Source organism: Dendrobates tinctorius, unplaced genomic scaffold (assembly GCF_039654945.1).
Source record: "Dendrobates tinctorius isolate UK_male_01 unplaced genomic scaffold, ASM3965494v1 ptg000043l, whole genome shotgun sequence".
NCBI lineage: Eukaryota > Metazoa > Chordata > Amphibia > Anura > Dendrobatidae > Dendrobates > Dendrobates tinctorius.
The window spans coordinates 19,214,740-19,286,828 of record NW_027361711.1 but is presented as its reverse complement, the minus strand read 5'-3'; the positions used below and the strand labels follow the sequence as shown (position 1 = coordinate 19,286,828).

The 72,089-nt window shown below is 44.2% G+C and overlaps 1 protein-coding gene across 2 annotated transcripts; it reads left to right on the top strand.

The window, feature by feature from the left end:
• Positions 1–35,025: 35,025 nt before the first annotated feature.
• NKX2-5 (NK2 homeobox 5) lies at positions 35,026–70,972 on the top strand. Of its 2 annotated transcripts, XM_073575295.1 has the most exons (3): positions 35,026–35,210; positions 66,653–66,904; positions 69,719–70,972. In XM_073575295.1, the coding sequence occupies exons 1-3, from the start codon at positions 35,189–35,191 to the stop codon at positions 70,321–70,323; spliced, it is 879 nt and encodes a 292-aa protein (XP_073431396.1). In that variant the 5' UTR covers positions 35,026–35,188; the 3' UTR covers positions 70,324–70,972. The 2 variants fall into 2 exon arrangements, with proteins under 2 accessions (XP_073431396.1, XP_073431395.1); XM_073575294.1 differs by lacking the exon at positions 35,026–35,210 and having other exon boundaries at positions 66,607–66,904.
• The last annotated feature ends 1,117 nt before the right edge of the window (positions 70,973–72,089 follow it).

Here is a 72,089-nt window from a genome sequence, read left to right as displayed (position 1 = left end):
GTTGAGCAAACTTTAAACGTGCTTTTGTTCGGCAATTACATTTTTGCGTGGTGAGCGTGCATATAGGACAAGGAGGTTGAGTTACTTTTTGTTTTCTTTGAAACAATTGTACCTGCTGATTCCATGTCTTTCTATACCTCTACACAGGTTGTCCTTGGCTATTTGACAACTCTTCTGAATATTAATTTTTACTTCTCTGCCTGAAATCTTGAAGGAAACACCTGGTAAATACGTTCAGTAGATAGGAAATTCTTTTGTCAAATCTTTTAGTTTTGAAAAAAATTTTGTTACCATTGGAAGGTTTGTCCAATAAATTTTGATTTATACTCTAACAGTTTATGATTTGAACATTATACTGACTGATTTGCATAGACTACTTAAGGAAATCAGAGAAAAATAGCATATGCATAAAAGTTTGTACATAGGTATATACTCTATATCTGTGTGTCTGTGTTTTTGAGTCTCTTGCTCCTCATGCTGAGATTGGTTGCCCTACACACTGTGTGACCCATGTTTTTAGATGCTCTTCTATGCAATAAAAAAATATTTTTTACATATTTTATATTGATTATTTGGTCGTTTTTTAGCACAATTATTCTGCTCCTTTTTCCAAATTTGCCAGATCCAGTGAATTCCCAAAAAATCTAACACAAATCGATGTACTCATCTCCAGTATTTCTCACTATCAACCTATTTCAAATGTTTCATATGTTTATAGTCCAGAAATTGTGTTCATGGAAAGTTGTTTTGTCCAGTTCCACTCTCTATAGATATGCCATTGCCACCACCTCTCAACCAATTTTTCTCTCATGTGGAATCACATGCTTGGATTGTGTACTTAATCTTCTTCCGACTCCATCATATTAGTGCAACCTCTGGTGGTTTTGTGTTTGACGCATTGGAATGCCTATCCTGCCAGTAGTAACAAGTTCCTGGATCACAGTCTTCTCCAGCTGTTTCTTATTTCAGGCCAATTCCCAACAAATTTTCTTCCAGTCAAGCTTGGCTTTTCCTTTCTTCCCTGGCTCTATTCTCAGGTTTTAATTCCATATTTATATTGCACTCATTGTTACAGCATCTATCATATTTCTCCTGCATTTGTGCCTCTTTACTGTTTCAGCGCTTTGTATCTACTTTTCTGTTTTCCATGTGTAATTATCATTTTGATTTGCAAAATTTCAAGAGTTTGTGACAATAATTGATTGGTGTAAAAAAAAGTTCTTTAGCATTGGTAGACATTGATCCTCCATACACAGAGATGCTCATTTTGATTAGCTATAGTTTAGGACACAATACAGTCTTGTAAGGCAGGCATAGAGACTGTGCGACTCTTTATTAATAAGCTTCACAATTATCAGCATCAGAGGTTTTTATGGGCTAAACAAATGCCAAAAGAGTGCAAACTTGGCTTTTGACATCGAGGTTTACATCAAGACATCTTTTTGCAGTCCAGAGTAATGTAATATGTGAGGGGCAAGTGGAGATAGTCTCATCCTGTGTCTATGTGCTTGATGCTATTTCTGTCTGTCTGACAAATTGTTTTCCTGTGGGTCCTTGAAGAAACACCTCAGATGGAGTCCAGACTTTTCTGAAACATGTTGTTTTTTTGACCCCTAAAGCCATCGTGCTACTCAGTCTTTGACGTTACATGCCAACCACAGGAACCCATGTACATGGTTGCCAGGGACGCTACCCACTGAGACAACCTGGCTTCTCTCCATTGTACGCCCGGAGTCTTCTAGTATGGCACACTGAAGGGAATTGCAGCACCATCAACACCTGTGGATCTGTTTACTTGCCTAACATTAGTACAAAGACAACTAAATAACCTGCAACTGATGGATGTTTCCCCTTTCATTCTTCTTAAATAATTATAAAACATGCTATTATTGACCCATAAATGTACAGGTGCATCTCACAAAATTAGAATATCATCAAAAAGTTAATTTATTTCAGTTCTTCAATACAAAAAATGAAACTCATATATTAGATAGAGTCACTACAAACAGAGTGATCTATTTCAAGTGTTTATTTCTGTTAATGTTGATGATTACAGCTTACAGCCAAAGAAAACCCAAAAGTCATTATCTCAGTAAATTAGAATACTTTATAACACCAGCTTGAAAAAATGATTTTAAAATCCAAAATGTTGGCCTAGTGAAATGTATGTTCAGTAAATGCACTCAATACTTGGTCAGGGCTCCTTTGGCATCAATTACTGCATCAATGCGGTGCGGCAAAGAGGCGATCAGCCTGTGGCACTGCTGAGTTGTTATGGAAGCCCAGGTTGCTTTGACAGCAGCCTTCAACTTGTCTGCAATGTTGGGTCTGGTGACTCTCATCTTTCTCTTGAGAATACCCCAAAGAGAATATAGGGTTAAGGTTAGGCGAGTTACAATACACTCAATGATAAAAAATAAAATAAACTACTCTCCTTGCCCCACTATCCCTCTGCTCTAGTCTCTCCAGCATGTGTTCTGAAGCTCTACACAGAGCTCAGATGCAGAGTGAATGGTGCTGGCTCCTTGCTCCATCATTGTTTTCAACTATATCTGTATCCAGGATTCAGATACCAATGGAAGTGAGTCACCAGGTGGGGGGAGCCTGATTCTGACTGCAACACTGGGCTCCCAGGCTCACAGGCCCAATATCATGGTCTGCCGCTCTTAACAATATACCACGTCCTAAAATGTAACACCATTCATCCAAATTGCAACAAAAATCAAAAACATGCATACTGTATAGAAACTTCATGCTCCACTTTACTTTAAGTAAAAGTTAGTCGTTGATGGTCACCAATAGCAGGAACGTGTCTGGGGGGCAAGCAGGGCATTTTTCCGGGGTGCAGTCTGTAGGTAGTTTGAATTGGGCCGCCTGATGCAGAAGTCCAAGATGTCTCCCACGCGGCAGCATTTTGCCGCCCCTGGAGTGCTATTCATCCATTCTCTAAGCCAGCTATCAAGCTGACAGCCAACTTAGAGAAGGTATAACATGCACGCTCCCAGCATTCAATTGCACTCACGTATTCCAGGCACAAGTACAATTGAAGCCCTGACTGCCGTGTCTTCCAGGTCAGTGCAACGTCAGCAGTGTCATCAGATGATCTAATCATACTGCTGACTTCACTCTCCAGCTCCGCAACGTCCAATGGAGCTGAGGAAACTGAAGATTTGGGGAATATTATGAGGGGACAGTAAAAGAAGGGGGAGGACACAGTATGGGTAGTGGGAAATGTGTGAGGAAACAGTATGAGAAGCAGTGTCAATGGGTGAGGAAACAGTATGGAGAGCTTGATGGGAGAAAGTGTTAGGAGATAGTATGAGGAGTGAGGGCATGTGAAGAAACAGTATTAAGAGGAATAGTGTGACGAGACAGTATAGGGGATAAAAGAGTCAGGGACCAAGTATAAAGAGGGACTGTATCAGCAGACAGCGGGAGGACACAGTATGGAGGGACCAGTATGCAGAGGGGGAGTGAGGAGGAAGCACAGTATAGAGACTGAACAGTATATGAGGAACACAGTGAGAGAAGATAATGTGAGGAGAGGCCGAATAAGGAAAGCAGAGGACAATGAGAAGGTCATGTACCATAAAAAGGGATAGTGTGGTGCTGTATTCATGTATAAATTTTTTTTCTGGTGATGTATTTTGCACTGATGGGGTTTGTGATGCTGTATTCCTGTACTGCTGTACTGCTGGTGATTCTATTGATGTATTTCTGTACTGATAGTGGTTGTGATGCTACATTTCTGTACTGATGGTGGTTTTGGTGATGCATTAATGGACTGATGGTGGTTCTGGTGATGTTTTCATGGACTGATGGTGGTTCTAGTGATGTATTTCTGCACTAAGGGTGGTTGTGGTGCTTTATTTCTGCTTTGCTAGTAGTTTTGGTGATGTATTCCTCTACTGATAATAAATTGAAGCCAGGAGGGCACCACTAAGTCACAATAGGGGATACACCTGTGATCAGTAAAAAAACAACACTGTAGAATAAGTAGAAAAAGCTACTGATCACAAACACCAGGATCACCACAAATATACAATTTTTATTGCAGAAAAAACAACACCATAGATAAAAACATTAAAAAGTCATGGAATGACATACAGTAAAGAACACAGGGCCCATAATAGGGCCAAACAAAGCACACCCTAAATCATGAGAGCTAATACAAAGGCATAAGACATAGTACACACTATATACATGCACAAGTGCTGATAACAAAGTCAAGTGGTCCAAGGCTGTTTCTTAAAGGGATATACAGATAGCAAAGCAAATGAGAACCATAAATATACCAGTAGAAAAGCTTAGAAAAGATAAAGATGCATGGACACAATACATATCAGCACCCTGCACATCTGTAACATATAGGAGCCATACCTACAAACACGAGTAAAACACACTCAATAGAGCAGTATAATGCAAAATAGCTAAGGATAAAAGCATAGCAATACATGCGCCAGGAAGGCTACAATGTGCAAAATGCAGCAAATAAGTCCTGCCTAAATCATCAGAGAATAGTAACGCTGTGGGGGAGCTTGTGGAGTGCCCGACGCGTGTATTTGGTGATGTATTCCTGTTCTGATGGTGGTTGTGATGCTGCATTTCGGTACTGCTAGTAGTTTTGGTGATGAATTCCTGTACTGATGCTGGTTGTGATGTGGTATTTATATACTGATAGTGGTTTTAGTGATGTATTCCTGTACTGATTGGGTTTCTGGTGATGTACTACTGCACTTCTGGTGGTTCTGGTGTTGTATCACTGTACCAATGGAGGTTTTGATGCTGCATTCCAGTACTGCTGGTGATTCTGGAGATTTATTCATGTACTGATGGTGATTCTAGTGATGTGTTTAAGTACTGATGGTGGTTGTGATGCTGTATTGCTCTACTACTTGTAATTTTGGCAATGTATTCCTGTATCAATTGGGGTTGTGATGCTACATTTCTGTTCTGCTGGTAGTTCTGGTTATGAATTCATGTACTGATGGTGATTCTAGTCATGTATTTATGTACTCATGGTGGTTGTGATGCTGTATTTCTTTACTGTTTGTGCATCTGGCAATGTATTCCTGTACGAATGGGGGTTGTAATGCTACATTTTTGAACTGCTAGTGGTTCTGGTGATGTATTCATGTACTGATGGAGGTTCAAGTAATGTATTCATGCACTGATGGTGTTTCTAGAGATGTATTTCTGTAATGATTGTTGTGATGCTGTATTTCTGCACTGATAATGGTTTTGGTGATGTAGTTTGTACTGATGGGGGTTATGATGCTCTATTTCTGTAGTACAGGTGGTTCTGGTGATGTAAACCACTCTCCTTCTCTCACCACCTCTCATTCTCTCTCTGCTTCTCCTCATTGCTGGTGATATATCTCCCAATCCTGAACCTGCATTACTGATATCCCCCATTTTTTCTCTCTTTTGTCACTTCCCACCTACTAGAAACTGCTGCAATCTTTGCAAAATGAAACCCATTCCTTTGACCCCCCCACTCCTCCCTTTTTATGGAGCACTTTGAAATGCCCTTTCCATCTCCAATAAGTTCCATGTCATCCACGACCTCTTTACCTCCCACAATCTATCCTTCCTGAGCCTCACCAAACATGGCTAACGCCCTCTGACACAATCTCACCTGCTGCGCTGTTTTATGTTGGCCTTCAATTCATCCACACTCCTCACCCTGGCAATAGACGTGGTGGAGGAGTGGGTCATCTCTTTTCCAACAACTGCACCTTCAACCCAATTCCATCTCTACCCTCCCTCATTTGCCCTTCTTTTGAAGTACATTCTATCCATATCTACTCTCCCACTAACCTACAAGTGGCCGTGAAATTCCAACCCCCGGGCCCAACAATTGCCTTTATTAACCACTTTTCCACCTGGCTCCTACATCCCTAATAACACCCACCAACTGAAAGCCTCCAAACTCCTATCGCTCACTTCATCCTTTGGTCTTACCCAGTGGTTATCACGCACAGTGTGTTAAAGACTAAGTGCAACATGAAGAGATGAGGGGAAGGAAGTCCAAACACTAGGGAATGGGGGAGTGGAGACCTATAGGCAGATTTTATAACACTCTGCCAACCCTACATCCCTAAATTGGTTCCAAATCAATCGCAGAGCAGGAAACCTAAGCCCTGTATATCCCTGGAGCTAGGCCCTGCATAGGGAGGGGGGGATGAGCATTGGTCAGTCCCCACTGATAACTAAAGACAATAAGGGAGACAAACAAGGAGGGAGGAACTTAGCTTGAGCAGACTCATAGAGATCACACAAAACGTCCTCCAAGAGCAACAGAGAGGAAGTTAGCCAACAGCCTTCACAAGGGAAAAAGTGAATATCACCGGCAACTCCCTGAAACAGGCTGGGAGTTTATAAACACCAAGGTCTATGTGTGTCAATTAGAGCCAGAGGGAGGTTGTCACTGGGTCCAACAGTCAGAACAATTCAGAAGGTGTCTGCAATGCCAAATGCAGATATCTTTTTCAGCCAGATGTAGAGCGGCTGTCTGTTGCATCTGGCACAGCCATGACAGTACCCCCCTCCACGAGTGGCCTCCGGACACTCAAGACCAGGTTTCTCAAGATAAGAGGTGTGGAATGAACGAACCATCCCGAGGAGAGCAACGAGGCAAAACATTTTTCCTTCAGAACTCCTGAAGCCCCTCCCTGCTAAAAGTACCAAACTGTGGATGATAACAGTATGCACCAAAGAACAGTGACAGGCCGGTGAATTCTTGACGATGATTATTAATAGCAACTTCTGCCAGTGGTAAGTAGGATGCCCAATCCTCCTGTTTTTCTGAGACAAAACACCTGAGGTAAGTCTCCAAATTCTGATCAATACAGTCTGTCCATTCGACTGGGGATGGAAGGTAGAGGAAAAGGATAGCTGCACCCCCATCCGAAAACAGAACGCCCTCTAGAACTTGGAAACTAACTGGGCCCACAATCTGACACAACATTATAGGAAATCCCGCGAAGCTTTACAATGTCATTTATAAACACCTGAGCAAGAATCTTGCCATTCAGAAGTGCCAGTAATGAGACAAAGTGAACCATCTTACTGAACCTATCTACAACCACCAAAACCAAAGTCTTGTCTGCAGATACTGGTAGGTCAGTAAGAAAATCCATGGACAAGTGTGTCCATGGTCTGCTAGGAATAGGAAGCAGAAGAATAGTATCAGATGGATGGGTATGCGATACTTTAGAACACGTGCAGATACTGCAAGCAGATACCTGTTCAACCACATCCCGATGCAACTCCGGCGACCAAAAACAAGAAAGAAGGTTCGCAGTTGCTTTACCACCAGGATGACCAGCAAGCACAGAGTTGTGATGTTCCTTAATTACTTTGTGGTGCAGATTAGATGGTACAAATAACCTTCCTGAAGGGCAGAAGGCAGGAGCATCCCCCTGGGTCTCAATCACCTCACCCTCCAACTCAGGGTACAATGCCGAAATGACTACCCCCTTCTGCAAAATTGGGGCAGAGTTCTCATAGTCGCCACCACCAGGGAAACTACGGGACAAAGAATCAGCCTTGACATTTTTGATCCCTGGACAGAAAGTGACAACAAAATTTAACCTATTAAAAAACAGGATCCATCTAGCTTGCCTAGGGTTGAGACGTTTAGCTGACTGAAGATATGATAGCTTCTTATGGTCAGTAATAACAGTAATAGGATGGACAGCCCCCTTCAACCAATGTCGCCATTCTTCAAATGACAATTTAATCGCCAAAAGCTCCTTAGTACCCACGTCATAATTTCTCTCAGCCGAAGATAATTTCTTATAAAAAAAGCGCATGGACGCCATTAACCAGAGGACTGACCCTGAAGACAATACAGCCCCAACCCCCACCTCTGATGCATCAACCTCCACAAAAAAGGGTTGGGAAACATCGGGTTGACTAAGTATAGGAGCCATGGCAAAACAGCTCTTTAGGGAGGAAAAAGCCTGCAGGGCGGCATCCGACCATTTGGAAAAATCAGACCCCTTCTCTGTCATGTCAGTAAGGTGTTTCACAATTCTTGATGAATTTCTGGTAAAAAAATAGTAAAGCCCAGAAAACATTGTAGAGCCTTCAACTTCTCATGACCGTCCCAATCAAGGACAGCACAGATCGTCTCCGGATCCATCCAGAGAGAGAGAGAGAGAGAGAGAGAGAGATTTTTTTTTTTTTTTGGTCCGGCACCCAGAAAGAATTTCGGGTTAAATGAGTGTCTGGAGGATCCGCCACAGAAAAAAACGTTACAAACTCCGTTTTCAAATCTTTGAGGATGGTGACGGACAGCAATTTTTGGCGGATCCTCAAAAAAAACGGATGCAACGGACAGCAATCCGTCACGATCCGCCATTAATGCAAGTCAATGGGGAAAAAACGGATCCTCAAAAAAAATTTGAGGATCCGTTTTTTTCAAAACCTGGCGGATTGTGACTGATTGTAAAAAACGGAAGTGTGAAAGAGGCCTTAGACAGCGAACACAAATTTTTCTAGTTTGGTATATAGTTTGTTATCTCTTGATATTTGCAGCAGATGTGTAACATGTCCCCAAAGTGTCTCAATATCAGGTGAGTAAAACAAAAAATCATCTAGATAGACCACCACAAACCTACCCACCAAATGATGGAAAATATCATTAATGAAATGCTGGAATACCGCAGGTGCATTGGTCTGACCCAAAGGCATGATCAGACTCTTGAAATGACCCTCAGGGGTATTGAATGCCATTTTCCATTCATCCCCTTCTCTGATTCTAACCAGGTTGTACACCCCCTTTAAATCCAACTTGGACAAAACCTTAGTTCCCACCACCTGGCTGAACAGATCTGGACTCAGAGGAAGAGGGTATGGATCTCGGATGATAATTTGATTTAATTCCCAGAAATCTAAACAGGAACGTAGACTGCCATCTTTTTTCTTCACGAAGAAGAACCCTGCCAAAAGAGGGTCTGATGTGTCCCTTCTCCAGACTTTCCACAATGAAATCATTCATTGCTTGCCTCTCAAGGCCAGAAAGATTATACAGTCTGGACTTTGTTAGTTCAGCTCCGGGGGTCAGATTAATAGGACAGTCATATCCATGATGAGGCAAAGTCTGAAACCCCCTCTCAGAAAAAATGTCCTCAAACCCAGACAAAAATGCAGGTAAGGTTTCTGTAGATTGTAGAAAAGGAAATATTTAAACAGTTCTCATGGCAGTAATCTCCCCACTCAATGATTTCCCTGGCTTGCCAATCCACCAACGGATTATATTTCACAAACCAGGGAAGACAAATACAATTGGAGTGGGATGACCATCCAGGACATAGCAAGGTATTATCTCTCAATGAACTGACCCCACCCTCAGACTGACATTATGTACTGTACAATCTGAGTGAGAGCTTTCTGTGCAAGTGGAGCTGAGTCGATAGCGAAAATGGGAACGGGCTTAGCTAAAGTACAGCAAATAAGCCCATGAGTTCTAGCAAACTCGACATCAACCATGCTGACTCCTGCTCCACTGTCAACAAATACAGAAATCTCCCCGGTTTTGCTCTCCAGCACAACGCCTGCTGTCGGGACAAACCGAGAACTGCAGGTTTACAAAAAATGCACCCCTTTCTTATACAACTCCTGGCTACCAAAGGTTAAATGAGTTTCCTTTTGCTTAGGCATCAAAGCAATATGTCCTTTTTTTACCACAACAAAACACACACCCTCTTTTTGTGAAACTCCAGGGAAATGTACGATGCAGAGGCACCCCCTAACTGCATGGGTTCCTTCACCCTCCCCAGTACTGGTTCACCACCAGACTGCTCCCCTGGCAAGGAGGCACTACCCCAAAAAGAAGGCTCCAGAGAAGGTGGTCTTACCCACCTATCCCAAAGGCGTCTATCAACACGTATAGCCAGCGACATGGCAGCCTCCAAGTACTCAGGGATTTCATAAACTGCCAAGGTATCTGTCAACCTTTCAGTAAGGCCCTGAAAAAATTGGCTTCTGAGAGCTAGGTCATTCCATTTAGTATCAGTTGCCCATCTGCAGAATTTGGAGCTATACGTCTCCAATGACAGATCCCCCTACTGAATAGGCTGAACTAGATGGACATAAGGTCTTCCTTCAGCCTTCAAAACTATGTTACTATGTTACTGAAGGCGACTCAACCTGGACTCAACCATGCATGGAGATTCAGTCAGGGTCATCATAGATGAGGGATAGAGCACCAAAAAAAACCTCCACAGACTGTAGACAAACCGAATCCTGCAGCAAAGAGAAAGCCAAGGATTGAGGATCTCCTTGTAGAAGTGAGATCCCAATTCCTACTCACTGTGAGGTTAGGTAGACTCCAGAGGTGAACCCTCAGGACCGCGACAACGAACCTCCCTCGGGCGAGCTGGCCTGGTGTACCACCCCTTATACAGGAAGCGTTTGGGGCAGGCCCAGAGGAGACTATTGCCGCGGAAGCTGATAACTGGGGACAGCTGGAGAGGGACACAGACGGGTGACGGACTGGAAGAGGGGAAGGAGAAGCTGGCTACCACAGGGGAGACTGCTGCAGGTCCGGAAGGAGAGGAAGGCTGATGACACTGGTGAAGGCAGGCACAGGGTGGGATGGACGGACACTGGGGAAGACACAGGTGAAGGCAGGCACAGGCTGGGATGGATGGACTCTGGAAAGGAATGCAAGGAGGTCACAAGGAAAGGTACGGCAGCGCAAAAGGTACAGTACAGAACGCTAGGCAGGGGAAATGCAGGAAAGCGTGGACCCGAAATCAATCTTGAAACACAAATGATAATCAGGCACCGAGCAGGGGGTGAGGCCACCTGATATAGGGCGCGCTGCAGGACTTCTGGGTCAGGGTCCTCCAGGATCACAGAGAAAAAGGGATAAAGCGGTTCGTTCTGGAGGAAGTGTGCTGTAGTCTATCGTGCGAGGTGTGCATGCGCACCCGACGTGGGACAGAGGCCGGCCGCAGGACCGGAAGTAGGAGAGCTGGGTGACGCGCGCCTACTGCGAGAGCGTGCCGGAAGAGGTGAGCGCGCCGGAGCGCTGTGGATGGCGCAGGGACGACAGCGGAGGCAGAGGCAACGGTGGCAGGAGCAGCAGCCGCCGCGACAGCGGCAGCGGAGGCAGCAGGGGCAGAGACGCAGAGACAGCAGCAGTAGGCGTGACAGTACCCCTCCTTACGCCCCTCCCGGGGTTCCCAAGATCTTTCCTCGGGACCAAAACCTTTCCAATCAATTAAGAAGAGGGTCTTACCTCTAGATTTTTTCATAGCGAGAACGTCTTTAACTTCAAAGACATCCTGTGCAGAAACAGGCTGAGGTGAGTGACCTGTAGAAGCGTGGAACTGGCTAAGTTCGACAAGTTTCAGGAGGTAAATGTGGAAGGAATTGGGAATTCGTAGCGAGGCAGGGAGCTTTAACTTGTAGGCAACATCATTGATACGAGCTAAGACCTCAAAAGGTCCAATGTACCGGGACCTAGTTTATATGAGGGGACCTTAAGGCAGACAAATTTCGAGGACAGCCATACTTTATCCCCAGGATGATACAATGGGGGATCCAGGCATTTCTTATCGGCATGTCTCTTGATCCTGTCTCGTGCTCATTTAAGTGCGTTTTTGGGCTCCTGCCAGACCCTGGAGAACTCCTCAGTCAGAAGATCGGCCACTGGCACACCCGAGACAGGGGGTACCGGCAGAGGTACACCAGAATGTTGCCTGTAGACAATAAAGAAGGGTGACTTGGAAGAGGATTCGCTGGTGTGGTTGTTGTAGGCGAATTTGGCCCAAGGGAGCAAGCTGGACCAATCGTTCTGGTGGGCGTTGAAGAAATGTCGGAGATAAGTTTCAAGGATTTGATTAGTATGTTCTGCTTGACCGTTAGTTTGGGGATGGTAAGCAGAGGAAAAGTCTAACGTCACTTCCATCAGTTTGCATAGGGCTCTCCAAAACCGCGAGGTGAACCGAACCCCTCTGTTTGAAACAATGTGCTTGGGGAAGCCGTGAATCCAAAAAACATGGGAGATGAAAATTCTCGCCAACTCTGGAGCAGAAAGTAATCCTGGCAGAGAGATGAAATGGGCCATCTTGGAAAATCCATTCATGACCATCAGGATGACTGTGTGACCCGAAGACCGAGGCAGATCAGTAATAAAGTCCATTGCAATATGTTGCCAGGGAGCCGAAGGAACCAGAAGCGGGTGCAAGAGACCAGGTAGGTGCCGATGTACTTTGTTTTTGGCACAAGATGGACAGGAGACGATAAAACTTCGGACATCTTGAGGAAGAGAGGGCCACCAATAGAACCGAGAGACGAGGTAGAGAGTTTTCTTGAGGCCAACATGGCCTGCTAGCTTGGAGGCATGACCCCAGTGTAAAACTGTCTTCCTATAGCTTTCTTAAACGAAAGTCTTACCCGGAGGCAATGAAGTCAGATTAACAGGGGCAACCACGATGACCTTGCTAGGATCCACAATGTGCGATGGTTCCTCCTTGTCATCGGTGACCAGAAAGGACCTGGATAAGGCATCTGCTTTGAGGTTCTTATCGCCGGGACGGAAATGAAGCTCAAAATTGAATGGGCAAAGAACAGCAACCACCTGGCCTGCCGGGGATTAAGCCTTTGTGCTGACTTGATGTATGCCAGGTTTTTGTGGTCTTTGTAGATATTGAATGGATGTACAGCTCCCTCCAGGAGATACTGCCACTCCTCCAGGGCTTGATGGTGAGCAACTCCCTGTCACCGATGGCATAGTTTCTCTCCGAGGTGGAGAACGTTTTAGAGAAGAAGCCGCAGGTGACCAGTCGTCCGAAGGAAGATCTCTGAGAAAGAACCACACCGGCTCCGGTGGCAGAGGCGTCTACCTCAAGGGTGAAGGGCTTGTTAGCTTCTGGATGATGGAGTATGGGAGCTGTAGCAAAGGCTTGTCTCAAGGTTGGGAAGGCGTTCCTAGCCTCAGGAGACCAGAGGTGAGGGTTGGCTCCCTTACGGATCAGAGCAGAGATAGGAACAGTCAAGGTGGAAAAGTGTGGGATAAACTGCAGGTAGTATTTTGCGAAACCAAGGAATCGCTGGATCGCCTTAATTCCCTGGGGACGCAGACCGTTGAGTACGGTGGACACTTTTCCTGGGTTCATACGTAAGCCAGAGTCGGAAATGATGTAACCCAAGAACGGCAGGGAAGACTGTCTGAAGGCGCATTTTTCGAGCTTGGCATAAAGACGATGCTCTCTCAGGCATAGTAAGACTTGGCGAATGTCTTTTCTGTGAGTAGACAGGTCCGGGGAAAACACCAGAATGTCGTCCAAGTACACAACTACACAGGAGTAGAGTAGATCTCGGAATACGTCGTTGACAAACCCCTGGAACACTGCGGGGGCATTGCACAAGCTTAAGGGCATGACCAAGTTACTCATAGTGGCCGTCACAGGTGCTGAAAGCGGTCTTCCACTCAACTCCGGAGCGAATACGGATTAGATTATAGGCCCCACGAAGATCCAATTTTGTGAAGATCCGTGCCCCCCGCAGACGGTTGAACAGCTCCAGAATGAGAGGAAGCGGATATTTGTTTTTAATGGTGATTTCGTTGAGGCCCCGGTAGTCAATGCAGGGACGGAGGGATCCATTCTTTTTCATGATGAAAAAGAAACCTGCTCCTGCGGGCGAAGACGACTTGCGAATAAAGCCTCTGGCCAGATTTTCTTGGACATATTCGGTCATGGCCTGGGTCTCGGAGGGAGACAGCAGCTAGATCTGACCTCGGGGCGGGGTGGAGCCAGGGACAAGGTCGATTGGACAATCATATGGGCGATGTGGAGGTAGGCTCTCTGCCTCCCTCTTGTTGAAGATGTCCGAAAAGGCCCAATAGGCAGAAGGTAAATCTGTAGACACCGAAGTTGATCGCGAGGTGTTCTTAGGCTGGACGGTAAGCAAACACTTGCTTTGGCAAGACTGTCCCCAACGCAGAATGTCACCAGAGTGCCAGTCCAGGGTAGGCTCATATGTCCTTAACCAAGGAAGACCCAAAAGGATGGTATGAGATAACGAAGGCAGCACGTAGAAAACTATCCTCTCCTGATGTAAGGCTCCAATCTGAAGTTCCAACTCTTCGGTGACCAGAGTAACGGACTACCGCAAGGGTTGGCCATTGACCAAAGCAATCTGCCGAGGGGTCTCCAGGGATCTGACAGGGATCCGAAGTCTTCTAACCGCCTCGAGCTGAATAAAGTTTCACAGGTACCTAGGGAGGCCTCTCTTACCTTTCCTAGGCGGAGGCGTTTCCCGGCCACACAGGACAGGAACACAGGAAATGGGATGCACTCCCACAATAGAAGCAGAGACCCTGTGCGGCCCTCTCTCTCTAGCGCTGCTGCACTGGCTTGAGTCGATCAACTTGCATGGGTTCCGGTGCGGGGGCCACAGAAGCTGTCACAGGGCGCGAGCGGGGTGGACTACAGGTAGCCGGGAGGGGGCGAGGAAATCTCCTCTCTCTAGCGGCCTCTCGGGAGCACTCCTGAAAGCGCAAGTCGATGCGGGTAGCCAGGGAGATCAGATCCTCCAAGGAGATTGGAGTATCCCGGCCCGCCAGCTCGTCCTTGTTTCGGCCCGAGAGTCCACGCCAAAAGGCTCCTACCAAGGCCTCATTGTTCCAACCCAACTCTGAAGACAGGGTACCGAACCGAATAGCATATTGACCTACCAAGAGCGTGCCCTGGTGAAGATTAAAAAGCGATTCGGTAGTAGAGGCCAGGTGGCCCGGCTCGTCAAACACCTTACAAAAGGTGTCCAGAAAAATAAAGAGTTGGGAGACTAAGGGGTCATCTCGTTCCCAGAGAGGATTTACCCAGGCTAAAGCCTCCCTCTCTAAATGGGAAACGACAACGGCCACCTTGGCTCGATCAGTGGGGTACTGCTGTGGCAACAGCTCGAAGTGTAGCTGGCATTGATTTAGGAACCCCTTACACAATTTGGGGTCGCCACTATACCGTGGGGGTTTCACGAAACGGGGTAGTGGGTGCAGAGTCGCAGCCTGGACCGGGGCAGAAGCAACGGTCTGAAGGGCCAGGAGGCGATTATTCACTGAGGCCATATAATTTAGAATGTGGGCCTGAGTGTCACGCTGCTGGGCGAGCTCCTGTTGGAGACCTGCCATCTGGGAAGCACTCCCAGGATCAGAGGCCTGCAGGGACGACAGACGGGACTCCATAGATTTGAGGAAAGACATTATCCTCGTTTGATTCTCCCGTAAGAACAAAAAGTTCTTTTTGGGTAGGGGTCGAGGTACCAGCGGGGTCCATGGCCTGATTATACTGTCAGGCTAGGTAGATTCCAGAGGTGAACCCTCAGGACCGCAACGACGAACCTCCCTTGGCCGAGCTGGCCTGGTGTATCACCCCTATACAGGGAGCGTTTGGGGCAGGCCCAGGAGAGACTATCGCCGCGGAAGCTGATACCTGGGGACAGGTGGAGAGGGACACAGACAGGTGACGGACTGGAAGACGGGAAGGAGAAGCCGGCGACCACAGGGGAGACTGCTGCAGGTCCAGAAGGAGAGGAAGGCTGATGACACTGGTGAAGGCAGGCACAGGTTGGGATGGATGGACACTGGGGAAGACACAGGTGAAGGCAGGCAAAGGCTGGGATGGATGGACTCTGGAAAGGAATACAATGAGGTCACAAGGAGAGGTATGGCAGCGCAAAAGGTACAGAACAGAATGCTAGGCAGAGGAAATGCAGGAGAGCATGGACTCAAAATCAATCATGAAACACAAATGATAATCAGGCACCAAGCAGGGGGGCGAGGCTACCTGATATAGGGCGCGCTGCAGGGCTTCCGGGTCATGATCCTCCATGATCACGGAGGAAAAGGGATAGAGCGGTTCGGTCTGGAGGAAGTGTGCCACAGTCTATGGACAGAGGCCGGCCACAGGACCGGAAGTAGGGGAGCTGGGTGACGCGTGCCTTCTGTGGGAGTGCTCCAGGACAGGTGAGCGTGTTGGAGCGCTGTGGATGGCGCAGGCACGACAGCGGAGGCAGAGGCTACGGTGGCAGGAGCAGCGGCTGCAGCGACAGCGGTGGCAGAGGCAGCGGGGGCAGAGACTGCGGCGGTAGGCATGACACTCATTGCTCCTCATTCCCCTAGAAGTGAGGATGAAGTTTAAAATACAGTTTGCAAGCCTCCTTGAACACAAAAACTTGTCTCTACCTCCGGAAAACCTGTCCAGCTGGACCGGCCTACCTGCAGAGACCCCAACACTAGCGACCTGCAGCCACTATTGCTGCTGCTGAACCTCATAGTGGAGGTCAATTACCTCCAGAGACAGACAGCGCAGCTGCTCTGCCAGCCCTGCACCCCGAACCATAACCAAGAGGAAGAGGAAAAAAAACACGTCAGAAATAAAAATAAATACATATGCACGACCAGTGATAATGTCACTCACAGTGTGGAAAAGTCTAAGTGCAACATGAAGGGATGAGAGGAAGGAAGTGTAAGGGAGGGCCAGGGTGGTAGTCATGGCTGAGGACTTCTGCTCCATCACACACTGGCCTCCCCTCACATAAACATAGTGTCCCTTAGTCAGCATACCTGTGTCCTCAGGTCCTGCATCGTCAGCTTCTCTCTTGCGCCACTGAAGGCTGTCTGCAGACGATATTGCAAGAATTGAGACACAGTCCATTTCAACTTGAAACTGAACATCTTTACTGTTTCCATTTCTCAGTACATTCAAGTATTTCAAAGCAATAACCACAGGTTGTACATCATGTTTCTTCATCTTTCCTTGCACTAGTTGCCACGTCCTCCAGTACATTACGGGGTAATAGTGCCTTTGGCGGTACTGCTATGCAAATAAAGTCCGTGGAGCCTCATTTAAGAGTCTCAAACACGGGACTAGCCAGATCTTCCTCCAGGAAAGGACCCAGCCAAGGGGTGGCTCCTTTCGGAAACCACCATTACCACCATATTAAGTGGCCCTTTAAGTCAATATCCAGCTCTTTACGAGTTTACAGATATGACAAGGGAAATACCAAGGCCAGGTATCCATCGACAGACAGCTGTTTCGGGGTGTTGCCCCTCGTCAATGTGGAGTAGGATTCTGGCTAGGTGGGAGCAATGCCTAGTAGACCAACATCACGAAACAATCACTGACCTCAGGGAGACCAGTCAAAGAAAACACTGCGGCTGCCGGCAAAGGCGCTCAATCAGTGAAATCCTAGGTGCAATGCTCCCTGGGAAATACGAATGTGCAAATAAAGTCCGTGGAGGCTCATTTAAGAGTCTCAAACACGGGACTAGCCAGATCTTCCTCCAGGGAAGGACCCAGCCAAGGGGTGGCTCCTTTCGGAAACCACCATTACCACCATATTAAGTGGCCCTTCAAGTCAATATCCAGCTCTTTATGAGTTTACAGATATGACAAGGGAATTGCCAAGTCCAGGTATCCATCCACAGACAGCTGTTTCGGGGTGTTGCCCCTCATCAGTGTGGAGTAGGATTCTGGCTAGGTGGGAGCAATGGCTAGTAGACCAACATCACGAAACAATCACTGACCTCAGGGAGACCAGTCAAAGAAAACACTTCGGCAGCCGGCAAAGGCGCTCAATCAGTGAAATCCTAGATGCAATGCTCCCTGGGAAATACGAATATGCAAATAAAGTCCGTGGAGCCTCATTTAAGAGTCTCAAACACGGGACTAGCCAGATCTTCCTCCAGGGAACATACTGTGGTAGTGCAGCGTCCTCCTTGTCCTCGTCCGTTTCGCCCTGGATCGAAGGGCATCAGCCCATGCAATGGCCTACCACATATTGGACAATCTGCGCTCTGTACTCTTCCTGGACCACTTTCTTTCTTCTCTTCCAAAACTGCTGCAACACTGATTCTAAATACTGTAGTTCTGTTCTAAGGATCCCCGGATGGCTGGGCTTCACTGCTTCTCTAACATTACGGGTCTGCTGTGGCGTCCTGGGCCTATGACCCATGTGGACGGTTCGGGTGCCTGGGCCTTTCTAACTATACCTCAACATCTCTACTTCCTTACCACAAAGCAGCCCCTACTACAGTTTAACTATTCACATGCTGGTTTCTTATTCCTACTATCCTATATACATTCCCCTGAACTCTGTGCCCCCATCTAGTGGCCAAACTTATAACTGCACTTAAACATAGCAGCATTACAACAGTATAACATATACAAGTAAATACATTTAGCAAGACACGGTAATACACATAACAGTGTAGCAGTACCAATTTATAGAAACAGCAATACACATAATCGTGTAGCAGTACCATTATATATTAGCAAATATACATACACTGATAATATACGGCACCAGGATGAATGAGAAAGGAAAGGTATAACTTTAATATATTATACCCCTACAGAAGCACAAACACTAGGGAATGGGGGAGTGGAGACCTCTAGGCAGATCTTATAACACTGTGATGGTCAACATGTGTCTGGACACACCGCCTCCAGCAGGGCGAATTTCTATGGCACACATGACCCTGGATACACCGCCTCCAGTAGGGCGAATTTAAACAATATAACGTGCAGCCGGATACACCGCCTCCAGCAGGCGAATTTCAGACTTACACGTGTAACTGGATACACCACCTCCAGCAGGGCAAATTTAAATAATAAGGGGAAATGTCAGGGAAACTGATACAATGGAGGGCCCTGTGATAGGGAACAGGGACGTGGAGACCTCCTGCACTCCCATGAGCCAGTCTCTACACTCCTAACAGTCCCTATACAGGCTCCGCACCTGTCGCCGAGCTGGAACCTAAGAACCCTAGCTCGCCCTGCACCTAGCCCTTTCTAAGGAATTGGACGGTGCAGAAACTAATCCCACCACTGCACTAAAACACACATAAGGGAAGTCACAAACAGGGATAAAACCACTTAGCTTTGCTCTGTTGCTCTTGCTCCCAGCAACAGAGTCCAACACCAGAATGCAGCTTTCCTCCAGAATCACTTCTACTTCACCAAGCTTTGTCAGAGCTGCAAGGAACTCTCTCTAGCTCCTTCCACACCAGGACTCTGACTAAGCTGCCAGGAACTCTCTCTAGCTCCTTCCTTCACCCAGGATGGTTGGAAATGACCACTATCACAACAGTGAGTGAGAGCACATGACACACCTTTATAGTTAAGTCAGAGGAGTCACACCTGTTAGTGATTCCCGTGAAATAAAGCTAACCACCACCGGGGGCAAACTAGAACAAAAGACACCACTGTGCAATGACCCTAATGGCCACGGGAGGCAAAACCAAACTTAAGCACACAGCTTAAGGAAACAAAAAGGTTACATGTGCTTTTATCTGTCATCATCCAACCTGGATCATGACAAACACTCTGTCTACCCTACCATCCCTAAATTGGTTCCACACCAATCGCAGAGCAAGAAACCTAAGCGTTGTATATCCCTAGAGCTATATCCTGCATAGGGAGGGGGGCAAATGAACACTGGTCAGTCCCCACTGATTACTAAAGACAACAAGGGAGAGAAAGAAGAAGAGAGGAACTTAGCTTCAGCAGACTCAGAGAGATCACACCAAACATCCTTTAAAAGCAACAGAGGGGAAGTTAGCCGACAGCTACAGCTCCAAGCCTTCACAAGGGAAAAAGTGAATATCAACAGAGACACACTGAAGCAGCCTGGGAGTTTATAAACACCAAGGTCCAGGTGTGTCAATTAGAGCCAGAGGGAAGTTATAGCTGGGTCCAACAGTCAGATGGATTAAGAACGTGTCTGCAATGCCAAATGCAGAGACATTCTGCAGCAAGATGTAGAGTGACTGTCTGTTGCATTTGACACATCTGTGATAGTGGTCCTCTACAGCCACCCACACGGATGCACATACATTAGACATTATCTTCACCCACCTCTGCTCCCTACCTCACCTCTCACACTATCTGACCACCATCTACTCACTTTCTCATCCCTGTCCACCTCTCCTGCCCCAAGACTAGCTACTAGCTCTCCCCCTCACAAACCTTGCATATCAGACATTCACACACTCTCTGTCTCTATTCTAATGTTGTATTTCATATCTTCACTCCACAATACAGACAGTGCCACTGATTTCAACAACTCCTCACTCGCATCAGCTATTGACTCGGTTTCCCCTTTTGTGCATGGCAAAGTGCAACAAATTAATAGACAACAATGGCACAACAGCCTCACTAAAAAGATTCGGCAAGTGTCCAGGGTTATGCAGCCGCACTGGAAGAAAACACATTTGCAATAAGATTTTTCCGCATTCAAAAAAGCAACTTTCACATTCAAGTCAGCCCGCACCTCTGCTAAACAGGTCTATTTCACAAACATTTAATGTTCTTTATCCCACAAACTCAGACAGTTATTCAACATTTTTAACACTCCACACTTTCTGCAGTACCAGAAGTCCACTGCCTCAGAGTGACCCTGCCCTGTCCTTCTAACAGCACCCCAAGTTCTTGCCACCTCCTGCTGCCTCCAACTCAAAAATATTTCTATAGTCCACAATTTCCACAACACTGAAGCTACTAAAATGTTACTGCATGCCCTCATCATTTCATATCTAGACTACTGCAATATCATCCTCTGTGGCATCCCTGCTAACACATTCGCACCTCTCCAGTCCATCATTTACTTTGCTGCCCAACTAATCCATCTCACTCCAAGCTACTCCTCTGCTTCTCCCCTCTTCAAATTCCTTTATTGACTGCCAATTCCCAAACATATCCAGTTCAAACTACTAACAATGACCTACAAAGCCATCCGTAATCTATCTCCTCCGTATATCTCCAAATTAATCTACCAATATCTTCCAACCTGCAACCTCTGGTCCTCCCAAGACCTCCTTCCACACTCACACATTCCCCATCCAATCGCCTCCAAGACTTCTTCTGAGTCTTCCCCCTATCCTCCCAAGTTCTGTTCTTAAACACCACCAAATATGCTGCAACACCCAGACGTACTGCCTCCTTCCCCATTATCCTGTAGGCTTTAAGCTCGCAAGAGCAAGGCTCTCACCTTTCTACACTAGTCTGTCACTGTTAGTTTGTATATTGTATTTTATATTTGTACTTTGCATGTAACCCCTTCTCATGTACAACACCATGGAATCAACGATGCTCTAAAAATAATAATAATTATCAATGAAATCAGAATATATGACTATACCATATGTGTATAATACCAAAAAAAGAAGAAAGGAGAGTATTAATAATATTGGGGGAGAGTCAGTAGTACCTGAAATTGGATTGGTGTGTCTCCGTCCTAATAACGACCAGTTTCCAATTCAGAGTCTATTCAATTTTTCATAGAGAGTTTTCAATAGGATATTGTTCCTGCTTCAAATGTGTGGTAAGAGGGAGTGCTACAGCCGGTAGTGTAATCCTCTCACTTCAGCCAATAGTCCAAACGGTTCAAGTGACATCACTGTAAACTCCACTACGGATGTCTCTGTAGTCCACCAGTCTCCAAGTTGTTTCAAAAATGCTGTTTCTTATATAAAAAAAAAACTAGCTATGAACCCGTTCTACGCCCGGGTGGTGGGCATTTTTATTGGTATATGGTCTCCCATCCTGGTATGTGCTGCACCCCTCATCCCTATCCTGGTATGTATGGTACCCTCACCCCCCCAATCCTTGTATGCATGGCACCCCCTTATACATATACTGGTATTCATGGTTTCCTCACCCCCCAATCCTGGAATGCATGGCACCCCCTTATCCCTATCATGGTATGCATGGTACCCCCTCATCCCTATTGTGGTATGCATGGTGCCCTCACCCACCAATCCTGGTATGCATGGTACCCTCACCCCCCAATCCTGGTATGCATAGTGCCCTCACCCTCCCAATCCTGGTATGCATGGTCCCCTCACCCCCCTATCCTGGTATGCATGGTCCCCTCACCCCCCTATCCTGGTATGTATGGTCCCCTCACCCCCCTATCCTGGAATGCATGGTCCCCTCACCCCCCCTATCCTGGTATTCATGGTCCTCTCACCCCCCTATCCTGGTATGCATGGTGCTCTCACCCCCCAATCCTGGTATGCATGGTCCTCTCACCCCCCAATCTTGGTATGCATGGTCCCCTCACCCCCCTATCCTGGTATGCATGGTCCTCTCACCCCACAATCCTGGTATGCATGGTGCCCTCACGCACCTATCCTGGTATGTTGTGAATTCTCTTTCTGGACTCCCTCCGGTGGTTACTGGAGGTAGTGGAGCTGGTCAGATTGACAGAGGTTTGCCACCTGATGATGATGGCGATGATTGGAGATCTGGGTTTTCTGACTGGAGGATTTAAGACAACTGACTTCCTTCAATCCCTGCTGGTGATTTTCTTCCTGTGCCTTCTGAGGTCTGATGTCTCCTGCTCTGTTCCTGCATGGTTCAGCTAAGTGTTAATTTGCTAATCTTTTTGCACTTGATCTGGTTTTGTCTATCTCTGCTTTGTGCGGGTCAGCTTTCTCCTGCTGGGGCTGTGCTGGATCACCGCCCATATGTTACTGCTTGTGTCATTTTGTTCTGTCCCCTGTTGTATTGGACTCATTTTGCTTTGCTTTCAGTACATACAGTTGTGGCCAAAAGTATTGACACCCCTGCAATTCTGTCAGATAATACTCAGTTTCTACCTGAAAATGATTGCAAACACAAATTCTTTGGTATTATTATCTTCATTTAATTTGTCTTAAATGAAAAAGCACAAAAGAGATTGAAGCAAAAAGTAAAACATTGATCATTTCACACAAAACTCCAAAAATGGGCAGACAAAAGTATTAGCACCCTCAGCCTAATACTTGGTTGCACCTCCTTTAGCCAAAATAACTGCGACCAACCACTTCCGGTAACCATCAATGAGTTTCATACAATGCTTTGCTGGAATTTTAGACCATTCTTCTTTGGCAAACTGCTCCAGGTCCCTGATATTTGAAGAGTGCCTTCTCCAAACTGCCATTTTTAGATCTCTCCACAGGTGTTCTATGGGATTCAGGTCTGGACTCATTGCTGCCCACCGTAGAAGTCTCCAGTGCTTTCTCTCAAACTATTTTCTAGTGCTTTTTGAAGTGTGTTTTGGGTCATTGTCCTGCTGGAAGACCCATGACCTCTGAGGAAGACCCAGCTTTCTCACACTGGGCCCTACGACTTCCTACAAATTTGTTGGAAGTCTTCAGACTTCATAATGCCATGCACACGGTCAAGCAGTCCAGTGCCAGAGGCAGCAAAGCAACCCCAAAACATCAGGGAACCTCCGCCATGTTTGACTGTAGGGACCTTGTTCTTTTCTTTGAATGCTTCTTTTTTTCTCCTGTAAACTCCATGTTGATGCCTTTTCCCAAAAAGCTCTACTTTTGTCTCATCTGACCAGAGAACATTCTTCCAAAACGTTTTAGGCTTTTTCAGGTAAGTTTTGGCAAACTCCAGCCTGGCTTTTTTATGTCTCAGGGTAAGAAGTGGGGTCTTCCTGGGTCTCCTACCATACAGTCACTTTTCATTCAGACGCCGACGGATAGTACGGGTTGACACTGTTGTACCCTCGGACTGCAGGGCAGCTTGAACTTGTTTGGATGTTAGTCGAGGTTCTTTATCCAACATCCGCACAATCTTGCGTTGAAATCTCTTGTCAATTTTTCTTTTCCGTCCATATCTAGGGAGGTTAGCCACAGTGCCATGGGCTTTAAACTTCTTGATGACGCTGCGCACGGTAGACACAGGAACATTCTGGTCTTTGGAGATGGACTTGTAGCCTTGAGATTGCTCATGCTTCCTCACAATTTGGTTTCCCAAGTCCTTAGACAGTTCTTTGGTCTTCTTTCTTTTCTCCATGCTCAATGTGGTACACACAAGGACACAGGACAGAGGTTGAGTCAACTTTAATCCATGTCAACTGGCTGCAAGTGTGATTTAGTTATTGCCAACACCTGTTAGGTGCCACAGGTAAGTTACAGGTGCTGTTAATTACACAAATTAGAGAAGGATCACATGATTTTTTGAACAGTGCCAATACTTTTGTCCACCCTCTTTTTTATGTTTGGTGTGGAATTATATCCAATTTGGCTTTAGGAAAATTCTTTTTGTGTTTTTTCATTTAAGACAAATTAAATGAAGATAATAATACCAAAGAATTTGTGTTTGCAATCATTTTCAGGGTGTCAATACTTTTGGCCACAACTGTACCAGAGTGCTAATATAGTGGGGGCGAAGTCGTGTGACTTCAGTGTTTTTTGTGCATCAGACGTGTTGTTTTTTTCAGGGTTTTTTGCGTGATTGCAGACAGTGTCTTTCCTTTCCTGTCCTGTCTAATCAGTTTGGGCCCCATCATTTGCTCAGTCTATTTTTCTACCTGCGTTTGTGTTTTCGTCTTGTCTCACCGACAATATATGTTTGGGGGCTATCTATTCCTTTGGGGTCTGTTCCGGGGCAGTTTAGATTTCACCTTTCTTGCTTTAGGCTGAGTTAGCTCTCCGGCCGTGCCGAGGCATCAAGGGCATCGTAGGTACGCTCCACGGCTACTGCTAGTTGTGTGGATAGGATCAGGGGTCTGCAATCCACTTAGTTACCAACCTCCCTGGTTTTCTGTGGCTTAGCCTGGTCCTGCTATCCTCCTCAGTGACCCATTCATAGCACTGGTATGCATGGTCCCCTCACCACCCTATCCTGGTATGCATGGTCCTCTCACCCCCAATCCTGGTATGCATGGTCCTCTCACCCCCCCAATCATGGTATGCATGGTCCCCTCACCCCCCAATCCTGGTATGCATGGTCCCCTCACCCCCCCCAATCCTGGTATGCATGGTCCTCTCACTCCCCTATCCTAATATGCAAGGTCCCTTCACCCCCTTTCATTGTATGCATGGTCCCCTCACACCCCCCAGTCCTGATGTGAATGGTCCCTCTCACCCCTATTAAACTGCACACATTAAAAAAAAACATTTATACTCACCTTTCTACCCTGTGTCCAGCGCTGTCCTGTTCTGGGCGTGTTGTGGTGCCGGACTCGGCGCCTGCGCAGTCCTCACTTTCCACCGCCATGTTCTTGAAGACACACTGCAGTGTGTCTTCAAGAAAATGGTGGCGGTAAGCGCGGACTGCGCAGGCGCTACAACATGTCCACTCCAGACATCACCTGAAAATGCAAGACCCCGCCGGCAACAGCCTCACTGGGTTCGGTAAGGTGTTGCGGAGATCGCGGTATGAGTTCAGTGGTTACGCATACCGCGATTTCCTGGGGGGATGCGTCACTCTGTGGGGGATGCGTCACTCTGGGTCCAGACTGCGCAGGCACGTCGCGCTTGCGCAGTCTATAAAGGCTTCAGACAGAGTGACGCTCCCCTGGTTATATTATAAATTAGTGAAAGAAAGCAGAAACCATACGCACCCTGGTACAAGGAGGACTGTTTATCTGGATTATACCCTAGTGCATCTTTGGCAGCTCATGCAAGCTTTTTTCTACACTTTGATTTTGAACTGTAGGACTCTGTTTTGATACTAGGCATTGTGAAGCTTGGATGATGTTATTTTTTTTTCTACTTTTTATGATTAGAATTATATTTTGGTGGGGGGGGTGACCTAACTGTAAAGGGGTTAAGTTATTAATGTTCATTGTTGTATTTATGATTTTTTACTTGCTGGTATTGCTACATGTTACATGTACTACCTCATGTATGATATAGTACTGCTACCCCTTCTGGGTATTACCATTGCTTTGTCTCCATATTTTATTGATCTTCTTTGCATATAGTTGTGGTAATGTTCACTGCATTTCATGTACAGTATAGGGAAAGCGTAGTGCTCGTTTGGACACTAGAGGGGAGCACTCTAGTATACAGAACAGTTAGTAGATAGTATAGGGTTAAGTGTAGGAGGTGCTGCCGAGAGTTAAGGTTAGAGCAGAAGGGAAGTAAGTCAGATGGGGCTATAGGCCCAGGACAGCTCGGCAGCCACGCAACGTTAAGCAGCGACAGCCCACATTATCCACGGTCACTGGGCATCATCGCAATGGGCCAGTACAGTATCAGGAAGATGTGGCGACTCATTGCCTGGGCAGACGCCTTTAGGGTGGGAGTCGGATGGAGTGAGGAACAGAAGGAAATTGAAGCTTCGCATGGAACAGTACAGACAAGCCAGATGCTTTTCCAGAAGCACCTAAACTGGGTGGCGGATGATTTCAAGTCTGAGGCAAAACAGGCAGAAGGAATTGTCATCATTGCGAGGTTAGGCCAGGAAGAAGCTAGGAAGCAGTCTAAGACGGTCCAGTCCGGACGTGTGCCATGCAGAAGCGTCAGCAAAGTAGGGAGAGCTGAGGAAGCAAGTGAAGTTGAGTGTGTATCTTATGATGTGTCAACTGTGGATATAATGTGTGAAGTCCTAAGTAAAGAAAACATTCAAGTTCTTCTGGACTGTGTCTCCATTACTGGGGGTCGCCTGGAAGAAGGACCGTCGCCTCCTGGGAAGTGCCCAGGGGGACCTGAACCTGGAGACACAGGTACGCTGAGCAGTGGATTACAGTTTTCTGTGAGGGAAGGTCGGGACACAGATGCTTCAGTGTCTCTGGCTATGACTACAGCCCTGACCTCCCTTTACGTAATGGCGAATGGCGCCGGACATATAGTCTTAGAGCGCCGATATATCTCCTGCTCTGTAAGCGGCTCATTGCAGCTATTAAGCCAAATCTGTTTCATTTGGTACCTCGATAACCGGGGAGGAGGATGCCGAGGGGCCGGTCACAGAAGGGGGTCCTCCCGCCAAGCTGATGGACTGTTTTGCCCAGGAAGCAGAAGCAGCTCTTTCAGGCAAGATAGCGCTGTCCCCTTCTTCTACCTCCTCACTCTTTCCAAGCAGAACGCTGAAGACTGCAGTGCTTGGAGAAGCTTCTGAGGCTGCAGACATCCCTCTAACAGAGTAATCTATGCAAAAGCTCCTCAGTTCTCTTAGAGCTTCATTACAAGAAGACTTCAAAGGTATGCTGACTGTGTAACGCCGCTGTGTTTGTACTCTGTTTACCTGGTGTTCCTCTGACTGTCTCTACTTTAACCCTTCGCTTCTTTCCCCCTAATGAGCTGGAATGCTGTTGTCAGTTACATGTATGGATGCTGCTCAGTTCCTGGCTCTGCTGCATAGCCGTACTTGCGTGAGTGTCTCCGCTGCGCTGCATAGCCACCAGCATGTGCGGTCTCTTGCTGCCACTTTGAAAATACCCACGGGTTGCTAGGTCCTCTGCAGTTGTGCTTGAGTTACTATGTGTGTCCAGGCTTGCAGCCGCTGCCAGATGTCCTTTGCTATGCTGATTTGTTTCTGGCTTTGATTAAGGTGCACGCGGCCACACCTCCCCTGGTTTTATGAGGAATGGGTGTGTGCTTGAATTGCTGGCCCCAGCCTATCGCTGTGGGGTAGCTCCTATATAAAGTTCCCCTGACCTGTGGGGTGTTGCCAGAGCTTTGCATCAAGTATCTGAGTCTTGCTATGTGTGTTTGGTGTTCAGCGCCTGTTCTGCTTGCCTGCAGTTCTAGGTGAGCTGATGCCTGTTTTCCGCCTGCTCTGAGGGCAGAGTACCCAGATCCATTTCTGTTCAGTCTGTTATCAGCTTTGGGCCAGCTGATGTCTGAGTTCCTGGACTTGTCCTGTTTATGTGTTGGTACCAAAGTCCTTGTCCTGATTCCTGCTGTGTTATGTTCCTGAAGTCCTTCTGTGTCTTGAACCCTGTACCCAGTGACTGTGACTCTTTGCTAACTGACTTTCTGTGGTCTAACCTGGGTTCATCTTGGAAGTAGAAGTCTGGTGTGTCTGCTGAGTTTCTACTACTCTTTACTCAGCTTGTTATTTGGTGCAATCCCCGGCTGGCTCCAGTCCAACCCGGTGGTGCTTGCACCAGACCGCTTGAGTTCCTTTTTAGGTCGCTGCCAGATGTCCAGAGCTTGACGACCGTGGCCTCTTGTCTGGAGCCTGATGACCACGGCCTGATGTCCGGTGTCTGACGACCGCTTCCAGATGTTTGGTGCCTGACGTCCTCCGCCAGATGTCCGGATCCTATCCTTCGCTGCCTGCTGCCCGGAGCCTGCTGATCACTGCCAGATGTCTGGAGCCTGATGACTGCGGCCTCATGTCTGGAGCCTGATGTCCGCGACCTGATGTCCAGAGCCCGTCGATCGCTGCTAGATGTCTGGAGTCTGATGCCAGTGTTCTGATGCTCTATCTGAGATACGAGTTCTGATGTCCTGATGTCCTGCCTGAGACCTGATTGTTATGAATGGGTCACCAAGGAGGAAACAAACAACAAGCTAAGTCTCAGAAAACCAGAGAGGTTGGTAACTATGCAGATTGCAGATCCCTGATCTTAACCACACAACTAGCAGCAGTCGTGGAGCGTTCCTACGATGGTCCTAGACGCCTCGTCACAACCAGAGAACTACATAAGCCTAAAGCAGGAAAAGAGGAAAGCTAACTACCTCAGAGCAGACCCCAAAGGAAAGACAGCCCCCCACATGTATTGACGGTGAAACAAGATGAAAACACAAACAAAGGCAGGAAAATAGGCTGAGCAAACGATGGGGCCCGACTAACTAGAAAGGACAGGAAAGGAAAGACACTGTCTGCAATCTGCCAAAAAACCCTAACAAAATAATGTCCAACACTTCTGATAACAAAATTAACCCTGAAGTCACTAGACTTCTCCCACTATATCAGCACTCTGAAATATTCTGAGACAGAGCAAAAAGAGGCCAATCTAATAAGGGACAAAAAAGGCAAATTGGCAAATACAGATAAATAGGAGTAGAAATTCAGCATAGCCCCAGAAGGGGCAAGCTGACCACACAAGAAACTGAATTGACCAACAAGCGCAAGTGTGAACATTAGCAAAAAAACAAACTTAACTTGAGAAGACTGGAAGAGAGCTGAAGTCCAAGACCTGAGAAGCAGACTGAATCACGAGCACCAGGATAGGGTGTCGGCTGTCTTATATCCAGTCTGATACTCCAGAGATCCAATCGTTATCCTCCTCATCAGGTGGCAGATCACTACCACTTAAACCAACCTCACTACCTCCTGTCACCTCCAGAGGGATAACGGAAAGAGAACTCTCAACTGGTGGAGCAGAAAATGAGTTCATAACACCTGATGTCCTGATGTCCAGCTTGTGCCCTGATGTCCTGGTGTCTGGCTTGAGTCCGATGTCCTGATGTCCTACCTAAGTCCTGATGTCCTACCTGAGTCCTGATGTCCTGATATCCTGCCTGAGTCCTGATGTCCTATCTGAATCCTGATGTCCCGTCTGTGTCCTGATGTCTCGCCTGTGTCCTGATGTCCTGCCTGAGTCCAGATGTCTGTCTGTGTTCTAATGTCCCATCCGTGTTCCAATGTCCAGCCTATGTCCAGATGTCCAGTCCTCCTCCATGGCTCCCTGGAGTCTCTAGCTCTGTTCCCCGGTGAAGGTCCCGCCAGTGAGCCCTGGAGCTGACCAGCCATTGCCCAGTGCTGCAGTGCCAACTCTCATGGACCTGTGCTATCTGTGTCTTGCTTATGTTCTGATGTCCTTACGGTTCTCTGGGGTCTTACCCGTGATGGCTCCTGCCATAGTCTGAAGGCTGTCTGAGGTTAGTGTCTGATGTTCTCCTGCTGTACCTGTGTTACGTCTGAGGCCTGAGAGAGAGGCCATCCTAGTATGCCCTTGCCAGATAACCCTGGGCTGCATCAACCAGTGATGACCCTAGCCATCATCTGCAGTCTGCCTGAGGTCGGTGACTGATGTTCTCCTGCTGTGCCTGTGCCCAGGGTTGCCATCAGGGCATTACTGCCCTGACTGGTGTATGGGGCGCAGAGGGGGCCTGCATCGGGCCCTGTCACCTCTTCCCATCGGGCCCCACTGCCGCATCCCCAGCGGCAGGATTCTGCCAGCCCCCACGGCAATAGCTAAAGCTGCCAGCCAATTGGAGGTTTCAGGTTGGAGTGAAGATCGCTCGCCACTGGAGGGCAGCAAGGTAAGAGGAAAGGTGTTTTTTTTAATTAGTATTGAAAGCGGCAAGCCAGGCCTGGAAGGATGGAGATGGGGCAGGATGGAGACGGGCAGGATGGAGATGGAGCAGGATTGGGGGAAGGATTGGAGACACAGGGGCAGGATTGGAGACACAGGGGCAGGAATGGAGATAGGGTAGGATGGAGATGGGCAGGATTGGATACACTGGAGGCAGGATGGAGACATGGCGTGATTGGAGACACAGGGGGCATGAATGGAGACACGGTGGCATGATTGGAGATACAGGGGGCATGATTGGAGACATGGGACAGGATTAGAGACACAGGGTGCAGGATTGAAGACACAGGGGGCAGGATTGGAGACACAGGGGGCAGGATTGGAGACATGGGACAGGATTAGAGACACAGGGGGCAGGATTGAAGACACAGGGGGCAGGATTGGAGACAGAGGGGGCAGGATTGAAGACACAGGGGGCAGGACTGGAGACAAAGGGGGCATGATTTGAGACACGGGGGCATGATTGTAGACACATGGGGCAGGATAAAAGACATGTGGGCAGGATGAAAGACATAGGGGCAGGATTGCAGACACAAGGGGCAGGATTGCAGACACAAGGGGCAGGATTGGAGACACAAGGAACATGATTGGAAACACTGGGGGCATGATTGGAGACACTGAGGGCATGATTGGAGACACAGGGGGCACGATTAGAAACACAGGGGGCAGGAGGAAAGACATGTGGGCAGGATTGAAGACACTGGGGGCATGATTGGAGACACAGGAGGCAGGATGAAAGGCATGGGGGCAGGATGAAAGACATGGGGAAGGATGAAAGACACAGGGGGCAGGATGAAAGACACAGGGGGCAGGAATGGAGACACAGGGGGCATGATTGGAGACACAGGGTACAGGATTAAAGACATGGGGCAGGATTGGAGACACAGGGGCATGATTGGAGACACTGGGGGCATGATTAGAGACACTGGGGGCATGATTACAGACACTGGGGGCAGGATGGAGACAGATGGGGCAGGATCATGGGGCAGGATGGAGACAGATGGTGCAGGTTCATGGGGCAGGGTTGGAGACAGATGGGGCAGGATCATGGGGCAGGGTTGGAGACAGATCGGTCAGGGTTGGAGACAGATGGGGCAGGGTTGGAGACAGATCATGCAGGATCATGAGACAGGATGGATACGATGGAGACAGATGGTGCAAAATGGTGTGATCATATGGGGCAGAATGGATACTCAAGTGGGCGGGATGGGAGAACATATGGCTGAAGCCAAGAATGAGACACACTGGGTCAAAATGGGGGATGCTATTACCATAGGGGCTAATTAAGGGATATTATTACTGCAATGATGTATTTATTTTATTTTTTGAGCATACTGTTTTAAATGGGGGGTGGTCCTGTTACTGTGCAGAGGGATACTATGTCGCCTTTTTATCTTCATGTGGTGTAATGTAGAAGTTGGGAAAAAATAAGTAATGTGTTCTGCAAGTGGAGCTCTAGATAACTGTGTTATTTCCTGCAGAGACGAGCCCTGGCTGGAAGAAGTGATGGCGGTCTGTGCTGGATGAAAGATGAAAAGCGAAGATGAAGGACTTCACCTAGAGACGTCACTAGTGAGTCAGTGTGTTACCTATACACTGACACTATACACTGTATACTATATACAGAGGTCCTGTGTATAATGTCACCAGTGATCACTGTATTACCTATACATTATATACAGAGCTCCTGTGTATAATGTCATTGATCACTGTATTACCTGTACACAGACAAGGCATACTAAGTACAGATCTCCTGTGTATAATGGCACTTATGGTGATAGTATTGTGTTTTTTTATTATCAGTATTGTAGTATTCAGTCACTATGTGGTGGTAATATGTGGTCTGGACATAGTGTTGCGGTATTTGTCCCTTGTATGTGCTATTATTTGGTCACTTTGTGGTGGTAATATGTGGTCTGGTCATGGTGCGGTGGTATTTGTTCCTTGTTTGTGATATTATTCAGTCACTGTGGTGGTAATATGTGGTCTGGTCATGGTGTGGGAGTATTTGTTCCTTGTATGTGATATTATTCGGTCACTGTGGTGGTAATATGTGGTCTGGACATTGTGTGGCGGTATTTGTTCCTTGCATGTCATTTTAAAAATTGAAAAATAAATAAAAATATACCTAAATTGTATTGCATATTTTAATAAATATTTAATAGGTTACAGTAGAGTAGAGCTTGGCCAAAAGTGTCTACCGTGTTATGATGGTGGTGGCTAAAAAAATCTTTTGGCCAAAGCAAAAGCTGCCAGCTATATGTGTGATATAGTGATGGGAGCTGTTAATGTGTGATTGGTGGGAAGTGGAGTTTTTCCAAGAGAGAGCGGTGGGACTGTGGACAGTTTGAGGGGTGGAGCCTGGGCAGAGTCTCAAGGGGGCCCAAAAAATTTTGCCAGTATGGGTCCCCGAAATTCCTAGTGGCAGCCCTGCCTGTGCCTCTCCTGTGGGCCGAGAGAGAGATCTTCCTAGGATGCCCATGCCAGATGTCCCTGGACTGCGTCAACCCATGATGACCTCTTGCCATCACCTGAAACTAGTCTGAGGTCGGTGTCTGATGTTCTCCTGCTGTGCCTGTGCCACTTCTGAGGCCTAAGTGAAAGGTCCTCTTAGGATGCCCGTGCCAGATGACCCTGGACTGCGTCAACCCGTGATGACCTCTTGCTTCGCCTGTCAACCTGAGATGTGTTTCCTTTGTGATGTGCATAATCCCTAACATGGTGTTTTGATGTCTTTTTGCTTTATTTAAGTAAACTTTATGTTTCTTCATACCTAAAGTTGTGCGGTGTATTTTAGTCCTGTATATGGCCATCTTGTCCACAAGCTCAGCTGCCACAGACCCCGGTCGCTACTCTTCCCTAGTCCGGGTAGGCCTGGGTCCCCCTCTGTGGTCCAGTGGGTCCACATTCCACGATCACCTGGGACACATACCTGTCGCCGTTATGGTTCAACGATATGGGAGCGTTGGCTGGGTAAGCCACGCTCCGTCCGTGATCGTAACAGACTGTACTTAAAAAATATATGGATACACTAGGGAAGAGCACAGCGCATATTGAATCTAAAATAGCAGAATATGCCAGCTCTCATAATAATCTATTTGATGCCAACGCTGCTCTGGAAGATGAAATTTCTTTCCTGAAAGCTAAAGTATATGACTTGGAGGACAAGTCCCGCTACAATAATGTGAGATTAAGGGGCATTCCCAAGTCAATTAAAGATGGAGACTTAGGCCGGGATCACACATGCGAGAAACACGGCCGAGACTCGCATGTTAATACCCAGCACTGCCGCCGGCAATCGGGAGCGGAGCGTGCAGCTGCATGTATTGCTATGCGGCCTTACGCTCCGCTCCTGAGTGCCGGCGGCAGTGCCGGGTATTAACATGCGAGACTCGGCCGTGTTTCTCGCATGTGTGATCCCGGCCTTACAAAAATACTTTTGTGATCTGTTAAAGGAGGTAATTCTCTTGGTGGACAGAATCCATAGAGTCCCTAAACCTAAGAATCTCAATCCTTTGACCTCTAGGGATACCCTAGCTTTCATCCACTTTTATAAGACCAAGGAGATCTTTCTACACAACTGGAGGGGAAAACCTGCTCTGTCATCCCTTTTCAAAATCTTGCAATATTTTCAGACTTAGCTGCTGTGACTCTAGCTAAAAGAAAAGAATTTGCAGGTGTAGCCAAGAATCTAAGAGACAATAACATCCCTTATAGATGGGTATTCCTTGTGAAAATGATTATTCATCATTTAGGAGCTGCTCATGTCTGTCTCTCTGTTTCTCAAGTGGAAAAGCTATTACACTTATGGGATCTGCAATCTGCCCCACAGAATCTTCAAGCTGCGGAGAATTCAGCACAGAAGAAACTGAACATGGAGTGGTCTGTGGCTTGACCGGTTTCTTTTGTATGGTTCTGCTCTGCTTGCTGTCTACCCAGGTTAGGCCTGTTTCACACAACCGTTTGTGTCCATCAGTCAAAATCCGCCGTTTTGCAAAAAAAAACGGATCCGCCATTTTTCTTGGCGGATCCGTTTTTTTTTCCCATTGAGTTGCATTACCGGCGGATCTTGACGGATGGCCATCCGTTGGATCCGTTTTTTTGCGGATCCGCCAAAATTTTGACGTCCGCTGACATGCCCGAACGGACCATGCAACGTTTTTTCGGCCGGCAGGATCCGCACTTCTCACTGCGCATGCCCAAAAGACTTCACTCAGCCGGAAATTTAACCCTAAACTCTGTTCTGGCAGCTGAAAAACTCTCTCTCTCTCTCTCTCCTTCCCCAGGCAGCGGTTCCTTTAAAATTCTTCCTTTGACGGATCCGTTAAAATAACGGTCCGGTGACAAACGTTGTGGTCAGTACAGGAACGGATCCGCTATCCGCCATTTAGCGGATTTTGACTGACAAAAAAAACTGATGTGTGAAACAGGCCTTAGCCACAGCAAAGTCTCATGGTTGGCCTAGTACTTTATGTTTAGAGCGGGAGATTTCCACGTTCTTTGCGTACAAACTCTGATACCCCCAGCTCATGTTTAGTGAGCATTGTCTCTCTTCTTGTTACTATTGTTACTTTTTTTTTGTATCTGGTTTATTCCCTTCCCTTTCTTAGTTCTGACTGGTACAGTTCCAAATCTGCTCATTTATCTAGTCTAATGATGAGTATTCAAATACTGTAATTGAATGTTAGAGGTCTGAATTCCCCTTTTAAAAGTTCATTATTGTGGAAAGAATTGATTAAAAGTCATTGTGGTATAGCTTGTATTCAAGAAACCCACCTCCGTAAGGAGGATAACTTTCGCCTGCACAATAAAAAGTTCCCTACCTCCTTCTTTGCTAATGGGGAGGGCACGAGAGGTGGGGTTTGTATTCTCTTAAAAGACTCGTTGTCCTTTGAGCTGATTGACACTATAATTGACTCAGGAGGAAGGTATATAATTCTCACATGCAGGCTTAATGGGGTGGTCTACACAATAGGTTCGATCTATGCTCTAAGTTCAGCCCAAATCACTTACTAGGAAGTTTTTTCAGATGATGACAGCTGCCTCTACAGGTTTTCAAGTTGTGCGGAGAGTTTAATGTTCCTTGCTCTGCTTGGCTTGATTGCTCTTCTCCCAAGGTGGGCAGGAAGGAATTGGGACCTATGTCTGATGAACGCCATCTCCATGATATATGGCATTACCTGCATGTGAATGTAAGGGAAAATACTTTCTTCTCTAATTTTTCCCAGATAAATCTTTTTTAGCTACAAATTTTGCAATTTCATAAGGGTAACAAGAGAAATTACTCCATACAATTTGTTGTACAATTTCTCATGAGTGCACAGTCATCTAAGGGTGCAGTAATTATATCGACACCACAGGTGTGTCACAAACTTTTACACCATTGGGCAGTGAAGAAAAAATAAATTACATTTTTACCATCAAGATTGTGTGATTGTGTGTTAGCTCCAAGTTTTACATTTTCACACTGGGAAATAGGTAAAAGTGGCACCAAATTTTGTCCCACAATTTCTGCTGAATGTAGAAATACCCCATATGTGGCTGTACAGTACTACTTTGCCATACGGAGTGACTCAGGAGGGACAGATAACTATTTGCCTCCTGGAGTGAATATTTTCTTAGACTAGTTTGTGGACTCCATATAAAGAGCCCCTAAGTGCTAGAAAAGCAGAATCCCCCCTCAAGTGACCACATTTTGGAAATTATAACCCTTTGGGAATTTATCTACAGATGTAGTGACGATTTTTACTCCATGGGTAATTTCCAGACACAAGCAGCAGTGGATGTTACTGAGTGAAAATTGCAAACTGCCATTGTAGTGTCCAGTATTCTGTAGTGACTAGTATGTTGCAGTCACCAGTACATTATGCCCAGCCCGTGTTTCTGGAAACATGCAGCGCACATAAGGAAAAAATTCCCAAAAATTAAAAAAAACACATTTGAGAGGTTAACTCACCAAAACCCTGACAAATTCACTAGCAGGATGCAGCAGACCTCCATTGATAAAGGCTGGGGAAGCACAGGTGCAACCCACCGATGAGAACAGCCACTAAACCAATATGGTCTGGCTGCCTAGTGGAAAAAAAAATGCACACAAATAGGGCTTGCATAGGACATAAGTCACACAGATAAGTGTGGTGCAAAGTGTCCGAACAGCCTATTAATGACGCCCATAGTATTAGCAGGCGGGCTGCTCAGCACTGTATATATGCATCACACAGAAAAAACCAAGCCAACATGAAGAGGTCTAGCTGCATCCTGCAAAAATGATAAAAAGTGCAAAAAGATAAAAAGATATGCAGCAGTGGATGTTGCTGAGTGAAAATTGCAAACTGCCATTGTAGTGTCCATTATGCTGTAGTAACTAGTATGTTGCAGTCACCAGTACATTATGCCCAGCCCGTGTTTCTGGAAACATGCACCCTAAGTTAGGCGGGCTCTCATCACTACAACATGTGGATGCTGAATGTTGTTTAGGCACACTGGGGCTCAGAAAGGAGGAGGGCAGATAATTTGCTGAATTTCTTTTGTGGCGCGAGGAGCCATTTAGCTTTTCCAGAGCCTTTGTACTACCAGTAACGTGGAAGCTCCCTATATTTCCATTAACAGATGACAGACCTGAGTGGGGACTGGCTTTTATTGTGGATTGAATTGAAGCTTTTATTGGGAACATTTTAGATCACATTTGGGATCACATTTATCCGGCGCTCTACGCTGACCACTTACTTTGGAGTTTCCATTTAAGTCTCTGAGTGACGTGACAGATCAAACCCCCGAGGGATCCATTCACTATAATGAGGCAGTAGAGTTCCTCTGAACTCTGTCTGGCCTCTGTTCAGCAGTGTCCTTTTCAGAAGTGCAAAAAACTGTGGCCGATAGCACTTTTATGCAATCCTAAAAAGACAGACAATGCCTCCATCTGCTTCATTAAAGGGAATCTTCTGCCGGGGGTTCTTTCTGAATCACGCATTTCAGAGATTTACCTGGAAACCACAATGTAAGTGCTCAACGCAGAGCACAGGATAAATGTGCACCGAGCCTTGCTGCGATCTTTGAGAGGCAGAATGAAAAAATCAACATCATGTGAAGAATTGTTTTTATTTATTTTTTACGTCGTTCCTCGTGCGGTATAAGTGACTATTCTTCGGGCCAGTGCGATTACAGTGAAACCAGATTTATATCAGGTTTTTATGTTTGGCAAACACTAAAAGACACTTTTTATTGCAAAAACTACTTTTATATATTTCGACCGACTGAGTCATATGATGGCTTGTTTTTTGCAGGACGAGCTGACATTTTTATTGGTACCATTTTCAGGTACATAACATTTTTTGATCGCTTTCTATTCTGATTTTTGAGAGACAGAATGAACAAAAACCAGCAATTCAGGAATTGCTTTTTGTTTTTATTTTTTATACTGTTCCGTGTGTGGTAAAATTGGCAAGACAGCTTTTTTCTTCTGATCAGTGCAATTATAGCAATACCTCATTTATATCTTTTTTTATGTTTTGGCGCTTTTACACAATAAAAACTGGAAAAATAATTATTTTTGCATCGCTTTATTCTGAGAACTATAACTTTTTTATTTTTCTGCTGATGGAGCTGTACGGTAGCTTGTTTTTTGTGGGACAAGATGATGTTTTCAGCGGTACCATTTTTATTTACATCCATCTTTTTGATCACATTTTATTGCACTTTTTGTTTGGTAGTATGATGATAAAGCATTGTTTTTTGCCTCTTTTTTTTTACGGTGTTCACCGAAGGGGTTAACTAGGGGGACAGTTTTATAGAGTGGGTCAATATGGATGAGGCAATACTAAATATGTGTACTTTTATTGTTTTCTTATTTACATAAAAAATTTACTTATTGGAAAAATATTTATTTATTTTTTCTTTATTTAGGGAAATTTAAAAAAAATATTTTTACACATTCTAATTTTTTTTAGCTTTTTTACATTGTTACATCACTGTATGCTGTCAGATCGCTGATCTGACACTGCACTGCAGAGTATCAGAATCAGACAGGCAGGGAAGGAGGCATGCAGAAGGTGCTCACAAGTCACCTTCCCTGCAGGATTCGGAAGGACACTGTGGCTACCTTGGTGCCGGGGGTCTCCATCAGAGGTGTATCTAGGCTTTCTGGCACCCGGGGCAAGAATTCAGTTCGCCCCTCCAAGCACACATGCGATTTGCACACTTAGTCATGTACCGACGAGCTGCTCTTCCTAATGCTCTCAATGTTCAGTGAAATATTGAGAAAAGCAGGAAGAGAAGCTCGTTGTCACAGGACCATACGTATGAAAATCGCATATAAGTGAAGTGTCCATGTGATGACTACTGGAACCTGCAGAGCTGAATCTTGACATTGCAGGCTTCTGAATTCTCACAACGAATGCACTGCACAATTTTAGGATTCTCCCGCACCGGTAGCATGAGTACACAGTCACGTCAGCACAAGCATGTGATTTATATACTTCTGGCCACATTACGACTAGACGTGCCCGGCCTCGCTCCGTTCAATTTCATTGAGTGAAGCCACACATGTCCAGTCAGCATGTAACCGCATGTATGTAAATTACCGGTACGAGAGAATCCTAACAGCGTTCAGTGAGCACTGTGAGAATTCAGAAGTCTGCAGTCACAAGGAATGACTTCAGACTCATCACAGACCTGAACAACCCCTTTAATGTTTCTAACATAAATAAAAACATGAGAATAAGTCAGTTTCACAAATAATATTTACATCCAGGTACCTTATACTGTAGATGACGTCGTCTCTGGAGTCGTTCTCCTTCTTTTCTTCTTCTTGTCCAGACCCCATGATGAGTTTTCTCATCCACATCTCGTCTCTGCAGACTTCCATCTCCGGTCTTCTCAGCAAATCTCCACACGATGCCCTTAAAGATAAAAGTGTCATTATAATGCTCCTGAATAAAAATATCTGCAATATACTGTCGCCTCACACTATTCCCCTCCCTCCTCATACGTCTCCTCTAACATCCCCCTTTTCACCATACTGTCTCCTCATATATTTACCCCCTCACTCTCTATACTGTCTGCTCACACATACCCGACTCCCCATACTGTGTCTGCACACATGCCATCACCCGCACTCCCCATACTGTGTACACATACATTTTTCCCATCGCTACTCATACTGTGTCCACATATATTTATCCGTCCGCTCCCCATACTGTCTGCACGCATCCCCTCCCCTCACCATACTGTGTCTGCACCCATCCCCCATACTGTTTCCTCATACATACATACTCTTCATTTTGTGTCCTCAAATCTCCCCACACACATTAAATCCCCACTCCAAATCCTCCCACACATATTAAATCCCCCATCCTCACTCCAAATCCCCACACACACATTAAAGCCCCCCATCCCCACTCCAAATGCCCCACACATTAAATAACCCCCCATCCCCACTCTAAATCTCCCCACACAATAAATAACCCCCATCTCCACTCCAAATCCCCCTACACATTAAATAACCCCCCATCACCATGCCAATTCCCCCCACACATTAAGTACCCCCATCCCCACTCTAAATCCCCCCACATTAAGTACCCTTATCCCCACTCTAAATCCCCCCACACATTAAATAACCCCCATCCCCACCCCAAATGCCCCCACATACTAAATAGCCCCCCATCCCCACTCCAAATCCCCCCACACATTAAATAACCCCCATCCCAACTCCAAATGCCCCACACACTAAATAACCCCCATCTCCACTCTAAATCCCCCCACACATTAAATAACTCTCCATCCCCACTCCAAATCCCCACACACATTAAATAACCCCCATCCCCACTCTAAATCCCGCACACACATTAAATAACCCCCATCCCCATGCCAATTCCCCCCACACATTAAGTACCCCCATCCCTACTCTAAATCCCCCCACACATTAAATAACCCCCCATCACCACTCCAAATGCCCACAAACACTAAATAACCCCCCATCCCCACTACAAATCCCCCCACACATTAATTACCCCATCCCCACTCTGTATCCCTACACACATTAAATAACCCCCATCCCCATTCTAAATCCCCCTACACATTAAACAACCCCCCATCTCCATGCCAATTCCCCCACACATTAAGTACCCCCCATCCCCACTCTAAATCCCCCCACACATAAAGTGCCCCCCCATACCCACTCCAAATCCCCCCACACTTTATCACTTTATGTATCCTCCTTAATCTTTGGTGGTTTCTTCAGCTCCAGAGTGGAGCACACTTACCACCAGTGTCCTTGGTGCTGGCGAGTGACATCAGCAGTGTGATCACATGACCTGATCACGCTGCTGGTGTCGCTCTGACCCGGCGGTCAGAGCTTCAATTGTACTGGTGTCTGTATATATGCCAGTACAATTCATCCCTGTGAGATGGCGCACGGCAGCTTCTCTGTGCCAGCTGTCAGCTTGACATCTGACACAGAGAACAGCCAACTCCTAGTCTGGGGGTGACAGAATGCAGCCGCCAGGGGAGACACTGCGGACTGCCACATTAGGTCTCCCGACTGCACCCCCCTGCCAGCTGCACCTGGGGCACATACCCCGGCTGCCCCCCTGGATATGCCTCTGATCTCCATAGAGACCATCAGGACATCGCTATGCAATCGTGATGTCCCGATGGAAGCGCGCAGGGAGCCTCCTCAGTGCGCAATGCTTCTCTACGCCACTGTCAATATTGACAGTGGCATTATAGGGGTTAAATGCCTGCGATCGATTCTTACACCAATCGTGGGTATTGCTGCGTGGTGTCAGCTGTCACGTACAGCTGACATCCCGCACCCAATAGCCGCGGCACTCAGCGTGAGGCCATGCGATCACTGCACCATACATATACTACTCTGCAGGAATGCACCTCCCGCAGAGCAGTATATGTGTAACAAGGTGGCACGGGGTGGTAGTCATGACCGAGTCTCTTAAAGCAACAGTCCAGAAGCCCCCTGGCCCCTTGCACATGAAAAAGACAAGTGCAGTCCCAATCCTACAGCACAGTCAGTTACCTCCTTTTCACACTCACTACAGCCAATGAGGGTGAGGATTCAGAAAAAAACAGTCCTGCTCCAACAGGGAAAACTTTACTGTACATGAGATAATGCTTCCTGCTCTGTCCCTGCACCTACTTGAAGCCAGTGAGTATCAGTGGCTTCCTCCCAAACTGGAGAGCCACAACAGTCTTTCTGATGACAGTCCCACAGTCCTGGGGTCCGTCTATACTGCCCGGCAGACTAAGGCAGACGTCTGCAGCAGCTTTGACCCGTCGTCTGGGGCCCCTTCTGCTCCTGGCTGTGTGAAGAGACCTGCCAGGGGCAAGACTGCATGGGCATTGACTGGGAGACAGGAACTTCCTGTTCCTTTGAGGCTGCTGACTTAGCCTACCAGATTAACCCTTGCTATCCCTAATGATAACATACTCATTACAACACAATATATACAATACAAGGGCATGGGAAAAAAGAGCAACACACAGTACACATAGCATTAATAAAACAGTGAAATGTAGGCAAACCATCAGGGCACCGCATGGGACACTAATGCCTGGAATATAGGAGAAAGGGAGCATTGAGTGTCTCTGCCACCTCCTTACATATGTATGGAGTATGTCGGTAAGGGGTTAAGGGCATAAAAATTTAAATTTTTTTCGCCAAATTTTTTATATTATCATAAATATACACAAATCATATCAACCAAAATTTACCACTAACATGAAGTACAATATGTCATGAAAAAACATTTTCAGAATTACTGGGATTCGATGAAGATTTCCAGAGTTATTACCTCATAAAGTGGCACTAGTCAGATTTTAAAAATTTGCTCTGGTCATTAAAGGGGTTGTTCACTTCTAGGACAATCCCCTCCTAACCCCAATAAAATAATAAAACTTATACTTACCAACCTTGCCGGCACCTTTCCCACAGTATTGGCACTCGCTCTCCCCGGGGTTGTGATGCAGTGTTGTGACACATGACGCCAGCGCCGAATCCACACAGTCGTCACTGATCCTACCTTGAACATAAAGAGGAAGTTCTACCTACTCAATTCGGCAGAAGTTTGAGACAGTGATGCCAGATCTGATTGGGCACCAGGGTCACTTTTCACAACACGGCATCACAGCCCCCTTTAAGGTCAAAATTAGCTCCTTCACTATGGGGTTAATATGTTTTATAGCTAGGGACATCTATGTGGCCTTGCTTTTCTATAGTGGATGTAAATATATGTGGCTGTGTTTGGTTTCAAGTGTAGCTACAATTGCTTCATATTATGCTATGATTGTGTATTTATGACTTAATATAATGTTGCCTCTAGTAAGGTCAGCTTCTGAAATTGCCTGATATAGTATTCCAACATTTTTTGTCTTTCCTTTTTAGATTTTTTTTTAAACATCATCGATTTATCATATGTCTCTTTATGATAAAAGATCCTCATACAAAATCTAATTATGCACTACTACTTTTTTCGAACAGGTTCCTAGCTACTCGTGTATCGTTTTTGACCTTTCATTTGGAATTCCTACTGGGCAAGTCAAAAATATCTGGAATTATCAGGAGTAAATGTGCCCAGATATGGGACAGACTCCATTCTGTTGTGATGCCAGAGCCTGCACAACCTGACTGGGTGCGGATAACAAGTGATTTTTGCCTGAAAAGTCAGTTTCCAACTGCTTCGGGGCCTTGGATGGGAAACAGATGAGGGTCAAAAAACCACCGAACTCTGGTTCCCAATATTACAATTATTAACATTATTTTTCTGTGGTACTATTGGCATTAGTTAAAGGTAACTACATGTTTAGAATTGTAGATATTGGCGCCTATGGAAGAATAGGAGATTCCTGATTCTTCAAAACTTCCTTAATGGATCGGCGGCTTCAAAATAATGATCTCGGTCTCCCACCTCTTTGCGTTCTCCCACCTCCTTGCGTTCTCCCAGCACCATATTGATTTGTTGTGGATGAGGCCTTCCAATTAGCTCACCATGTATTGTGGCCCTACCCTGATTAAGGACTCAGTCACCAGAGGTGAGTTTTCAATTATTGTCTGTCTCGTGCTTGCAGAATGGTTGAGTTTGCTTTTGGCATTCTGTGTGCTAAATGATGGTTGCTCCTGTCTGCCCTCCAACTTTGAGAACAGAATGTGAATGACGTTATTAAAGCATGTGTGGTCCTGCACAATTTTATCGGCATGAATGAATGAATGACATCAAAGATACAGGTCATGAAGATGTACAGGATATGACCATTTCCCTCATAGAACCATCTGTGCTGACTATACGATGACAGTGTTCCACCATTAAGGATCGAGATATGTTTGCCACGTATTTCCTCACACTAGGGGATGAAACTCCATGGCAGGATTCACAAGTTATTGTTCCTTAAATTTAAAATGTGTTACCAAACATTTTACTATAACTTTGTTTTGAAAATAATGCTTCTATCATAAACATGTGTGTTGTATTTGCTACCTTCACTTGCAACATGCATATTTTTGGTTAAAAAAAAACATGTTTTTTGTGTTAAAAATTATTTTAATAGAAAAACAATTATAAATATGGACATTCAGATTTTTTATATGAACATCAAAAAATCTTTTTTTTTACAAAAATATTTACACCAATAAACACATACAGCAGAAATTTGGAAATAAATATAACACATACATCACAAATTCTAATATGTGGGTGGTGATCTTTTGCTAAGAGGCAGAAATGTTTCCTGCCCTAGATGATGGTGGTGGCAAATATGGTTGGGCCATGAAATGTGTGTTAAATGACCCTGAAGGTAAAGTACACCACTATGTCTGATGTTTTTGGGGTAATGGTATGGACCACTTTGGCCGTCATAGTCACTTTCATTAGGCCTATGCCTGTACCATGGTCACTCCCTCTGACCATCAATGTATCTAGTCAGTGGAGCTCCTGGACCAGCCCGATCCCCTTGCCTTTGGCCAGTCAAGAGGCCATAGTTTCTGTCAGACCGATGCCAGCTTTGAAAGCAGTCAAAAATCTTGCGTGGATTGTTGGGTCTGGTACATGCATCCAAAACAATGCAGTCGCACAAGCCTGTCATGAATATACCATGCCATGCTACATGCAAAATTCCCCTCCCCATCATCACTCACCATGCGTGATAGATAATCTAAAACACCACTATAATTCGCACATGGTGGTGATGATTGGGAGCTCCCTCCTGCGCCGGACTCATAGTGGGATGGGTGCAGCTACAGGGAGTTGTTAGGTGGAAGGGTAGGGCTGAGGCTCCAGAGTCCTTCCACTTCCTCAGAGGATTGCTGGTGCTGAATCTAATGATTGGCCTGGTGCTGATCCAACATCCTCAGCGGTATCGACCACTGGATCCAATAGAGCATCTGATTCAAAGGCCGTCTCCCCATTATGAAAGTTGGATTCAGTTCTGCAAGTGAAAAAATTAGATAATGCTGGTTAAAATTATGCAACTTAACAAGTTCATAATCTGGATTGAAAATAGGAGAACCTGAGTCACCATATATTAGAAAATGCAATATTTATTGATACAAAATACATAAGATAAATACTCAATACAATATGTAAACCAATTTTTTCCTTTTATATTGCACATGTGCAGCACCCACTAGGGCCTTGGGTACTTGGTCCGGGCCGGTCGGTTCTTCAGGGGATGTCACAGCAGCAAAGACCTGGTCCGTGGCCCTGGGTGTGCAATAAAATGATTTTGGGGAATGCTTATAGGGGATTAATTCGTGACGCCACCCGTGGTGTTTGGCAATGATAATATGGCCGACGCTGTAGTTCAGATCTGGGGCAGTTGGTGACGCAGCAGAGTTGATACAGCTCTCCACAGGTATAGTGAGGCCCCAGGACAGTTATGGTGTATAATGTGATGGTGGTGGTTGTAGTGCAAGGCAGGTGATGCTGTAAATAAATCGGAGGACACATTAGAGTGCAGTCTTCACGCTTTTACTCACAGTTCTTCCAGTTACAATCCCCAGCCGAGGTGCTGTGTCCTCCGGGTCAGTGGTCCAGCCAGCTCTCAGATAATTTGGGGTACACTGTACCAGAACCCCCTTCTGATGTTCCTTCCCTGGTCATCTCACTGTGCTGGCTCCCAAGCCAGCAGCCTGGGTTCCTGTTGGGCGACGTTCTCTTGGTCCCCTTGACCCTATGTGGCTGCCTTTTCAGCAAATGTGTGTGGATTCGGCTGTCGCACATACAGATACTTCAGCCTCCGGTTTGCTAGCTGAGTCCTACAGATTCTCCACTAGTCTGGAGCTGATCCTCTACTGCGACCTGGTCCCTCTACCCGACTACAGTCAGCATGGATTCAGGCGCCACGGGTGGATACTTCACTTCCCTGGCCCCTAGGACCCCTTCTTCACTCCACTCTACTCTTTAGTCCTGGGGCAGGCTCATCACTCCTTCAGTCCCTTCCACAACCTGTCTTCTCTTCCTGACTCCTCCTCCAACTGACTCCTGTTACCATGACAACTCTCCACTCTCTATCATCAGCTTTCTCTCCAGCTGTCCTACCTTTATCTACTTCTTCCACCCACACCTTCTACCTAGTCCCTCCCTGGCCTGGAGATGTCTAGTGTTGGGTGCTAGTGTGTGGGTACTGGGTAGTGTCCCCTCCTTACCCGAGAGCGGAGTACCACACCTCTGGCTGAGGTGCAGTACCTCTGTGGCTATTGGACGCTCAGGAGTGCCACATTGCCCCCCCCCCATTAAACACAGCACATGCTCGGGCTGGAACAGAGCAAAACAGATGTTACAATATACAAATATTTTTCTGCAATGCATTACATCTCTAATCCCAATCATTAGTTTTTATTCTGATACATGGCAGCAACAAAACTGTAGAGTAACGCAAGTAACACTGGCAGCTTTGTTGAATTTCTGAGTACAGATGACCATAAAAACATGAATTGGTCAATGAGCGCATGGAGAAAACCATTAGCAAGGCTTACAATTTACAGTTAGGTGGTGGATGATCGCAGAATAATCTCCATGGTGAAGAGAAACCCCTTCACAACTGCCAACCAAGTGAGCAACACTCTCCAGGAGTTAGGCGTATCAATATCCAAATCTACCATAAAGAGAAGACTGCATGAAAGTAAATACAGAGGGTTCACTGCACAGTGCAAGCCACTCATAAGCATCAAGAATCAAAAGGCTAGACTGGACTTTGCTAAAAAAATCTAAAAAAGCCAGCACAGATCTGGAAGAACATTCTTTGGACAGATGAAACCAATATCAACCTCTATCAGAATGATGGAAAGAGAAAAGTATGGCGAAGGTGTGGTACAGCTCATGACCCAAAGCATAACACATCATCTGTAAAACACGGCAGAGGCATTGTGATGGCTTGGGCATGTATGGCTGCCAGTGGCACTGGGTCACTAGTGTTTATTGATGATGTGACACAGGACAGAAGCAGCCAAATGAATTCTGAGGTATTCAGAGCCATACTGTGTGCTCAGATCCAGCCAAATGCAGCCAAACTGATTGGTCGTCGTTTCATACTACAGATGGACAATGACCCAAAACATAAAGCCAAAGCAACCCAGGAGTCTATTAAAGCAAAGAAGTGGAATATTCTTGAATGGCCAAGTCAGTCACCTGATCTCAACCCAATTGAGCATGCATTTCACTTGCTAAAGACTAAACTTCAGACAGAAAGGCCCACAAACAAACAGCAACTGAAAACCACCGCAGTGAAGGCCTGACGGAGCATCAAAAAGGAGGAAACACAGCGTCTGGTGATGTCCATGAGTTCAAGACTTCAGGCAGTCATTGCCAACAAAGAGTTTTCAACCAAGTACTAGAAATGAACATTTTATTTACAATTATTTAATCTGTCCAATTACTTTTGGTCCCTTTAAAAACAGGGTGGCACATGTTAAGGAGCTGAAACTCCTAAACCCTTCATCCAATTTTAATGTGGATACCCTCAAATGAAAGCTGAAAGTCTGAACTTCAACTGCATCTGAATTGTTTTGTTTAAAATTCATTGTGGTAATGTCTAGAACCAAAATTAGAAAAATATTGTCTCTGTCCAAATATATATAGAGCTAACTGTATAAGGCAATAATCCCTGACTAGATGTCTGTCATATGCTATACGTACTGTCACACCTCCCCGTTGAGGAATTGCAGATAAGAGATCTATTATTGTAGAATATAAACGGGATTTGAACCAGCCCGGAAAACATTTTTCTTGTACGTGGAAGCAGCAAAGTCTTGAGAAACGCAAGTAAAACTGGCATCTTTGATGAATTTCTGAGTACAGATTACTGTAAAAATCATGAATCTGTCAATGAGTCCATGGAAAAAAGTGACAGCAGCAAGGCTTAGAATTTATAAGGCAATAATCCCTGACTAGGTGCCTCTCATATGCAATACCTACTGCAACATCTCACCGTAGATGGATTGCAGATACGAGCGTTATTATTATAACATAATAGAATCTATTTGAATTAGCCCTTAAAAAAGTGATTAGTTTAATGTAGCAACATCAAGGACTGTCATTTCAACAACCCTGCTGGAGAATATAGTGGAGTGTTTTGCATCTACTCAGCCTGATATAGAGGATACCAGGATCTTCTGTACTTACTGTGCACACTCTACTGTTCCAACTCTGAAATCCTGCATGCAGTGTGAGAACTCCTTATGTGATGATCACCTGACAGCCTACAACAAGGCACTAGGTCATCTTTATATATAAAACTGAATGTGTGTGTGTGTGTGTGTGTGTGTGTGTGTATGTGTGTGTGTGTGTGTGTGTGTGTGTATCACCAACCAATCACGAAGCATCTTTAATTTCAACAGAGCTGTTCAAAAGAAGCTGAGCTATGATTGGTTGCTATGAGCAACAGTTTTCCTTGCAACCAATCACTAGGCATCTCTCATTTCACCAGAGCTGGTTAAAAGAAGCTGAGCTGTGATATGGTTGCTATGAGCAACTTTTCCCACTTGACAACACCTCAGCAGACACTGACATGGTGGGAGAAATCTAGCATCCCTGGGAACATAAGCTCCCAGCCACTGTCTACCCCCAGAAAGAAGCAGAGAGCAGATGACAGAAATGAATCACCCCCTCCCGTGCCTATATCCCCATCACACATCCTCCATAATATAGGCACATCTTCCCTCTTAAAGGTATCATTGATATGGAAATCAGAGCAAATCCATCCAGCGCTTTGGTTTTGACCCCAGGCCTCTCTTAAAGGGATCTCTGGTATGGATGTTAGGACTGTTCCACTCAGCTCTGTGATTCTGACCCCAGGGTCTCTTAAAGGGATCAATAGTATGGAAGTGAGGGCAAATCCACTCTGCACATTGTTACTGACCCCAGGCCTTTCTTAAAGGGATCTCTGGTATGGAAGTCAGGGCAAATCCATCCAGCACTTTGGTTCTGATCCCAGGCCTCTCTTAAAGGGATCCCTGGTATGGAAGTCTGGGCAATTGCCTTCAAATGCTCTGGTACTGAACCCAGGCTCTCTTAACGGGATCTCCTGTATGGAAGTTAGGGTAAATCCCTCAGCGCTCTGATCCTGACCCCATGGTTCTATTAAAGGGATCATTGGTATGCAAGTCAGGGCAAATCCACTCAGCACTCTGGTTCTGATCCCAGGCTCTCTTAAAGGGATCGCCGGTATGAAAGTGAGGGCAAATCCACTCAACGCTCTGGTTCTGACCCCAGGCCCCTCTTAAAGGGATCCCCAGTATGGAAGGCTCTGGCTGATGGGATGATGTGGGATATTAGGGGTAGTAGTCCGGTGGCTCTGGCTGACAGGATGATGTGGGATATTAGGGGGAGTAGTCTGCTGGCTCTGGCTGATGGGATGATGTGGGATATTAGGGGGAGTAGTCTGCAGGCTCTGGCTGACGGGATGATGTGGGATATTAGGGGTAGTAGTCCGGCGGCTGTGACGGGATGATGTGGGATATTAGTGGTAGTTGTTCGGTGGCTCTGGCTGACGGGATGATGTGGGATATTAGGGGTAGTAGTCCAGCGGCTGTGATGGGATGATGTGGGATATTAGGGGTAGTAGTCTAGTGGCTCTGGCTGATGATGTGGGATATTGTAGTGAATGGGGCTATGCGGAGTGGGCGGGGCTATACACTCAGCTTTAAATATATAGATATAATCATTATAATTTGTTATAACTAACTGTAGTTAGTTACTATGCCCGGGCAGCGCCGGGCTCTTCAGCTAGTATACTAATAGAACTGATCAGCTCTTTTCGGTTACATTTTTTTTACCTCAACTAGAAGGTGGACCCACAGAAAATTTTCTTTACCCATTACTAAGGAGTTGGTCACTGGTCACTGGTCACTACACTGGTAAAGTCTAGTGCATGGGATGTCAAAAATTAGAAGGAGGCACTCCAATTCCCCTTTGAAGAGATGTAGTTGAGGGTCTCAAAAAAAAAGTTCCCATTATTAAGGACTCGGAGTGTGTGTCCTAGACAGGAAGTGCCCACGCACTAAGTGAATGTGCTGAAAAACATTCACCCCTGGGGGATAAATAAATATAAATCTATATATTATATATATATACAGTATATATGCTGAACAGACGGGATGAAGGTGGTGAAGGTACTACAGTCTGTAGCGCAGGCAACCAGCTCCTGTTCCTCACCATCCTCATTATCACCCAATTCATGTTGAGAAGATGAGATGAGGCTAGGCTGTGTAGGATCACCCAGTTTAGTTTCACTCAACTTGCTCTGCCTACAAAGCCTCCGCTTTAACTGTGAACAGCGAGCGTTTCAGTAGACAAAGAAGCGGGATGGTAACGCTGATTATAGCATCATCCCCGCTCACCATCTTGGTCAAGTCATGAAACAAAACCGCACAGATGTCAGACTTCCATGCCCACTAAACAGTTCTTATGTGTAGAGGCTGACTGGAATACCAACATGCATGGTGTAGCTGGTATTCAATTACTGCCCTCTGCTGCTCACAAAGCCTTGCCAACAAATGTAACGTTGAGTTCCAACCCGTGGTGACATCACACACCAGTCGGTGAGCTTGAAGCTGCCAACGCTGCTGCAGCACTACCAAGGCACAGGCACCTGTAGCTGACATGATAAAATGGACACAGATGCAGCATACTTTCATAAGTAGCTCAGCCAGATGTGGGTAGGTTTTGAGAAACCACTGAACCACTAAGTTGAGCATGTGGGCCAGGCATGGTATGTGTGGTGTTATCAAGATTCAGAGCTGCCACCAGGCAACAGCCATTGTCACATACGACCATGCCGGGGTTTCAGGTTCAGGGCTGAGAGCCACAAATCAGTCTGGTCTGTTAGACATTTCAACAACTCTGTGACAGTGTGCGGTTTGTCACCTAAGCAGATTAGCTTCAGCAGGGCTTTTTGCTGATTGACTGAGACAGTGCTGCAGTGCTTCCAGCTTGCAACTGATGTTGACGTTTGTGAGATGCACGGCTGATGTTATGGGCATGTTCTTGTGTAAGGTGAGGACGGTACACGGGGAGAAATAGTGGAAGTTGGTCACTGAGTACTGAGGACGGCTGCCACCATGAGGTTGCAGAAAACTTCCATCTCCACAAGCCTAAACAGCAACATTTCTAAGGCAAGCAGTTTGGAAACATGGCCGCTTAGTACTATAGCCTGTGGGTGGGTGGTTGCGTATTTACGCTTGCGTTCCAAGAACAGGGGTAGAGACAACTGAACGCTGTGCTGTGACAAGGAAGTGGACGTGGTTGTTGACCTTGGTTGCAAGTGTGCAAGGATAGGTGCAGAGTGGGAGGCATCTTCACCTACATCATGGACAGGGAATTGGTATATCTGCAGAACAGGGGAAGAGGTAGTGGTGTCACCTGCAGACACTGTTTGTGACCCTGGTGCTCGGCCAAAGTAGTCGGGTGCTTTGCTTGCGTGTGTCTGAGCATGCTGGTCATGGTCAGGCTGGTAGTTGTGCTGCCCTCGCTGATACTGGCATGGCAGATATTGCAAATGACCTTTTTTGGGTTAACTGGACTGTCATTAAAAAAGTGCCAGACTTGGGAACACCTAACTCTTGGCAACTTCACCTATGTTAGTGCTCTGGGGATCAGTGGCCCGACTTGTGTCTCTGGCCACCCCACTGCCTCTTGTGATACTGTGAATCCCTCCCCCCTGTGCGCTGCTGTCCTTGCTCTGCATGTCTCTTTACCAGGTTGAGTCAGTGACTTGTTCGTCCACTGCCTCGTCTTCCACTTCTGTACCCTGGTCCTCCTCCTGTTTTGCTGTCACAACAATACACTTGCTTGCAATTGTGTTTTATCATCATAAAGCTCTTGCTACAGTAATTGTAGCGTTGCCTTCTTGTAAGCGTGACCGCTCAAATATTTGCGCATTGCTACATGCAAACTCCTCATGTCCTGATTGAAATGGGCAGGTCGAGAGGCCAGAATCTATAATAGGAAATATGAACAGCTCTTCGAAGTATCCAAGAGTGGGATCACTTGTCTCTGGGCACTTGGGACAGTAGTATGAAAGAGGATCAGGGAGAGGATTATGTGGCTACTGAGAATGGACCATGTGGTAGACAGAGTGGTGCTGGCAAAATGACTGGAAGCATTATCTGCTATCCATTCAAGAACCTTTTCACAGTGGTCTGCCTTCAAGAGTGGTCTTCCGTGTCCCCCAAAAAAGTGGGAAAGTATACTAAATCGACATGATGTATGTGTTTGTTGTGCTCTTGCGGCAGGCACAGTTTTACTTTGCTCACAGCCTCGTCCTCTGCGATCACCATCAGTATCATGTCCACTTCCCTGTCCCTTACCACGTGCCTTGACCATTTTTAATTATGCATGATATATTCCTGTTGAGAAAACATTGCAGAGTATTACAATGCCAGAAAAATTTGCCCACTACAGATGGACGTATATCACTGCAGTATCAATAAAGCAATGCGATTTTTTTATAAACAATTTAATTTTTGGAGGGTTTTGAGGGCCAACTGTACCATGATAAATGCTATATAAAATTTCACTGCTCGAAAAAATTGCACTATTGCAATAACAGCAAAATTTGCCCAATTGATATGAGTGTATAAGACTGCTGTGTTATGAATAGGTCACCAAGGAGGATGGCAGGAATAGGCTAGGCCACTAGGAAACCAGAAAGGTTGGTAACTTAGCGGATTGCAGACCCCTAATACAAACAACAAAACTAGCAGTAGCTGTGGGGCGTACCTACGATGCCCTAGACGCCTCGGCACAGCCAGAGAACTAACTAAGCTTAAAGCAAGAAAGGTGAAATCTAAACTGCCCTGGTGTTATGAATGAGTCACCGTAGGAGGCAAAAACAGAAATACAAGCTAAGTCCAGAAAACCAGAGAAGTTGGCAACTATCAGATTGCAGACCCCTGAACCTATCAACACAACTAGCAGTAGCCGTGGGGGGTTCCTACGATGCCATAGACCCCTCGATCACAGCCGGAGAATTAAATAGGCCTAAAGAAAGAAAGGGGAAATCTAAACTGCCCCTGAGCAGACCCCAAAGCAATAGGCAGCCCCCAACATATAATGACGGTGAAGCAAGATGAAAACACTAACACAGACAGAAAGATAGACTGAGCAAAGCCGGGGCCCAAAACTACCTAGATAGGAAAGGACAGGAAGGCTGCTGTCTGCAATCTGCCAAAACCCTATCAAAGACATAAGCCAACAAGCTGATATGAAAAAGACCCTGAAGCAGCTAGGCTTCAAAAACTAAATCAGCACTCAGGTATTTTCAGAAGACAGAGCTAAAGGATTTCAGCACACCCCAGCAGGGAATGGCAGAAATCCAGAAAAACAAAGCAAAACAAAGTCAAAGCACAAATGCAAAAAGCCGAGCAGCAAACTTAGCTTTAGAGGAGAAGGAATTCAGACTGGTCTCCAAGGATCCCACAGAGAAATCACCCGCAGGGCAGAAGGGCGTCGGCAGCCTTATATCCAGTCAGTAACTCCACTCAGCCAGTCATCATCATCAGCCTCAGGTGTTTGATAATCAGGCTCACTACCTTTCTTTACCAGAAGAGGGAGTTCCTCGGGCCTCAGTAGTGAAGGGGAAAATGAACTCACAACACCCTGGAGTAGAACCTCAAAGAAATAGATAGCTCCCAAACATATATTGTCAGTGAGACAAGATGAGGCACAAACACAGGCAGAAAATAGGCTGAGCAAATTATGGGGCCCAAACTGTCTAGATAGGATAGGAAAGGAAAGACACTGTCTGCAATCACGCAAAAACCCTAAAAAATCCAACACGTCTGATGTACAAAAAACACTGAGGTATCACGACCTCTCCCCCACTATATCAGCATTTTGGTTTGAACTGGCAGCAAAGCAAAAGAGACTAATATAACAGGGGACTGAACAAACTGACACAAGCTGTAACATATGGAGCGGGGTCCAGCACTGCCCCAGCAGGAATCACGCTGAACCCTCACAGCAAAGCAGAAAGAGGCAAAACCAGATCAGATGCAAGGATTAGCAAATGAACAACTTAACTGAAAAATGCAGGATCAGGCAGGAGACGGCAGACCTCAAAATGCACAGGAAGAAACCAATCACCAGCAGCAACTGAGGGAAGCCTGCTCGCTTATATCCTCCTAGTCAGCAACTCCTGATTTCCAATCATCGTCTGTCAAACCAGCCAGCTCCACTACCCGCAGTAACCACCAGAGGGAGCCCTGACTCAGAAGTCAGATGAAAAGAATTCACAACACTGCTGTGTAAATATAGAAATGCTATTTTTTAAACAAACAATTTCTTTTGTGGGGGAATTCTTGAGGCCTAACTGTAGCATGCTAAATGCCATATCAAATTTAACAGCTCAAAAAAAGACGGTATTACAATTCCAGCCAAATTTGAACACCTCAGATGGGTGTATGAGACTGCAGTTTAGTATAGCAATGCGATTTTTTAACAATTAATTTCTTTTTGGAGGGGTTGAGGTCAAACTGTAGCAGGATAATTGCTGCATAAATTTCACTGCACAAAAAAGTTGCAGTCTTACAATACCAGGCAATTTTTCACACCTCAGATGGAAGTATTAGACTGCAGTATAAATATTGAGAGCCCATCAAGTCTGGTTCTATGCTTTTGATGCACAACGTCTGCAGTAAAAATGGGGAATATTTCCATGCTCACAACCATTTGCAAAATTAAGCGCAATGAAAATATTATTAGCCCTGAGAAGAGGTTTTAGTATCAGTTGCGGGCTGCAGCATAAAGGACGTGTAATTCAGTAGAAAAAAGAGGGGCAAATTCAGCTTACCATGCCGTGTGATGCAAAGTCTTGGTTGAAATCGATTCCTGGAGAGTGCTGATCCTGCCAGTGATTGCGGCCAAATGGAAACAAGGAAGGAGGGAGGAGTGGGTGAGCACAGCCATTGTAAAAAAAAGACTTTATTTAATTATCAAAACTTAAAAAGGTGAAAGTTAAAAACAAACTGACGCATTTCTGACACATCAGTATTACTATTGATTATCGTTAGCCCTAAGAAGGACTGTTGTTTTACTTAACAGAAATATAAATGTGGTTGAATCCCTGGATAATATGTAGCTACAATTCTGTCTCTCTCACCAGCACCTCTCCCTACACTGCCTGTGTCCAAGTTACAGTGTGCCGAGCATGGGGTCACGGGTCTTATATACTGTATATATATGATGCTATGCGGCCATCGAATCACAGTAATGCCACAACCAAGATGGCTGCGGCATTACAGTGACTGGCAGGCAATCCCCACATGTTCATTGGCTGTCTAGAATGCACCAAACATGCAGGACGGGGACACGAGCTGAGTAACGAGCATCCCGAGCCACTGATGCTCAAGCGAGTAGCGAGTAGTGACAGGCACACTCGCTTATCACTAGTGTGCAGCCCAGCTTTGTTTGCATATTTTTGGTATAAGCAGGTTTATTTCCCCTGTCCAAAAAGGACCACGTAACAGCAAATGCCTGGAGTTAAACCCAATGCCTAAAAATGATGCAGAAGTCCACAGTATAGGTGTACATTTACCAAATTGGAGTAAAAGAGCTGAAATGCAGAATCTAAAATGTGTGTACAATTTTTTAAGTTTGTATATATTTTTAAAAAACACTACAACTATAACACCCCAATAAAAATTTGCAACCCAGAATGCTACATCGGTTCGGTTGTACATGCATGGAAAGGAACTTGTGACAATGAAAGCAGTATTTTTATGATTTGTATGATTGTTAGATTTTGCTAGTAATGCAGTTATACAAAAAAAATACCATTTTTGGGTAATTAATAGATATTTTTTGTTTCAAATTCTCACCCCTTCAAATTCTCACCCCAGTGTTGCGATTGCTGTTATTAATGGAATAACGGCGACTGCATTAAAAAAAAAATAAGCTTTCCCATTTAATTTCTCTCTCCTCTGATGTGATTTCACATCAGAGGAGAGAGAAATGGGGTCGCTCGATCCCCCACGGTACCTCCGGTGTCCTGGATCCTCTTGCATCCCCCGTGATGTCCCCCTGCCAGCGGCGTCTTCTTCTGGGAAGAAAAAGGCTGAGATCTGCTGGCTGGAACCCGGCAACAATAGGAAATTTTTCCTATTGGTTCATTTTGATCACTCTGATAGACCCTAGGGTTACAGTTTGGGCTAGAGTTAGGACTGGGCTAAAGTTAGGGTTGGGCTAAAGTTAGGGTTGTGGTTAGGGTTGGGATTACGGTTAGGGTTAGTATTATGTTTAGGGGTGTGTTATGGTTAGGTTTGTGGTTAGGGTTATGGTTAGGGTTGGGATTATGGTTAGGGGTGTGTTGGGGTTAGGGTTCAAATGAGAACTGGGAGGTTCCACTGTTTAGGTACATCAGGGGGTCTCCAAACGCGACATGGCACCACCATTGATTCCAGCCAATTTTGTGTTCAAAAAGTCAAAAGGTGCTCCCCTCCCTTCTGAGCCTTGTAATGCACCCAATGAGTGGCTTTCCTCCACATACAGAGGATTGGCGTACTCAGCAGAAATTGCACAACAAATTTTGTGGTCCATTTTCTCCTGATACCCTTGTGAAAATAAAAAAATTTAGCTCCAAAGTAATTTTAGCGGGGAAAAAAATTAAAATGTTCATTTTTTTCTTCCACATTGCTTTAGTTCTCATGAAGCACCTGAAGGGTTAATAGACTTCTTGAATGTGGTTTTGTGCACCTTGAGGGGTGCAGTTTTTAGAATGGTGTCACTTTTGGGTATTTTCTGTTATATTGACCCCTGAAACTCACTTCGAATGTGAGGTGGTACCTAAAAAAATGGTTTTGTAAATTTTGTTGAAAAAATGAGAAATCACTGGTCAACTTTTAACCCTTATAACAACCTAACAAAAAAATATATATGTTTCCAAAATTGTGCTCATATAAAGTTGACATATGGGAAATGTTATTTATTAAGTATTTTTTGCGACATATCTCTCTGATTTAAGGGTACAAAAATGAAAAGTTTGAAAATTCCAACATTTTCAAAATTTTTGCCAAACTTCCAATTTTTTCATAAATAAACACAAGTTATATCGAAGAAATTTTACCACTAACATGAAGTACAATATGTCACAAAAAAAGAATCTCAGAATCAGTGGGATATGTTGAAGCGTTCTACAGTTATAATAACTTCATAAAGTGACAGTGGTCAGAATTGTAAAAAATGGCTTCGTCATTAAGTACCATATTGGCTCTGTCACTAAGGGGTTAATTAAAAAAAAACATTAGCACAACCCTAAATTACTACATTTGTAAAGTTGATAAAAGTAGGTTTATGCACAGAACGTGCCGATATAGCATACAGTAACTAAAACAGGTATTCAAAAATTAAAATGTATTTTCTTTAAAAGATTAACCCCTTCATGTCATCGACTTTTTCCTTGCCTTTGTTGCGGGCTCTCATGCTGAACTAGAATCTTTCCTCTCAATTGATGGCTCTATTTCATTCTTTTCCTCTCTACGGCTGGTCCTGCTGTACCTGGTTCTTCTCTACGTTCCCCCCGTGAATGGTTGGGAATACCCTTAAATGTTACAGGGTAGTTAGGCAGCTCGGGCATATTGCCCATCCGAGCACTGCGGGGTCAGGCCCCTGACTGACTATAGCCAGGAAGCCCTTCCTGTCATACACCTCAGCTAACCCCTCCTATAGTTAACTATTTACAGCGTGACCTAACAAACTGAGCTATGTGCTCCATCTAGTGGACATACTATACACTGCACTGTCCCTATTACGTACACAATGCAGAAACATAGCAGTAAAAGATATACAAATAATACAACAGAGTCAAATATATATAAATACATATATACATACATGTATCATAAAATGAAGGCTTAAAGGGGTAAGACGCTCAACCCCTTACACAGCCACAGGTGGATTGGAGATCCACCTGTGGCTGCTAACCACTTAAATGCCGCTGTCAATCAATGACAGCAGAATTTGTCATTTAACATGTGCAAACAGGAAGCGCGTCATTGATCCTGCCCATTGGCACTTCTGTCACTTGATCAGTGCCAGTGGATTGTCATGAAAGGTGGGGATTTGCTGAAAACACCCATGCTTGTTACAACAATTTTTCTGTGAATGCCGTGATTTCTTCTTTACATACCAGTGCTGATGCTGAAGCCATGCTATGTGTACCACAAGCACTCGGATGATAGCATCTTCATGTCTCCTAAGAGGACTATTAAATACAGTAAAAAGTTAAAACAAAGTAAAAAAAATTACAAATATAGAAAAATCACAAAAGTTTAAATCACCCTCCTTTTGCACCATTAATAATAAAACAATTTAAAAAAATACAAATATTTGGTATCGCCGTGTTCAGAAATGTCCAATCTACCAAAATATAGAATAGACTGCTCCCGGCACTTTAACCCCCAGAATACTGCGACCAAACTCGATTGCAGCATTCTGGGAGCAGGCAGAGTGCTGACAGCCCCTCTGCCTTTGGATCAGAGACCCCGCGTCGTGATGCGGGGTCCCGATTGCTGCTATGGTAACCTGATGTCATCATGACAACATCCAGGTTACCAGAGATGAGAAACTTCCCAGTCATGCACAGTGCATGATTAGGAAGCCTCTCAGGTCAGTGTGCAGAAAGTGCAGCGCTGACAGCATATATAGCATGCAGATGCTGCTTCATCATGCTGCTATGGCGGCAGAAACTACCTCTCTGAGCATGCCAAAATACTCGGAGGACACCCGAGCATGCTTAGAAAAAACAGAACAATGAGTCTACTCGCTCATCACCAGTAACCAATCTTTTCACTCAAAACAGCATCAAAGCATCAATTCTTCTCAGTACACTTGCACACAGTAATTCAGCAGGGAGGTTGTTCCAAACATCTTGGGGGACTAACCACAGATCTCTGCCTGTCGCTTGTGCAAATTCTTTTGTCTATTCGTGTAATCCCAGACAGACGTGATGATGGCAAGATTAGAGCTCTGTGAAGATATATCACATTCAGGACTCCTTGATCTTCTTTATGCTGAAGATAGTCCTTTTTGCTATTTGCTGTGTGTTTGGGGTCATTGTCCTGCTGCACAATCAATTTGGAGCCAATTAGACATTTCCCTGATGGTATTGCATAATGGAAAAGTATCTGCCTGAATTAAACAGCATTGAGGACACCATTAATCCTGACCGAATCCCCAACTCCCTTTGCTGAAATACACCCCAAAAATTGAAAGGAATTTCAACCCTGCTTCACTGTTGGCTGCAACACTCATTACTTTTCAGCTCTCTAGCCCTTCAATGTACACACTGTTTTCTGTTACAACCAAATATTTCACATTTTGACTCATTAACCAAAGCACCTGCTGCCAATTTTCTGCACCTGACTTCCTATGTTTTCATGCATAGTTTAGTAACCTGACCTTGTTTCCAAGTCAAAGATATGGTTTTTGATCACAATTCTTCCATAAAGACCACTTCTAGCCAAATTTCTCCAAAAAGTAGATGAGTATAGCTGGCTATTACTGATTGCTGCCAGTTCTGAGCTGATGGCACTGCTGGACATCTAATTTTGGCGATAAACAAGTATGATGTGTCTTTCATCTGCTGGACTAAGTTTCCTTGGCTGACAAATATGTCTATGGTCCTCAGTGCTGCTTATTACTCGATGTCCTCAATGCTGTGAAATAAAGGCAGAAACTTATCCAATATTCAGTACCATCAGGGAGGCATCTGATTGGCTCCAAAATTTTTCTGCTTCAGGACAATGACCCCAAGTATATATTTAATGTCACTAAGAATTGTGTTAATAATAATAATAATTTTATTTCTATAGCGCCAACATATTCCGCAGCACTTTACTTTATAGAGGGGAATTCTACAGACAATAGACATTACAGCATAGCATAGCAATAAACACATAGATCAAAACAGATAACAATAGGAATGTGGGCCCTGCTCGCAAGCTTACAAACTATAAGGGAAAAGGGGAGACACGAAAGGTGGATGGTAACAATTGTTTTTATTGTTTGGACCAGCCCTAGTGTAAGAATCGGGTGTTCCTGTTGCTGCATGAACCAGTTAACAGTCTAAATATGTAACAGCACAGACACAGAGGGCTATTAAATGCAAAAAGCATGTGAGAACATGATGTGAGGAACCTGGATATGGCAAAAAATTTTGAAATGAGCCACACAGGGATATTTAGGTTAGTGCGTTGAGGCGATAGGCCAGTCTGAACCAGTCTTCTGCGTAAAGATGAAAAAGGAGTACTGGAAGACCTGATCTCAACATCATGGATTCTGTGAAGGAAAGAGACAGAAAATCTCTGGTCAGTTCTCCAAGATGTTTGGAACAACCTTCTTGCCAAATTCTTTCAAAACCTGTGTGCAAGTGTACCTACAGGAATTGATGGTTTGATGATGTCTTCAAGGCAGAGAGTGGTCACACTAAAGATTTATTTGATTTAGAGTTCATTGATTTTGCATTTTTGTTAATTAATAAAAAAAAACAATTCTATATTTGAATAATTCCTACATTACAGCATTTCTTCCGTCCTTGCCTAAAACTTTTGCACAGTACTGCACTGTATCTCCTATCGAACTATCATTTTTTAGAAGTGATACAATTCTTGGGATAGATTCTATCCAAAAAGAAGCCAAAAGATTTCTGTATAGAGACGGTAGCGGCGCCCTTATTGACGGACACTCGTATCTTAGGCTACTTTCACATTTCAGGTTTTTTTTTTCCGGCATGATGCGGCGAAAATCCGGACTACTGGATCCGGCCGCAAACACTGACACCGGATCCTTCTTTCTGCCAGATATATTCCTGGCAGAGAAGGTCTTCCGGGCATGCGCAGTGCATGCAATGTTTTTTCCAGACACCGGACTGGCAATTTTGACCGGATCCGGCAAAAACCGGACACACCCCATAGGCATCCAGCACAATGTGGCGATAATGAAACTCTATGGGGAAAAAACAGACACGGTGGCAACAGGCACCGGATCCGATTTTTACACATTTCCCCGCATCGCCCCTGATGCAGAAAAACTGAAGTGTGAAAGTAGCCTTACACGTCAATTCTTCTCCAAGATGCACAACTGGAAGACAACCCGGAAACCGAGTTTTTTTTTTTCCTCTGGATCTCACTGTATCATGTCAGGCTGATGGAGACCAGACCCCTCTCTCTTCCCTCACTGTTTGCTTTTTCACCAATTATTGCCCCAGTACTGCACTTTTGTTGATACAGAAATCCAAAAAAGTGGTAATGTTCATTTGTCAGGGGGCTAAGCCATGGACTCCCACTGCATGAAAAATATATACACAAAGCAAAGGTCTCAGACGAGCCCCTCCATTTGTTTCTAAAATACAGTATTAAAAGTGACGCATTGTTGAAGATAAAACTGAGGATAAAGCTGCCTGTCTCCATTGCATGTCTGTGAACGCATTAATGACATTCCTAATCACTGTTAAGCTTATCTTTCAATTTATCCCCCCTACCTGAAAGCACAACCTCATAGATAATCAGATAAATAGTCTGGTTTCTCTTCTTGGACCAGGTCACTTCAGGCTTCAACTTGGGATATTATTCCCATAAATTACTATGCAATTAACAGGCTTAAAATATTAACCCTCTCACCTCAAGGTCAACCTTGAATACAACAACATCATATTACTATTTTGTATCATTATTATCACTATCACAGGTATTCTTAGCCAGGGGTGCCAACTTGACTTTTCATTTTTTTTTTCTGGACAGCTTCTCAAAAAAATCAATATTTTTTACAGACACGTTGGAAAACCATAATAAATTATTATGTTTATAAGTGATATATGTCTACAGCCCTTAATTCTGATGTGAAGGCATGAGTTGTATTCACCGTAAAATGACCAAAACTGTCTGTATAAGTAACTTCAGCCTCAGAAAAATCACAGACGCCTTCCATTTTTACTGGTCAAAAAAGACTGCCCTGGAATTTCTATCTGGTCACATAGTGGTACGCTATTATAAAAATGTAGAAAAAAATATACCAGGCATTAATGACAAGGATATGGTCATTTGGCAGATTATTTTTTTTTTATCTGAATTGTTAGTTTCTGCAGGATGAACCCGGATTACTGCAAAAAATGTATCCATGCATGTACATTGTCCTGGGTGCACACAGAGATGGAGATTGAATTTACTGGCCTTGATTGCAGACTATTTAGCAGACTCCTATCTATCCTGTGCCATTCATGTTATTAACATACTCTCATTGTACATAGGAACCTTCGCGCCCCTTAGGGATCATGACCTGGGTGCGACTGCTCATTTTGCACCCTTACAGCTTATCCCCTATACAAAGTATACAATGCTGGGGAAAAAGCCATAAGTCAAAAAAGAATCCATTACCAGACCAAGGTTAGGCTTCAGCTATATAGAAAACTCCATAAACACTAAATAAAAGCTCTATAGGATATTTATAAAAGCCGCAGATTGGTTGCAGAAGTTTTGAAAACTGGACCATCCATCTAAATTGGGATTGTAGTATTTTCTACTATTCAGGGCAAATAACCCCATTTAGATGTATGGAATTGATTTTTGAGTTGTATAATTAAATAGATAGATAGATAGATAGATAGATAGATAGATAGAAAGATATGTATGTATGTATGCATATGTTAGAATTGAGCGTCACTTGAGGTGATAACTAATAGAAGTACAACTAGATGGTGGCCCGATTCTATCGCATCGGGTATTCTAGAGTCTCTGTTAAAATAAAAAATAGTGATATACTCACCTCCCGACGGCCCCCGGACTCTTTCTCTCCTCTCACCACGCTCTCAGCATCTTCTGGTCCCAGTAATGCTTAGCGCGAAACACCGCTGATGACGTCGCGCTCTCGCAAGAGTGACGTCATCTCCAGCCCTTCTCACTAATCATTACTGGGACCGGAAGATGTTGGGAGCATGGTGAGAGGCGGGACAGAGTCCGGGGGTCATCGGAAGGTGAGTATATAACTATTTTTTATTTTAACAGAGACTCTAGAATACCCGATGCGATAGAATCGGGCCACCATCTAGTGTATTATACTCCTGTTACACCCGGAGCTGCTGTCACTGTTCTGCTGTTACCTAATGTATTGTACTCCAGTTACAGCCAGAGCTGCAGTCACTGTGCTGCTCTTACCTAATGTATTGTACTCCAGTTACACCCAGAGCTGCTGTCACTGTTCTGCTGTTATCTAATATATTGTACTCCAGTTAATCCCAGAGCTGCAGTCACTGTTCTGCTTTTACCTAATGTATTGTAGTCCAGTTACACCCAGAGCTGCAGTCACCGTTCTGCTTTTACCTAATGTATTATACTCCTGTTACAACGAGAGCTGCAGTGACTGTTCAGATCTTACCTAATGTATTGTACTCCAGTTACACCCAGAGCTGCATTCACTTTTCTGCTGTCACCTAATGTATTGTACGCATGTTACAGCCAGAGCTGCAGTCACTGTTCTACTGTTACCTAATTACCTAATGTATTGTACTCCAGAATATGTACAGGACTGTGCCTGTGTAATGAGCGACGCAGCAGTGATGCCTTTAACGGCTGTAATGTGCCTGTACAATAAGCAATGTGGCCGTGTTGCCACGACGACTAAGCAACTGTCGCTCATTGGTTGCGGCAGTTATTGTCGCTTTTTGGTCGCGGCCTAACTGCTGCGACCAATCCGCGAGGTGGGATTTCCATTACAGACAGACAGAATTAGACAATTATATAGTAGGTATGTGATAGACTGCTGTATATGCATGTATGGAATAAATGGAAATACATACTGGATGCTAATGACCATTTTTCCTGTGTTTTATGAGTTGATTTCATCTAATATACTTACAGTTTGTATTGGGGAGAACTATATGTCATGTGCACAGATTATCTCAAAAGTGTAAAAAGAATATTAGGTTTGTTGATATACAGAAGAATAATTTCCATTATAATGTAATGCAGTAAATTATTTTGGATGATTTGATCTATGTCCCTATAGTTTTGGACGAGATTGGCAATTTAAAGCAGTCAGATGTGTGAAGAGTACACAACAGGGGATGACTACACATATATACAGCTCAGTACACTGACCCCAGCACTTACCATATTCAGAAAGCAGCACTGATAGTAACAGGGCAGCCATATTAGCCACATGTACTAAAGCTAGTTTGGTGGTGGCATCATTCATCAGAGGGAGCTATAATAGTCAATCACACAAGAATTACCCAAAGTGTAACAGAATAGGAGATGAGGCTGCATCAGGCAAAAGCCATCAGGAAGGATGATTTACTTATTACTGTGTTGCTGTGAATCCCGCGCTTGGTGTTTAGAAGCCATCTCATCAGAAGAACACATGGACCAGGCCATGCAGGTATAGAGCTAGTGCTACAAATCCCATGTACAGCTCTGCAGGGTGGGTAGAATAACGCTGCTGCCATTCCTCTATGCAAGATCCATGGTGTGCGATCGGTTCACTTAGCAGAATGTCATTGCACAGAAATTCCCTCTAGAGAACAGGAGGTGAGATCTGTCAGTCCCATGTGGTGTAACAGGGGGTCAGGGCTGAGTCTCCGATGTTCTGGGCATGATACACCCCAATACCTGAGTCCTAGCACTACTTGTACAACACTCATCACACTAATGTGTATATACAGACATAGAACGAAAAGATACAAATATTATACACTTATGTATGTATTTAGGATAAAGTATGTGACATCATCTGGTTGTACAACTATATCGAAAAGCACAATGTTGTCCTATTCCAACAGCACTAGGGGAAGTGAGCCTTGTATGTGTGTATATAATATATATAAAGGTCACGTAATTTTTCATCATAAATTCATCAGTGCATAATAGATACATTATATATATACATGTTTATATCAATGAAAGAAAACCCTAAATGTATGGTAATATAGGTGGCAAAGAAAACTAGATGAGTTCCATAGAAACATAACACCTGATTTCTACATTCCATCTCACCAGTACTGAATAACAAGTGATGTCACGACATTATCGTGCATAGAACACACTAGTGCACAATGGGCGCAGCGCAGTCATCACTCCAGCCACAGGAGAAACACAGAATATGCATCCAGTCTATGAGCATTCATTCTGCATCATATCATCAGCACAGGCAATAACTCTGCCTGGAGAATAAATATCAGGCAGCTGTGAATCCAGCGGGAGAGGGACCAGGAGCAGCACTGGGAGGTGCTGCTGTAATGGCTGCTGCACTCGCCCATTAAATAGCCATATTTCAGGCACTCATCTATTAAAGTGTCAGCCTCGGCTATGGCAGGGAACCCGATTCACTAACAAATACGATCAGCCATTTTCCGCAAGAATTTTAATTGAAACGGATGTTACCACTATACAGGATCCTCAGGCTGAGAGAATAAACCTGTAGCCAATATAGGGATCCATGCAGATAGGTAATAATGTCCTAGTGATGCCAATAATGGGACCTTAGTGATAGCAGGGGGACAGCTGATGGTCAGATAGGTGCAAAGGAAAAAGCTTGATAGGTTGGAAAGTTATCTGAGTCTATCTATCGATTTATCATATATATATATATATATATATACTGCTCAAAAAAATAAAGGGAACACATCCTAATACATTGTGTTGTTTAAGCGTTCCCTTTATTTTTTTGAGCAGTATATATATATACTGCTTTATCCTAAATACATAAATAAGTGTATAATATATGTATCTTTTCGTTATATGTCTGTATATACACATTAGTATGATGACTGTTGTGCAAGTAGTGCTAGGAGTCAGGTATATATGTGTATATATATATATATCACCTTATTTGCTTCTAGTATAATTTCATACTAAATTCACATTGGGCAATTTTCATTTATGCACAAAAGATATGGCCAGACAAGCAGGACTGTAATTGCATATGTAGTAATGTAAGGTATCTTGGAATATCCCACAGATTGATGTAACTCAGTATGATACTTTTATAATGTATCTAATATAAAACCTTCATTTCTTCCCTACTTTTGTGTACTATATCACTACCTTTATTATTAGGGCATTATAAATGGATAAGCTTTACTACAAATATATATATATATATTTGCGTGTGTGCATTTAAAAACTTTTTAAATATATATAGCTTATATATTATTATTATTATTATTATTATTATTTATTGCAATAGCACCATTTATTCCATGGCGCATTACATGTAAGATATATATATATATATATATAAATATTTGCGTGTAAATATATCTATATAAACTATATACATTTAAAAAGTTTTTAGATATTTGCATATATGTGCACACACGGATATATATATATATGCTTCATTTATATATATTAATTTATATATACATAAATATGTAAACTTATTTTATATATATACATTATATTAACATCGCATAATAATCACAATAATATGATAATGAAACCATGCATTTATACGTCACCTTATGGATCAGGCATATGTACATATATTCACACACACACATATATATATATACATATGTGCATGCATGTGTGAGAATATATATATGTGGCATGCTGTATAAATACACTGCTTTATATCATAGTGCTGGTTACACTGCAGATCAATAAGACTAGACATGGGCCTGGAATCTTCATGATCCAGTTCTGGAAAAAGAAACAATAATTGAAGATATAAACTTGTTAATTCATTGATAAAGCAAGGCTAGACCTACAGCAGCGCTGTACCATAGGATGCCATAAATACCGAAAAGGATACAAGATGCCCTTGTGGACTGAAAACGAACTTTAATGGAAATACGTGTCAGCCCCTTTAAAAGTAGTGTGTGTGTGTTTTGCTGGATGCCTATATTAGGTGGGCTATATGTGAGGGTCCCTGCGTCAGCAGGCCGGGTGTGACCAGTGCAGCCCCCTGCAGGCTGCTGTGAGCCCTCCTCCTGCTCCAGCCTTATGGAGATGATGCCCCTGGCTGGCCACCACTTCCTAGGAGAGGACTGCTGCTTGGAATGAGCTGCTTCTAGGAGAAGAGGATCCTGTTTCGCCCTCTCTAGCTCTCAGGTCTGGGGAGGGTACATGACTCTGTATTGGGTGTTTGTGTTGGTGCCATGATGTTTGCCAGCCCCATGACTTCTACTCCATTTTCTGTCAAAGACATTCTGAATTTAGAGCAGCATCAGAGTGGCCTCTCTGCCATGGACATCTCCCCCAGGCTGGACACTTCTTCATGTATGCTCTCCAGCTTCAAACAAGAGTCCTATCCAGGAACCCCCTGCCTTTCGGAGCTAACTGAGGATCTGTCCCAGAGGGACCTCACTAAGGGCTCCTCTCCTTTCCCTGGATCCTTCTTTGTTAAAAACTACATGGAAATGGACTCTTCTAAGGAACACAAAGAAGACAAGAAAGGTAAGGAGGGGAATCTACAGATTAGAAGGGGGTGATCGGTGGCTGCAAGTCAACAAGAACCTACAATCCCTGGCACCCTCTCTGGAAATGACCCCATAATACCAGGCTTCAGAGCCCACCTCTACAGCCTGTCCCAATTACCTGCCATTTATTACCTCCATTGTGTCACTGGTCAGTGTGATCATCTTCCCAATCTAATCAGGAGAAACTCAAAAGTTCACCGACAATTGTCACCGATCCCTGCAGTCTTCTGGGTTCTACTAAATGGCTCAGTGGAAAGTAATGAAATATGAATTCCACCAACATTATTAATCTGGACACACAAATCAATGTAGTCTGCACTACATAGAGAGCACTCTGTGTGCAATGGGGTCACTATGTACTGGGTTATTACATAGGAACCTTGTACCCATGGGTTGTATGAGATTATTTCACCACCATTGCTATTCATATTTCTACATTGCTAAAATTGGAACTAATCAGTCCAATAAACTACTGAAAAATTAGTCCAGAGATTCAAATTATGTGAGAATAATTCCAATAATAAAACAAATATAAATAGACTACTCAAAGAAATGTGTAGACAGAGCTCTGCTGCTGATATTCGGATTGGGTAAAGTAATAATCAGAATAGCAACAATAATAATTCAAGAATAATTATGCAATAATTATCACTATCATGTAGGTATAAATGTAATACTAAAATAGCAATAAGCTACAGAAGTGTTTCAGTTTATAGAATGAAAAAATAAAGCTGATGAAATGTTTCACCTTACTCTACAATTATTCATTGCCTGAATCTTGCAAATTATTATTATTATTAATAATAATAATAATAATAATAATAATAATAATAATAATAATATCTAATATTTTGGAATGAATGTGTACGTAAGAATTTCTCTTTAATCTTTATTGCAACTTTTTCCTGAAGTTGAATTTAAATTTTCTTTAGCTAAAAATAAATAAAAAGGTAAAAGTAATGAATCAGATTCTTGGTCAGATCCTTTCTATCTCTGGGACCTGAACACTGGTGCCAAAACACTTCACTCACTCCCCTCTCAGTCAGAATGCGTGGCCAGTTCTTTATATTTATTGATTTATTTAAGAATAACCTTATTAGATGCTACCGGATAAACTATGAGTAATGGGATAGAACTTTGGCCCCAACTTGTTCATTTCCATCAGGTGCAGACTGATGCCAAAGCTGTCTCACTGCATCAGTCAGGATATAGGGTTAATATTTCAAGAATCTCCTTAGCTTAAAGGAGCTGTAAAAAAAAATGTAATAAAACATTAATGACATCAAATAAAAATATAAATGCTGCCATTTTTATTTTACTGTTTGTACAGTAGTTTAAAGGTCTTGTTCTCGGGGAAGGATTTTTTCTGTGTGTGGGTCTATGTTGTGCACAGGCACGAGTGGGAAGAGTGGCCCAAGAGACAATGTTCTCACCTGCATTTCGGCAATATTATTATCCCATTATTATCGCTGTCTGACAAGCAGAATGCTAAATGGAATCTATGTTCACATTGGTTGCATGACTGGTGGAGACGGCAGCAGGGGCATTACTAGTTATCAAGCGGCTGAGCTGGGTTTGTTAGGTGTTCATTTTTTAATAAAAATATAAAAACACATAAAAACAATTTCTGCTCAGAATCTGAAGCAAACAGAACTCAGATGGATCCTATAATAGTGACTGCAACGGGGCCATCCTGCTTCTCTTTCCATAAGTTCTATTCGTTTTGCAACTAATCTATTTGGATAAATACAGAATTCCCGAATGCAGCTGCGAATTTATCCTTTTACTTTTACTAACTGCTAGGGATAGAAAAGATAGAGAGAAAGGCTTAAGACCTTGAGCCGACACAGTGTGTACCTTTGGCATGGGAAGATGGATAGATAATAGGGAGATAGGGAGATAGACAGATAATAGCTAATAGACAGAAAGATGGATAGATAGATAAATAGATAGACAGATAATAGATAGATATAGATAGATCTATAGATAGATAATAGATAGGTGTGGGATAAATAGATAGATATAGGATAGATAGATAGATATAGATAGATCTATAGATAGATATAGGATAGATAGATAGATATAGATAGATCTATAGATAGATAGATAATATATAGATAGATAGATCTATAGATAGATAGATAATATTTAGATAGATAGATAGATAATAGATAGATAATAGATAGATAGATATGGGATAGATAGATAGATAATAAATAGATAATAAATAGATAAATAGATAGACAGATAATAGATAGATATGGATAGATATAGATAGATATGGGATAAATAGATAGATATAGGATAGACAGACAGATAGATAGATAGATAGATAGATAGATATGGGATAAATAGATAGATATAGGATAGACAGATAGATAGATAGATAGATAGATAGATATGGGATAAATAGATAGCTATAGGATAGATAGAGAGATATAGATAGATCTATAGATAGATAATAGATAGATAATAGATAGATGTGGGATAGATAGATAGATAGATAATAGATATATAGATAACAGATGGATAGATAATAGATAGATATGGGATAGATAGATAATAGATAGATAGATAGATAATAGATAGATAGATAGATAATAGATAGATAATAAATAGATAGATAGATATATAATAGACAGATAGATAGATATGGGATAGATATATCTATCGATAGATAGATAGATAGATAGATAGATAGATATGGGATAGTTAGATAATAGAAATATAGATAATAGATAATAGATAGATACCTTATTACCATCTATTAATATCTCTTTTATTTTTACAGATCTCTGCTCTCTGCAGAAAAATTTGGAAACCGATAAGCGGGAATTAGAGGACCCAGAAAGACCAAGGCAAAGAAAAAGGAGAAAGCCCAGGGTCCTCTTCTCACAAGCCCAGGTCTATGAACTGGAAAGAAGATTCAAACAGCAGAAATATCTGTCAGCCCCTGAGAGAGACCACTTAGCCAATGTTTTGAAGCTCACATCCACCCAGGTGAAAATATGGTTCCAGAACAGAAGGTACAAATGCAAAAGACAAAGACAAGATCAGACTTTGGAAATGGTGGGCCTTCCACCCCCCAGGAGGATAGCAGTACCGGTTCTGGTGAGAGATGGCAAACCTTGCTTGGGAGAGTCCTCTCCCTACAACTCCCCATATAATGTCAGCATTAACCCTTACAGTTACAACACTTATCCTCCCTACTCCAACTACAGTAACCCGGCTTGCAGTGGCAGTTACAACTGCAGCTACTCCTCCATGCCAAGCATGCAGCCAACCTCAGCCGGGAATAACTTCATGAATTTTAGCGTGGGGGACTTAAACACAGTGCAGACACCCATTCAACAAGCAAGCAGTGTGTCTGCGCTCCATGGCATCCGAGCATGGTAGAACTTGGCTAGGCGCCATTCTGAAAGCACTAATCAAAATGGTGGCATGGACTATTTAGACTGGAAACTATTGGGGGGAGAAAAAAAATCTGTCCTGCATCTTCTAAAGAAGAGATGTAACTTTAATCCCTTGGTGTGAGATTGGAAATTGAGAATGAACAAAGGACAATGTGGCGTGCTGGACAGGACCAGCAAGCAGAAGATCCACCTCCGATCTGTTGTGTAGTGTTCATTTGTTAGCATCACCAATATATTTGCAGATTAGCCAAGTGTGTCAATCGGTTTATTTAATCCCAGAAGGCTTTAGCAATAAATACGTTCACCGAAAGAGTCACGCTGACCCTAACTACTGGGAGAATGTGAAAAAAGCTCAAAATAAAGAAAACCAATTCCTAACAGTTTGGTCTTTTAGACGTTTTCTCGCTTTCTATGATCCTTTACGCTATCGAAGGTTCTCAGCAAGAATCCCAAATGTAAACAGGTTTAGATTGGAATTTACAAAGCTACAAACCGTGAAAAAGATAGTAGAGATCTAATATAATTAGCAGATAACATAAACTAATGTTAGTTATTCCATACGTGGAAAACTTCCACCATGTTTGACCCACTTGGGTCTACGTCACGGGGCAGCCCACGATGTAATCCATGGCAGGACAGCAGGTCTGTTACTGTTGGTGCCAGTGGGCCTAGGACATGATCAGAAGAGAGTTCATCTGAGATTCTGTTGTAAATAATGTGTTTTTGGTTTTTATTATATTAAATTATTTTCTTTTCCTTTAGCTCCCATTTAGCTTTATTCTCTGATGTGTGTACCTAACATAATGCATTTTAGGAGTGTTCCTTATCCTTGGCATACATTCAGAATGCATTTTATAGACTGTCGAGCTAAACACCTTGGAAAGATCCAAAATAAACTCAATGATAAGCACTGAGGTCATAAAACGCGACAAATAAACATTTATTTTATGACACTTGTGTAAAGTATGGATGTGTGTGCATATGGAGAAATAATATGTGTGTGCATACGGAGAAATGGCCAAAAATTGGCCAAAAAATGCCAGCGCTGCCAATATTTAACTTACCTAATTAATTCTAACCTAGTTAATATCAAATATAAAATACATGCATTTTGTCCTAGCTTCATAAATGTGAGAACCCCTGTCATTCAAGCGCAAAAATGATTTTTTTTTTAATTAGATGTTTAGCGGTTTGGACATCAAGATGTGTGTGTGTATATATATATATATTGTATTTGTGTATATGCCAATAAGTTCAATAATATTCATATTCATTTATATATTAAAATATTTTTTGGGAGATCACCTCTTACTGACATTTGGGTGTCTTAAAGGTAGAACGATTTGCTGTAGAAGCACATTGGTTGGTTCTTATTTTGGATTTTTCTTTAAATACAGGTGCATATATATAGATGGATATATATATATATATATATATATATATATAAAATGTATATATGTGTATAAATACATTTTTTAATATATATATTAAATCAAAAATAAGAACCAACCAATGTGTTTCTATAGCAAATCATTCTACCTTTAAGACACCCAAATGTCAGTAAGGGGTGATCTCCCAAAAAAATATTGCTTCATCTAGTTGAAAATTATTGAATTTATTGCCATATACACAAATACAAAGTCAGATATTCCAGTTTTCATTCTTCTGGAAATCTTCCTAAAGGCCCTTAAATTGTTGTATAGGTATTTTAGGCTCCATGTGGAAAGTGTTGTTGATGTAAAAGTCGTC

What these genes read in the sequence shown, in the direction of transcription:
- NKX2-5 (XM_073575294.1), top strand. Translation starts at nt 66,607, where the DNA reads ATGATGTTTGCCAGCCCCATGACTTCTACTCCATTTTCTGTCAAAGAC. An exon ending in ACACAAAGAAGACAAGAAAG is followed by an intron (nt 66,905 to 69,718) that starts GTAAGGAGGGGA and finishes TTATTTTTACAG; the next exon opens with ATCTCTGCTCTCTGCAGAAA.